The 71,281-nt window shown below is 43.2% G+C and overlaps 4 protein-coding genes across 8 annotated transcripts; 3 read left to right on the forward strand and 1 right to left on the reverse strand.

The window, feature by feature from the left end:
* Nucleotides 1-2,028: 2,028 nt before the first annotated feature.
* Nucleotides 2,029-10,641, forward strand: LOC106574427 (metalloreductase STEAP3). 3 transcript variants are annotated; one of them, XM_045697637.1, is made up of 6 exons: nt 2,029-2,222; nt 2,858-3,357; nt 3,678-4,205; nt 4,423-4,587; nt 5,981-6,031; nt 9,126-9,393. In XM_045697637.1, the coding sequence occupies exons 1-5, from the start codon at nt 2,183-2,185 to the stop codon at nt 5,984-5,986; spliced, it is 1,239 nt and encodes a 412-aa protein (XP_045553593.1). In that variant the 5' UTR covers nt 2,029-2,182; the 3' UTR covers nt 5,987-6,031; nt 9,126-9,393. The 3 variants fall into 3 exon arrangements, with proteins under 3 accessions (XP_045553593.1, XP_014005784.1, XP_014005785.1); XM_014150309.2 differs by lacking the exon at nt 5,981-6,031 and having other exon boundaries at nt 9,126-10,641; XM_014150310.2 differs by lacking the exon at nt 5,981-6,031 and having other exon boundaries at nt 2,221-2,410; nt 9,126-10,641.
* A 152-nt stretch (nt 10,642-10,793) lies between these two features.
* Nucleotides 10,794-23,518, forward strand: LOC106574430 (acyl-CoA-binding protein). Its single transcript, XM_014150316.2, has 4 exons — nt 10,794-10,909; nt 11,525-11,642; nt 22,717-22,779; nt 22,881-23,518. The coding sequence occupies exons 1-4, from the start codon at nt 10,901-10,903 to the stop codon at nt 22,952-22,954; spliced, it is 264 nt and encodes an 87-aa protein (XP_014005791.1). The 5' UTR covers nt 10,794-10,900; the 3' UTR covers nt 22,955-23,518.
* Nucleotides 23,386-38,362, reverse strand: LOC106574429 (secretin receptor). 3 transcript variants are annotated; one of them, XM_014150312.2, is made up of 13 exons: nt 38,096-38,362; nt 35,864-35,963; nt 34,982-35,077; nt 33,980-34,077; nt 33,704-33,813; nt 33,375-33,507; nt 30,429-30,582; nt 30,199-30,259; nt 30,029-30,098; nt 24,759-24,850; nt 24,368-24,506; nt 24,246-24,287; nt 23,386-24,096 (listed from the first exon to the last, which is right to left on the reverse strand). In XM_014150312.2, the coding sequence occupies exons 1-13, from the start codon at nt 38,159-38,161 to the stop codon at nt 23,944-23,946; spliced, it is 1,314 nt and encodes a 437-aa protein (XP_014005787.1). In that variant the 5' UTR covers nt 38,162-38,362; the 3' UTR covers nt 23,386-23,943. The 3 variants fall into 3 exon arrangements, with proteins under 3 accessions (XP_014005787.1, XP_045553595.1, XP_045553594.1); XM_045697639.1 differs by having other exon boundaries at nt 24,466-24,506; nt 33,704-33,831; XM_045697638.1 differs by having other exon boundaries at nt 33,704-33,831.
* Nucleotides 38,363-40,380: 2,018 nt separating this feature from the next.
* LOC106574426 (cilia- and flagella-associated protein 221-like) lies at nt 40,381-59,596 on the forward strand. Its single transcript, XM_045697640.1, has 19 exons — nt 40,381-40,750; nt 41,704-41,807; nt 42,618-42,777; nt 44,961-45,093; nt 45,356-45,488; nt 49,298-49,409; nt 52,950-53,039; nt 53,190-53,285; nt 53,817-53,904; nt 54,101-54,198; nt 54,356-54,436; nt 54,615-54,722; nt 55,556-55,717; nt 56,280-56,439; nt 56,650-56,750; nt 57,979-58,074; nt 58,163-58,282; nt 58,843-58,902; nt 59,148-59,596. The coding sequence occupies exons 6-14, from the start codon at nt 49,407-49,409 to the stop codon at nt 56,334-56,336; spliced, it is 783 nt and encodes a 260-aa protein (XP_045553596.1). The 5' UTR covers nt 40,381-40,750; nt 41,704-41,807; nt 42,618-42,777; nt 44,961-45,093; nt 45,356-45,488; nt 49,298-49,406; the 3' UTR covers nt 56,337-56,439; nt 56,650-56,750; nt 57,979-58,074; nt 58,163-58,282; nt 58,843-58,902; nt 59,148-59,596.
* The last annotated feature ends 11,685 nt before the right edge of the window (nt 59,597-71,281 follow it).

The following is a 71,281-nucleotide window of genomic DNA, read 5'->3' on the forward strand; positions in this document are numbered from 1 at the left end:
GACTGACATAGGGTACAATGCAATAGAGTTTTTGAAATCATGTGATTCAAATGAGCAATGCCCATTGAAATATATCAGTATAATACAGTCAAAACTGTTCGCTGCTCTGGCACCCCAATGGTGGAACAAGCTCCCTCACGACGCCAGGACAGCGGAGTCAATCACCACCTTCCGGAGACACCTGAAACCCCACCTCTTTAAGGAATACCTAGGATAGGATAAAGTAATCCTTCTAACCCCCCCCCCCCCCTTAAAAGATTTAAATGCACTATTGTAAAGTGGTTGTTCCACTGGATATCATAAGGTGAATGCACCAATTTGTAAGTCGCTCTGGATAAGAGCGTCTGCTAAATGACTTAAATGTAATGTAATGTAATGTAAATATCATCAGCAAAATCCCAGGTAAACACAGAATTTTACGTTGATCTGCGCCGCTGTCTATGTGTCCAATTTTGAAGCACCAAAGTGTTCCATTGTCAATACGTTGACCATGAGTTGCTACTGCTGGCTATACATGTCTGCTCCCAGGCTCCAACTGTAGCCTGACCCAGTTCTCCAGCCAAGTCTGCGTTATCTGATGCAGTGAGACTGACTCACAGGGTCATGGTCCCCTGGGCTGCATTAGCGCCCACTGCCCAGCTCATAATGACAACATGTCCTCAGTTTGGGAGACAGATTTGGGCAGTGGGTGACGTGGTGCCAGTGGATGACGTGGACGAAGGTTTTTAGACTTGGCTGGATCTCTGTTGACCTTTGACCCTAAAGGTCACAGAGTGACCGGTAGTCCCTTGTTCTGTTACAAATCAAGTCTTTACATTATACACTTAAAACATGTTGTAGAAGAGAAATAACTTAACCCCTCACTGTAAATAAACTGAATGTGGCAATGGTTATCTGCTGCTGGTAGGCAAATGCATTCTTACAGTTGGTGGCATGAAGGGAAATATTACATGTTAAAATAGACTGAAACATAGGTTAATGTATATGAAATATGTATACAATCTTCATGAAAAATGTTTGGTCCTGTATCAAAGACAGTCATTTATTTCCAATAAATCACATCAAATGCTCTGTGATTTATAGATTACAAGATGGATTAGTGTGATATTACACTCAAAATCAGTCACGGACGAGTTAAAGGATGCCAATGGTCATATATTTGTGCGATTCTGTGATCAAGGCTGAGGCTTTCCAAAGAAATCCCAGCTTTACGCGTTCATCTTGACCGATGGAGCCGGGAAGGTTACAGTAATGCGGCGGAGCAGCCAGGGCTTGGGAGCAAGGCAGGCAGGGAAATGGTTCGGACATGCCTGGCATCCAACATGAGCCCAGATAGAGCTGTCGGCTGAGATGAAAGTTAACCACAAACACTGATGCCATATTGGATCTCAGAGTGTAAAGTCAGAGTTTAAAGTGGCCTTAAATGCTGCAGCAATATATGGCGATGGCTGACATAGGAGAGGCATGGCAATGGAGTCACATAACATTTAGATGTAGCCTACTCATGTCAAAACATATTGCGCAATCAATGTCACATGACTTTCCAAAATTAGATTACAATATCTCCATCATAGGTTATAGTCATAGGTAAAATATGTTAATCAATTATCATCAATAACCACCATTTACAAATGGATAGAAAATGGACAAATGTAGGTTATGTGAGTAGAGAGAGACAGGTGAAACCATGTAAGCCTGAAGGATACATTTAACCTTCTACAGCTGCCAAAGGCAGACTGATGAACAAGTGTTGACAGCCTCTGACCTGCAGTCAAATATCCCTTTTACTTTTAGTGGGCCTATGTTTTTAATTTACAGTAAATCAATCCCAGGGCTGACTTTTAACAACAGCATTTAAGATCCCCATGGAAAATAAACTTGTGATACAGCAAGCCAAACATCCAATGTAAAATGAATGCACCACAGAGAACATATTGAAAGAAAAATCCTAAATACCCACAGACACTGCAATCAATTTACATAAGAGTCAGAGCTTTTTAGAACCATGTTAACAATGGGTTGACTACTGTCTTCTTGATAGGAATAACGTATACTGTTGCGACTGTTAACTGAATGGCCTAGCCTACCGTAGGCCAACTCTCATGTCAGTTTGGGGAAGAACTTATCTTCTTCACACAGAGGGGGCGGTTGGGGCGGGGACGGATTTCTGAGTCACAAAGTTATGAGCGCAAGACAAAAATACACAGACGTCAAGAAAGGAGGTGAGCCAAACAACATGAATTCAACAGTAATTTGTGGCTACTGTTTTGCTGTAGCTAGTTAGTTAAAGTATACATAGGACATTTTTAGAAGTTGACCAAGTTTGTCGAAAAAAGTTGGTAGTTCCGTGTTCTGTATTTTTGGGCAAAAAGTTAGCTAGCTAGCATTGCGTTCAATCAAGCAAGAACAGGTAGGTAGCCTGCTCAGCTAGCTAACTGTTAGCTAGCTAACAGTTCTAACTGTTAGCTAGCTAAGTAAATTAGCGTTCGCTCTCCTTTGTGCAGGAGTAACGTTAGCTAGCTATAATATAAATATGCGCAGCCATGGCTTCAATACCTCAATGTCTAAGTATTGAGGTGTACACAAATAAAGGATGTCTAGCTAGTAACTCCGCTAGCCTAGTAGTAGTAGTAGTAGTAGTAGTAGTAGTAGTAGTAGTAGTAGTAGTAAGTTCGCTAGCCAGTTAATAAATCAGTTATAAAGCAGGTTGCATTAGCTAGCTAGTTTGCCAGTTGAACCAAGTAGTACATCAGTGTTAGTTTGTCAATAACAAATCATCTTTACATTGAATGCTGCACAGACACAATTGTCTGTTGATAGACATTTTACAATGTTAGCGACCATTCGTTTTTTTCAGCTCAGGACAGGATGCCCCAGGAGGAGATGAAGAAGCCTCTTATACTTGGTGGTGCCAGCCCCAGACACCTCAAAACCTCAATTTCTGATCCAAGTACCCCCTTGGTTGGCATCATGGGCACAGGTGACTTCTCCCGCTCCTTAGCCACCAGGCTGGTAGCCTCTGGGTACCGGGTGGTGGTGGGCAGCCGCAACCCCAAGCGCTGTGCCTCCCTCTTTCCCGAGGAGGCTGAGGTGACCACCCAGCACCAGGCTGCCACCCAGGCCGACCTGGTGTTCGTGGCCCTCTTCCCCGAGCACTACTCCACCCTGGCTGGGCTGAGGGAGCCGCTAGTGGGGAAGACTCTGGTGGATGTTAGTAATGGTACTAAGATCAACAGGGATAAGCAGTCCTACGCGGAGCAGCTGGCCAATATCTTCCCAGAGAGCAGTGTGGTGAAGGCCTTCAATGTGATCTCGGCCTGGAGCCTGCAGACGGGGCCAAGGGACGGCAGCAGACAGGTAAAGCCTAAGTCCTCTGCACACACAGCAGTGCCAGAGAAGACAGACAGACATTACTACTCTGAATTACATTTGGACGTACTGTTTTCCAGTTTTTTGCTCCAAACCGGACAATGTCCACAGTTTATGTAATGTTACATGTTTCACACATTCTCATGTTGCAACCATATTATCACAGGTGTTGGTCATATGGTGTTATTGTAGCTAAACTATGTGATGTAGGCTATTGGTAAAGTATCGTGTCTCTTCAGTTGGGTTCTCCTTGGTGAATGTTCCCTTCCTTGACACTCTTCTGTGACACTCGCCTCTTTACTATCCAGGTGCTGATTTGCAGTGACAGTAGTAGGGCCAAGAGCGCTGTACTCCAGATCTGCCGCAGTCTTGGCTTCATCCCTGTTGACATGGGCCGCCTCTCCTCTGCCCAGGAGATAGAGAACACCCCCCTGTACCTCTTCCCCTCGTGGCGCGTCCCATGTCTCTCCACCCTCTGCCTCTTCTTCTTCTTCTATGCCTACAACTTCCTTCGTGACGTCGTCCACCCGTACGCCACGGCAGGGAAGAGCAAATTCTACAAAATTCCGGTGGAGATGGTAAATGTGACACTCCCCTCGGTGGCCTTGGTGACCCTGGCTCTGGTCTACCTGCCCGGCCTTGTGGCTGCCTTCCTGCAGCTGTCGTGGGGCACCAAGTACAGGCGTTTCCCCAACTGGTTGGATCGCTGGCTGCAGCAGCGGAAGCAGTTGGGCCTCTGTGCCTTCCTCTGCGCAGCGCTGCACGCCGTCTACAGCCTGTGTTTGCCCATGCGCAGGTCTGCTCGCTACAATCTTCTCAACACTGCCTTCAAACAGGTGAGAAAAGCATCAGTAAACTATTTCTAAATAGTTTAGCCTACATACTATTAATGAATTAGTATTGAATTATAAATGTATAGTTCTAAAGCATTTAAAAACATTACAACTCATCAGCATTTAGAACGTTTTCAATATGGTAAAACATTTGTAATGGCTTATTCATAGTGTAACCACCTGACATCACAGTAAGCAACAATGTGTGTTTACTGTGCAGGTGAAGGTAGGCCAGGAAGACTCGTGGGTAGAGGAGGAGGTGTGGAGGATGGAGCTGTATCTGTCTATAGGCATCCTGGCCCTGGGCCTGCTCTCTCTGCTGGCTATCTCCTCACTGCCCACCGTGGGCAACTCGCTCAACTGGAGGGAGTTCAGCTTCGTACAGGTCAGCACATTTGCACAGACACCTTTTCTGTGTACATGAGCAGTAGTTCAATGAAGCAGTCAAAGACTGGCAAAACAAATCAACATTGTAGCCTACTGTAGAAAGACAACCTCTGAGCTGTGTGTGTCAACTCTTCTCCTCGCATGCCACGGAATTCATAAAGGGGGAACTTTACTATTATGGTTCCATTTTCCAGGGATTTGTCCTTCTTTGGAGCGTTTAGAACTTTCCCTTCATATGTATGCTAAGCTGATCCAGTCGGCGCCAGATTAGTCACATGCTGCTAGTCCGTGTGATAAAAGGCCTGTGTTCTGCTTGGCCTGTCAGAATGGCCTGTCTGCCTACAGCCCGAAGCCGCAGTAAAACATTTGAGCATTATTCTCCATCAAGATTACAGTCCTGCAGTCCCTTAAGCTTGCAGCGAGCCAGACAGTGTAGTGTGTTCAGTCCGGCTGATTCGTAGTGCGGACGACAGACGGCCGTCGCTTTAAGTGAGTTAGGCTGGTATTAGGAACTGTTAACTCGCACTGACTCTTAACAGAGCCTTGTATAATTATTGGTAAAATTAGATACATTAAGTATTTTAAGTAATACACGTATACTGTACAAAAATATAAACGCAACAATTTAAAAGATTTTACTGAGTTAGTTCTCATAAGGAAATCAGTCAATTGAAATAAATTAATTAGGCCCTAATCTATGGATTTCACATGACTGGGCAGCAGTGCAACCATGGGTGGGCCTGGGAGGGCGTAGGACCACCCACTTAGCAGCCAGGCCCACCCACTGGGGAGCAAGGCCCAGCCAATCAGAATGAGTTTTTCTCCACTAAAGGGAAATTATTACAGGCAGATGCACCCCCCTCAGACGATCCCGCAGGTGAAGAAGCAAGATGTGGAGGTTCTGGACTGGTGTGGTTACACGTGGTCTGCGGTTGTGAGGCCGGTTGGACGTACTGCCAAATTCTTTAAAACGACATTGGAGGCAGTTTATGGTATAGAAATTAAGATTAAATTATCTGGCAACAGCTCTGGTGGACATTCCTGCAGTCAGCATGCCAATTACACGCTCCCTCAACTTGAGACATCTGTGGCATTGTGTTGTGTGATAAAACTGCTCATTTTAAAGTGGCCTTTTATTGCCCCCAGCACAAGGTGAACCTGTGTAATAATCATGCTGTTTAATCAGCTTCTTGATATGCCACACCTGCCAGGTGGATGGATTATCTTGGCAAAGGAGAAATGCTCACTAACAGGAATGTAAACAAATTTGTGCACAACATTTGAGAGAAATACACTTTTTTTGTGTATGGACATTTTCTGGGAATTTTTATTTCAGCTTAGGACCAACACTTTACATGTTGCGTTTATATTTTTGTTCCGTGTATATTTAGGGATGAGGATGAAATGGGTGAGTCACGACTGAACCTTCCCACCTGGCAAGGGTAATTATAATTCAGCTGCTCTCTGTAGTGCCCTGTACTGTGCTAATAATTAGAGGGAACACACACACACGGACACAGACACACACACACACACACACACACACGCTGACTACAGGGGCTCATTAAGGACAAATGTTGAGCTTGTAGGTCATACTGTTCCCTTGGGCCTCTTTACTACACTCGTGCTTCCATGATGAGCTAATATACTGCACATATAATATACCACTCAAATCACCACTTCCTTTCACCTCACTAAGATGTTGAGTTATTAAAAGGTTATGTAGAAGGTTCAAAGGTCAACAATCATCTCCCAGGTGTTCTGTACATCTGGGTACGCCAACTTCATTTGCATTTAGTCTTTCATAAAGGGGTTTGATTGGCTATGTATTGGGGGGGGGGGTTTATAATAATTTCAAGAGTTATTAAGTTGCACTGGATAAGAGCGTCTGCTAAATGACAAAAAAAAAGAAAAAAGTTTATAACCCAGAGGTGGCGCTCCTAGTGGCCGGGGACTTTAATGCAGGCAAACTTAACCAGAAGAAAATAACTCTAGACCACCTTTACTCCACACACAGAGATGCATACAAAGCTCTCCCCCGCCCTCCATTTGGCAAATCCGACCATAATTCTATCCTCCTGATTCCTGCTTACAAGCAAAAACTAAAGCAGGAAGTACCAGTGACTCGCTCAATATGGAAGTGTTCAGATTAAGCGGATGCTACGCTACAGGACTGTTTTGCTACCACAGACTGGAATATGTTCCGGGATTCATCCAATGGCATTGAGGAGTATACCGCCTCAGTCATCGGCTTCATCAATAAGTACATCGACGACATCGTCCCCACAGTGACCGTACATACATATCCCAACCAAAAGCCATGGATTACAGGCAACATCCGCATCAAGCTAAAGGTTAGAGCTGCCGCTTTCAAGGATTGTGACACTAATCCGTACGCCTATAATAAATCCCGCTATGCCCCCAGACAAACCATCAAACAAGCAAAGCATCAATACAGGAATAAGATTGAATCCTACTACACCGGCTCTGACGCTCGTCGGATGTGGCAGGGCTTGAAAACTATTACGGACTACAAAGGGAAACCCAGAAGCGAGCTGCCCAGTGACGCGAGCCTTCCAGACGAGCTAAATGCCTTTCATGCTCGCTTCGAGGCAAGCAACACTGAAGCATGCATGAGAGCACCAGCTGTTCTGGATGACTGTGTGATAACGCTCTCAGTAGCCGATGTGAGCAAGACCTTTAAACAGGTCAACATTCACAAAGCCGCGGGGCCAGATGGATTACCAGGACATGTACTCAAAGCATGCGCAGACCAACTGGCAAGTGTCTTCACTGACATTTTCAACCTCTCCCTGACTGAGTCTGTGATAACTACATGTTTCAAGCAGACCACCATAGTCCCTATGCCCAAGGAAGCAAAGGTAACCTGCCTAATTGATTACCGCCCCGTAGCACTCACGTCGGTAGCCATGAAGTGCTTTGAAAGGCTGGTCATGGCTCACATCAACAGCATCCTCCCGGATACCCTAGACCCACTCCAATTCACATACCACCCCAACAGATCCACAGATGACACAATCTCAATTGCACTGCACACTGCCCTTTCCCACCTGGACAAAAGGAACACCTATGTGAGAATGCTGTTCATTGACTACAGCTCAGCGTTCAACAGCATAGTGCCCATGGGCTCATCACTAAGCTAAGGACCCTGGGATTAAACACCTCCCTCTGCAACTGGATCCTGTACTTCCTGACCGCCCCCAGGTGGTAAGGGTAGGCAACAACATCTCTACCACGCTGATCCTCAACACTGGGGCCCCTCAGGGGTGTGTACTTAGCCCCATCCTGTACACCCTGTTTACCCACGACTGCGTGGCCAAACACGACTCCAACACCATCATTAAGTTTGCTGACAAAACGGTGGTAGGCCTGATCACCGACAACGATGAGACAGCCTATAGGGAGGTCAGAGAACTGTCAGTGTGGTGCCAGGACAATAACCTCTTCTTCAATGTGAGCAAGACAAAGGAGCTGATCGTGGACTACAGGAAAAGGCGTGCCAAACAGGCCCCATTAACATCAACGGGGCTGTATGGAGCGGGTTGAGAGTTTCAAGTTCCTTGGTGTCCACATCATCAACGATCTATCATGGACCAAACATACCAAGACAGTCGTGAAGAGGGCACGACAACCTTCTCCCCCTCAGGAGACTGAAAAGATTTGGCATGGGTCCCCAGATCCTCAAAAGGTTCTACAGCTGCACCATCGAGAGCATCCTGACAGGTTGCATTACTGCCTGGTATGGCAGCTGCTGGGGATTTGAATGTAAGGTGCTACAGAGTGTAGTGCGTACGGCCCAGTATATCACTGGGGCCAAGCTTCCTGCCATCCAGGACCTATATAATAAGCGGTATCAGAGGAAAGCCCATAAAATCATCAGACTCCAGTCACCCAAGTCATAGACTGTTTTCTCTGCTACCGCACAGCAAGCGATACCAGAGCGTCAGGTCTAAGACCAAAAGGCTCCTTAACAGCTTCTACCCCCAAGCCATAAGACTGCTGAACAATTAATCAAATGGCCACCAGACTATTACATTGACCCCCCCCTTCATTTGTTTTGTACACTGCTGCTACTCGCTGTTTATTATCTATGCATAGTCACTTCACCCCTACCTACATGTACAAATTAATCTGTACCCCCGCACACTGACTCGATAATCTGTACCCCTGTATATAGCCTCGTTATTGTGTTACTTTTTATTATTTTCTACTTTAGTTTATTTGTTAAATATTTTCTTACCTCTATTTCTTGAACTGCACTTTTGGTTAAGGGTTTGTAAGTAAGCATTTCATGGTAAGGTCTACAGTTGTTGTATTCGGCGCATGTGACAAAGTTTGATTTGAAATTGGCCATCACCATCAGATCTCACGACCTGACATTGTATTGAATAAAAAAGCTGGATTTCAAACCAAATTAACTTGTAGTGAGTACATCTGAAGCCGGCTATCACCCAGATTCAGTTCAACTCAAGAAAGTTATTAATTATCATGGTCCTCTCTCTTTCTCCCCTCCAGTCCAGACTGGGCTACATGGCCCTGTTGATGGCCACCCTCCACACGCTGACCTACGGCTGGGACCGGGGCTTGGACCCGGAGCAGTATCGCTTCTACCTCCCTCCCACCTTCTTGCTGGTGCTGGCCCTGCCGCTGGCTGTGCTGCTGGGGAGGCTGGCTCTGTTCCTGCCGTGCGTGGCTCTCCGGCTGAGTCGTATCAGGAGAGGTTGGGAGAAAAGCCGAGCCATACGGTTCACACTGCCTGAGGACGAGCGTAACGGGCTTTCACAGGAGGACATCAGTAATGTTTGAGAGAGATGCTTGGTTTAGTCTTACATGCAGGATTGAATGAAGGAAGCATGGAAAACACACACACACACACACGCAGGCAAGTGGAGATGGGAGAGAAGTACTGACAGTGTCATATAAAGGGATGTAATGTCACCAACAGTAACCTTATGCATCAAAAGTAATTTAGGGATTTCATTGGCCTTTGTTATACTAGTGAACGTGCTTCTTTTTTGGTAGACATGTCATCTATAGCACTACCATTTAACTTGGTATATTTATCAAGAGAAATTAACTATGTTTCTATTGCTCACTAAGACTCCGGCACATGTACAGTGATGCATTTTGGAGATTACTATTATAGTGCTACTTTTAATTTGCTGCCACTACTCTCTTTAACTAAACTGGAAACCAGACATTGTCATTGTCTTTCTACTGGTTTCTTAGCCAGTCAGATACTGGGCATCCAATGCTATCAGGTAAAAAAACAACAACCTTGTACTGTCTCAGGCTTTCACTTCAACGTGAGGGAAGCCTGGGCATCCGACACTGTAGTTGTAGTGCTGTTAGATGCCTCTGTTCTGTCTGTCTGCCCTGCTCGCGGCTGAATCTGGCTCAGCTGTCTGATTTGCCTGCCCTGATGCTATGGTCAGTCAGAGCTAAAATGTTGCACCTCACAGCAATGTCATCGGTTGTGGTGTCATGCCTGGTTCTGCTGTGTAATCACTTCTTACTGCTGCATCGGCGATGTGTTAAAAAAATAGACCTATATCATTTTTGCCTTAGGCTATTGTTGCATTGTTTTGATGCGTCAATGAATGCACTATAATGTTTATGCTTTACCTTGTCAGAGTCTTTCAAAGATCAAATGTGTACCAAAGATTGTGAAAATATATTGTCGAAGATTGTAAAAATGTACTATCGAGTCCCAAATTGCTGCTGGCACCAAACCCAATCAAGGATGGCTCATGTTTTGTTTTTGTGTTGAAGTTACACTGTTATAGGTATAATTAAATATGATGACATTGTATAAAATGTACTAATTTTATTGAACAATCAAACTAACCTGCTGTCATGGTGACTCTATGGTACATGTGAAATTGTAAGAGCTATTTTATATTCTGACTGTTACATTTCTTCTTCTGTTAAATGCAATAAGTTCCATAGGTTATCCACAAAATTAAATCAAAGACATGTATATTCTGATAGTGCTTATTGGCAGAATAAACACACTATTTTCCACAATTTACCCATTCTTTGTTATGCAGAAGTTCATGAATGTATTTAATTGCCACTCACTATCCTTACTGACCTGGAGATTGACTGTGGACACATGCTGTCCTCTTGTGGTAGCTATAGGCTATTGCATTTGTCACCTCCCTATTTCTTCCGCATTTCCAATGGAATTTGAGATGCCACCACCTACTCAAAGGTGAAAGATAAGACGAATCGCGGAAGTGAGCATTTTCACATGCAAGGAGTAGCTGGGTCTTTTTCTGGGGAACAACATGTCTATGGTAAGCAGAAATGTAGTTATTTTTTATTTTATTTGGGCAGTATCTAACCCAAAGTCATCTGTCAAAATGTTACTGATACCTTCCAGGTGTTAATACTTGAATCTACTGTGCATTTCTTTAAAAAACATTTTTTGTTGCAGTTTATCTGTTATGAAGCTACTGCATTTAGCTTAGTGTAGGTATTAATTTTCACTGTGTGGCACATAGGCTTGACTTTGTCATAGTGAGATTTTTTTTTGTGTTAAGGTACTCATCCTATTTTCAGTCGGATACAAATATTGTTAACACATGGCACAATGTGATGTGCAAGTATTTTCTTTGACATAAGCTAAGTTATTATATACATATTGTCTGTATATATGGATTTTTGTATATATTTTTTTACCTTCTGGGTACCAGAAGTCCTCACAAGGATTGTAAAACAAGGACAATTTTAACAAGTGGGAACATTTTGTCGGTCCCCACAACAACAAAAAATGCTATGTTAGGTTTAGGGTTTGGGGTTAGGGTTATGGTTAGGTTTAGGGAAAATAGGATTTTGGATGGGAATCAATTCTTTGGTCCCCACAAAGATAGCAATACAAAACAATGTATTTTTTGTATTTTTTTCTAAAGGCTGAATTTGAAAAGGCTGCCGATGAGGTGAGGAGGCTGACGGTACAACCTAGCTACGCTGAACTAGCAGTAGTATATGGTTTGTACAAGCAGGCGACACTTGGCAACGTCAACACAAGTGAGTCATTCTGTTCAACCTGTTCTACAGGCTGCACCTCAAAGCCAAATCCCTGATTATTGCCTAATCTTTCTGGTACCACTTTAAGCATCAAGATATAATTACATAAAGTGCATTCGGAAAGTATTCAGACCCCTTGACTTTTTCCACATTTTGTTACGTTAGCCTTGTCCTAAAATGGATTAAATAAAACATTTTCCGTATTCATCAACCTGGCTAAGGCTTTCGACTCTGACTTAGAATATGTGGACAACTACAAATACCTAGGTGTCTGGTTAGACTGTAAACTCTCCTTCCAGACTCACATTAAACATCTCCAATCCAAAATTAAATCTAGAATCGGCTTCCTATTTCGCAACAAAGCATCCTCCACTCGTGCTGCCAAACATACCCTCGTAAAACTGACCATCCTACCGATCCTCGACTTTGGCGATGTCATTTACAAAATAGCCTCCAACACTCTACTCAACAAATTGGATGCAGTCTATCACAGTGCCATCCGTTTTGTCACCAAAGCCTCATATACTTCCCACCACTGCGACCTGTATGCTCTTGTTGGCTGGCCCTCGCTTCATACTCGTCGCCAAACCCACCGGCTCCAGGTCATCTACAAGTCTCTGCTAGGTAAAGCCCCGCCTTATCTCAGCTCACTTGTCATCATAGCAGCACCCACCTGTAGCATGCGCTCCAATAGGTATATCTCACTGGTCACCCCCAAAGCCAATTCTTCCTTTGGCCGCCTCTCCTTCCAGTTCTCTTCTGCCAATGACTGGAACAAACTGCAAAAATCTCTGAAGCTGGAGACTCTTACCTCCCTCACTAGCTTTAAGCACCAGCTGTCAGAGCAGCTCACAGATCACTGCACCTGTACATAGCACATCTGTAAATAGCCCATCCAATCTACCTCATCCCCATACTGTATCTATGTATTTATCTTGCTCCTTTGCACCCCAGTATCTCAACTTGCACATTCATCTTTGCACATCCTACCACTCCTGTGTTTAATTGCTATATTGTAATTACTTTGCCACCATGGCCTATTTATTGCCTTACCTCTCTTATCCTACCTCATTTGTACATGCTGTATATAGATTTTTCTACTGTATTATTGATTGTATGTTTGTTTATTCCATGTGTTACTCTGTGTTGTTGTATGTGTCGAACTGCTTTGCTTTATCTTGGCCAGGTCGCAGTTGCAAATGAGAACTTGTTCTCAACTAGCCTACCTGGTTAAATAAAGGTGAAATATATATATATTTTTTAATCAATCTAGACACACTACCCCATAATGACAAAGCAAAAACAGGTTTTTAGAAATTGTTGCAAATGTATATATATAAAAAAAAAGTTATTTACATAAGTATTCAGACCCTTTCATCCTCTGTGGGGACAAACCCGACTCAATCGTTCCGCCCTCATCTTCCAGACTTGTCTCCGTGCTGTTTGTTGCTACTTCGCTATCTGCCAAAATGTTTGGTTTTTACTTTTAATACATTTACCAATTTTTCATTTTTTTCCTCGCTCATCAGCAGTCTCACAACTCAATCGCTGGTTGAAAACTGTTTTCTGCCCCTCCCAAAAGATAGAATTTGTAGATAACTGTCCCTCTTTCTGGGACTCACCCACAAACAGGTCCAAGCCTGGCCTGCTGAGGAGTGACGGACTCCATCCTAGCTGGAGGGGTGCTCTCATCTTATCCCTCAACTTAGACAGGGCTCTAACTCCTCTAGCTCCACAATGAGTTGGGTGCAGGCAGCCAGCTTAGTGGAGTCGGCCTCTAGCACAGTCAGTGTAGTCAGCTCAGCTATCCCCATTAAGACCGTGCCTGTGCCTCGACCTAGGTTGAGCAAAACAAAACATGGCGGTGTTCACCTTAGCAATCTCACTGGAATAAAGACCTCCTCCATTCCTGTCATTATCGAAAGAGATTGTGAGATCTCACATCTCAAAATAGGGCAACTTAATGTTAGATACCTCACTTCCAAGGCAGTCAGTCAATGAACTAATCACTTGTCATAATCTTGATGTCCATGGCCTGACTAAAACATGGCTCAAGCCTGATGAGTTTACTGTTTTAAATGAGGCCTCTCCTCCTGGTTACACAAGTGACTATATCCCCTGCTCATCCCTCAAAGGTGGAGGTGTTGCTAACATTTATGAGAGCAAATTTCAATTCACAACAACAACAAAAATGACGGCGTTTTCATCTTTTGAGCTTCGAGTCATGAAATCTATGCAGCCTACTCAATCACTTTTTATAGCTACTGTTTACAGGCCTCCTGGGCCGTATACAGCATTCCTCACTGAGGTCCCTGAATTCCTATCGGACCTTGTAGTCATGGCAGACAATATTCAAATTTTTGGTGACTTTAATATTTACGCGGAAAAGTCCACAGACCCAGTCCAAAAGGCTTTTGAAGCCATCATCGACTCAGTGGATTTTGTCCAACATGTCTCCGGACCTACTCATTGCCACAGAAATACCCTGGATCTAGTTTTGTCCCGTGGGTAAATATTGTTGATCTAAATGTTTTTCCTCATAATCCTGGACTATCGGACCACCATTTTATTACGTTTGCAATCGCAACAAATAATCTGCTCAGACCCCAACCAAGGATCATCAAAAGCTGTGATATAAATTCTCGGACAACGCGAAGATTCCTAGATGCCCTTCGATTCCCTCCACCTACCCAAGGTTTACAAAAATCGGTTAACCACCTAACTGAAGATCTTAATTTAACCTTGCTTAATACCCTAGATGCAGTCGCACCCCTAACAACAAAAAACATTTGTCACAAGAAATTTGCTCCCTTGTATACAGAAAATACCCGAGCCCTGAAGCAAGCTTCCAGAAAGTTGAAATGGAAATGGCGCTCCACCAAACTGGAAGGCTTCCAACTAGCTTGGAAAGACCGTACCGTGCAATATCAAAGAGCCCTCACTGCTACTCGATCATGCTATGTTTCCAACCTAATTGAGGAGAATAAGAACAATCCCCCCCAAAAATGTGATACTGTTGCAAAGCTAACTAAAAAGCAACATTCAACAAGAGAGGATAGCTTTCACTTCAGCAGTGATAAATTCATGAACTTCTTCGATGAAAAGATCATGATCATTAGAAAGCAAATTACGGACTCCACTTTGAATCTGCGTATTTCTCCAAAGCTCAGTTGTCCTGAGTTTGCACAGAACTGCCAGGACCTAGGATCAATGGAGACAATAGTCATGGCCTCTAAACCTTCCAGCTGCTTACTGGACCCTATTCCAACTAAACACTGAAAGAGCTACTTCCTGTGCTTGGCCCTCCTATGTTGAACATAATAAATGGCTCCCTATCAACTGGATGTGTACCAAACTCACTAAAAGTGATGGAAATAAAGCTTTTCTTGAAAAAGCCAAACCGTGACCCAGAATATGTAAATAACGATCTGCCTATATCGAATCTCCCATTCCTCCAAAAAAATGTTTGGGAAAAAGCTGTTGCACAGCAACTCACTGCCTTCCTGAAGAAAAATGATGTATACGAATTGCTTCAGTCTGGTTTTAGACCCCATCATAGCACTGAGACTGCACTCGTGAAGGTGGTCAATTTCCTTTTTTAATAGTGTTAGACCAAAGCTCTGCATCTGTCCCCATGCTCATAGACTTTAGTGCTGCTTTTGACACCATTGATCACCAGATTCTTTTGGAGAGATTAGAAACCCTAATTGGTCTACACGGACAAGTTCTTGCCTGGTTTGGATCTTATCTGTCGGATAGATATCAGTTTGTCTCTGTGGATGGTTTGTCCTCTGACAAATCAATTGTAAGTTTCAGGGTTCCTCAAGGTAAAATTTTAGGATCACTATTGTTTTCACTATATATTTTACCTCTTGGTTGTGTCTTTCAGAAACACAATGTCAACTTTCACTGCTATGTGGACGACACACAGCTGTCCATTTTGATGAAACATGGTGAATTCCCAAAATTGCCTACCCTGGAAGCCTGTTTTAGACATAAGGAAGTGGAGGGTGGGATATTTTGTACTTTTAATTCAGACAAAACAGATGCTAGTTCTAGGTCCCAAGAAATAGATCTGCTGTTGGATCTGACAATTATTCTTGAAGGTTGTAAAGTCGTCACAAATAAAACTGTGAAGGACCTCGGCATTACTCTGGATCTCTCTTTTGACGAACATATCAATAATATTTCAAGGACAGCTTTTTTCTATCTCCGTAACATTGCAAAAATCTAACTTTTTGTCCAAAACTGATGCAGAAAAGCTAATCCATGCTTTTGTCACTTCTAGATTATTCTACTGCAATACTCTACTCTCCGGCTACCTGGATAAAGCACTAAATAAACTTCAGTTAGTTCTAAACACGGCTGCTAGAATCCTGATTGGAAACAAAAAATGCGATCATATTACTCCAGTGTTAGCCTCTCTACATTGGCTTCCTGTTAAGGCTAGGTTTGATTTCAAGGTTTTACTGCTAATCTACAAAGCATTTCATGGGCTTGCTCCTACCTATCTCTCCGATTTGGTCTTGCCATACATACGTACGCTACAGTCACAAGACACTGGCCTCCTTATTGTCCCTAGAATTTCTAAGCAAACAGCTGGAGGCAGGGCTTTCTCCTATAGAGCACCATTTTTATGGATTGATCTGCTTATTCATGTGAGAGACGCATTCTCGACCTTGAAGTCCTTACTGAAGACTCATCTCTTCAGTAGGTCCTATGATTGAGTTTAGTCTGGCCCAGGGGTGTGAAGGTGAACGGCAAGGCACTGGATCGACGAACTGCCCTTGCTGTTTCTGACTGGCCGGCTCCCCCTTCTCCACTGCGATTCTCTGCCTCTGACCCTATTGCTATTCCATGCTGTCCCTAGGAGGGGTGCGTCACTTGAGTGGGTTGAGTCACAGACGTGATCTTCCGGTCCGGTTTTGCGCCCCCCTCGGGCTCGTGCGGTGGAGGAGATCTTCGTGGGCTATACTCAGCCTTGTCTCAGGGTAGTAAGTTGGTGGTCTGTTGATATTCCTCTAGTGGTGTGGGGGCTGTGCTTTCTCAAAGGGAGTGGGGTTATATCCTGCCTGGTTGACCCGGTCCGGGGATATCGTTGGACGGGGCCACAGTGTTCCCCGACCCACCCCTGTCTCAGTCTCCATTATCTATGCTGCAATAGTCTATGTGCCGGTGGGCTAGGATCAGTCTGTTATATCTGGTGTAATTCTCCTGTTTTATCTGGTGTCCTGTGTGACTTTTAAGTATGCTCTCTCTAATTCTCTCTCTCGCCCTCTCTCCCCTCCTGGAGGACCTGAGCCCTAGGATCTTACCTCAGGACAACCTGTCCTGATGACTCCTGGCTGTCCCCAGTTCACCTGGTCATTCTGCGGCTCAAGTTTCAACTGTTCTGCTTGTGGCTATGGAACTCTGACCTGTTCACCGGACGTGCTACCTTGTCCCGTAACTGCTGTTTTCGACTCTCTCTCTACCGCATCTGCTGTCTCGACCTCTGAGTGCTTGACAATGAAAAGCCAACTGACATTTACTCCTGAGGTACTGACCTACAACTAATGTGATTATTATTTGACCTTGCTGGTCATCTATGAACATCTTGAAGAACAATCTGGCCTTAAATGGCCGTGTACACTTATAATCTCCACCCGGCACAGCCAGAAGAGGACTGCCCCGGAGAAGGGCCTTGGTAAGGGAGGTGACCAAGAACTCGATGGTCACTCTGAATGAGCTCCAGAGTTCCTCTCTGGAGATTGGCGAACCTTCCAGAAGGACAACCATCTCTGCAGCACTCCACCAATCAGGTCTTTATGGTAGAGTGGCCAGATGGAAGCCACTTCTCAGTAAAAGGCACATGACAGCCCGCTTGGAGTTTACCAAAAAGCACCTAAAGGACTCAGACCATGAGAAACAAGATTCTCTGTTATGATGAAACCAAGATTGAACTCCTTGGCCTGAATGCCAAGCGTCACATCTGGAGGAAACCTGACAGCATTTCTACGGTGAAGTATGGTGGTGGCAGCATCATACTGTGGGGATGTTTTTCAGCGTTAAGGACTGGGAGACTAGTCACGATCGAGGGAAAGATAAACGGAGCAAAGTACAGAGAGATCCTTTCTCCCGAGTGCTCAGGACCTCAGACTGGGGCGAAGGTTCACCTTCCAACAGAACAAAGACTCTAAGCACACAGCCAAGACATCGCAGGAGTGGCTTCGGAAAGTCTCTGAATGTCCTTGAGTGGCCCATCCAAGCCCCGACTTGAACCTAACATCTCTGGAGAGACCTGAAAATAGCTGTGCAGCAACACTCCCCATCCAATCTGACAGAGCTTGAGAGGATCTGCAGAGAAGAATGGCAGAAACTCCCTAAATACAGGTGTGCCATCTTGTAGCGTCATACCCAAGAAGACTTGAAGCTGTAATCACTGCCAAAGATGCTTCAACAAAGTACTGAGTAAAGGGTCTGAATACTTATGTAAATGTAATATTTCTGTTTTTTTTATATACATTTGAAAGAATTTCTAAAGCTGATTTTGCTTCGTCATTCGTGCTGTGTGTAGATTGTTGAGGAAAAGCAACAATTGAATCCATTTAAGAATACGTCTGTAATGTAACAAAATGTCAAGGGTTCTGAATACTTTCTGAATACACTGTACTTACAACTTGTGGCCAGGAGTTTTGGGGCACTTTGAGGCACTATGCTTTTACCGATATTTCCAGCATTGTCCACTAGTGCTGCTGCAGATAGGAAATCTTCTCCAATTGACACAAGCTTTCTCCACTTAATCAATCTATGTCTGTTTGGCGCGGGGATCGCTTAAGCCAAGGGAGGTGTAGCTCTGTGAATCTTAATCGCACAAAGCCTATTATTTGGCAGGGAATACTATTTGTACTCCTCACTTTTCTCAAACTTATCCTCTCCAACGGACTTGAAGTTGTAGCTAAATTGTTTTAATTAAGGGCAGTTAAATGGGAGAGTCATTGAAACCAACCATGAAAGTATAATGAAGTGTATTCGGGGAGAAGCCCCGACAAGGACTCGAACCCGGATCCAGAGACTGTCAAGCCAACACCTTAACTGTACGCTCTTGGCGTAACGGTTCATGTGTTGGCTTGACATTCACAGGTTCAAGTCTCGGTTGGGGCTACCCCCGAAGTTTGCTACAACGTATAGCACTTTTATGGTTGGTTTCATTGACTCTCCCTTAAACTGCCCCTAATTGACAACTTTGGAGTCCGTTGGGGACGATCAGTTTGAGCAAAGTGAGGTTTAGAGTCACTGATCTACAAACAGTATTCCCTGCCAAATAATAGATTTTGTGCGATTTAAGATCAGCAGAGCTACGCATCCCCTGGCTTAGGCAATGCCCCTGCCAAACACACACATGTGGAGACAGCTTGTGTCAATTACAGAATATTTCCTAGGATTTCCTACCTGCAGCAGAGCTAGTGGATGATGCAGTAAATACCAATAAAAGTAGTGCCTCAGTGCCCCAAAACCTCTGACTCTACTTATAAGCAGGTATCAGCCTTTTAAAGTGTCTTATTACAAGGCTTATAATTATGTCTCGATGTACATTTCTCAAGAGTTATGAAATGTATTGACATATCAATTGTTTAGCTGCCTTTTTGTCTGTGAGTAAACAGGTTTAAAAACATTCAGGGATTGACATGAAGGGTTGCCCTATTTCCTGCGGCAAGTGACCTGAACAGTTGCACCAGTTGAGCATGCTGAGGTTGCCCCATTGGGCAGGTTATTTAAGACTTGAAAACAACCAAATTGCAAAGAATTCCTGTAAGCCTGAAACTGATCTTTGTGAAAGACAGACAATGTATGGCAGTCGGGCAAGTTGAGCCTGCTCTGAGAATGTATTTACTATATGGCACTTCTGCATGTAAATATACTGAAAAAAAAATGCTACATATAAAGTGTTGGTCCCATGTTTCATGAGCAGAAATAAAAGATCCCGGAAAAATGCACAAAAAGCTTACTTCTCCCAAATGTTGGGCACAAATTTGTTTACATCCCTGTTAGTGAGCATTTCTCCTTTGCCCAGATAATCCATCCACCTTACAGGTGTGGCATATCAAGAAGCTGATTAAACAGCATAATCGTTACATAGGTGCACCTTGTGCTGGGAACAAAAGACCACTCTAAAATGTGCAGTTTTGTCCCTCAAGTTTTTACTGAATGTGCAATTGGCAAGATGACTGCAGGAATGTACACCAGAGATGTTGCCAGAGAATTTAATCTGCATTTCTCTATCATAAGCCGTCTCCAAGGTCATTTTAGAGAATTTGGTAGTACTTCCAACTGGCATAAAAACCGCATACCACGTGTAACCACGCCAGCCCAGGACCTCCACATCTTGCTTCTTCACAAGCAGGATGGTCTGAGATAAGCCACCAGGACAGCTGATGAAACTGGGTTTGCACAACCAAAGAATTTCTGCACAAACTGTTAGAAACCATCTCAGGGAAGCTCATCTGTGTGCCAGTCGTCCTCACCAGGGTCTTGACCCAACTGTAGTTTGACGTTGTAACCGACTTCAGTAGGCAAATGCTCACCTTTGAGGGAGACTGGAGAAGTGTGCTCTTCACGTATGAATCCCGGTTTCAACTGTACCGGGCAGATGGCAGACAGCATGTGTGGGTGAGCGATTTGCTGATGTCAACATTGTGAATAGAGTGCCCCATTGTGGCAGTGGGGTTACGGTATGGGCAGGCATAAGCTACGGACAACGAACACAATTGTATTTTATCGATGGCAATTTGAATGTAGATGTACCGTGACGATATCCTGAGCCCCATTGTCGTACCATTTGTCCGCCGTCATCGCCTCATGTTTCATCATAATAATGCACGGCCCCATGTCGCAAGGATCTGTACACAATTCCTGGAAGCTGAAAATGTCCCAGTTCTTCCATGACCTGCATACTCACCAGACACGTCACCCATTGAGCATGTTTGGGAAGCTCTGAATGGATGTGTACGACATAATACAGCAACTTCGCACAGCCATTGAAGGCAAGTCGGACAACATTCCACAATCAACTGCCTGATCAACTCTATGGCAAGATGTGTCGGGCTGCATGAGGCAAATGGTGGTCACACCAGATACTGACTGGTTTTCTGATCCACGCCCCTACTTTTTCTTTTAAGGTATATGTAACCAACAGATGCATATCTGTATTCCCAGTCATGTGAAATCCATAGATTAGGGCCTAATGAATTTATTTTCAATTTAATGATTTTCTTACATGAACTATACAGTGGGGGAAAAAAGTATTTAGTCAGCCACCAATTGTGCAAGTTCTCCCACTTAAAAAGATGAGAGAGGCCTGTAATTTTCATCATAGGTACACGTCAGCTATGACAGACAAAATGAGAAAACAAAATCCAGATAATCACATTGTAGGATTTTTAATGAATTTATTTGCAAATTATGGTGGAAAATAAGTATTTGGTCACCTACAAACAAGCAAGATTTCTGGCTCTCACAGACCTGTAACTTCTTCTTTAAGAGGCTCCTCTGTCCTCCACTCGTTACCTGTATTAATGGCACCTGTTTGAACTTGTTATCAGTATAAAAGACACCTGTCCACAACCTCAAACAGTCACACTCCAAACTCCACTATGGCCAAGACCAAAGAGCTGTCAAAGGACACCAGAAACAAAATTGTAGACCTGCACCAGGCTGGGAAGACTGAATCTGTAATAGGTAAGCAGCTTGGTTTGAAGAAATCAACTGTGGGAGCAATTATTAGGAAATGGAAGACATACAAGACCACTGATAATCTCCCTCGATCTGGGGCTCCACGCAAGATCTCACCCCGTGGGGTCAAAATTATCACAAGAACGGTGAGCAGAAATCCCAGAACCACACGGGGGGACCTAGTGAATGACCTGGGACCAAAGTAACAAAGCCTACCATCAGTAACACACTACGCCGCCAGGGACTCAAATCCTGCAGTGCCAGACGTGTCCCCCTGCTTAAGCCAGTACATGTCCAGGCCCGTCTGAAGTTTGCTAGAGAGCATTTGGATGATCCAGAAGAGGATTGGGAGAATGTCATATGGTCAGATGAAACCAAAATAGAACTTTTTGGTAAAAACTCAACTCGTCGTGTTTGGAGGACAAAGGATGCTGAGTTGCATCCAAAGAACACCATACCTACTGTGAAGCATGGGGGTGGAAACATCATGCTTTGTGGCTGTTTTTCTGCAAAGGGACCAGGACGACTTATCCATGTAAAGGAAAGAATAAATGGGGCCATGTATCGTGAGATTTTGAGTGAAAACCTCCTTCCATCAGCAAGGGCATTGAAGATGAAACATGGCTGGGTCTTTCAGCATGACAATGATCCCAAACACACCGCCCGGGCAACAAAGGAGTGGCTTCGTAAGAAGCATTTCAAGGTCCTGGAGTGGCCTAGCCAGTCTCCAGATCTCAACCCCATAGAAAATCTTTGGAGGGAGTTGAAAGTCAGTGTTGCCCAGCGACAGCCCCAAAACATCACTGCTCTAGAGGAGATCTGCATAGGGGAATGGGCCAAAATACCAGCAACAGTGTGTGAAAACCTTGTGAAGACTTACAGAAAACATTTGACCTGTGTCATTGCCAACAAAGGGTATATAACAAAGTATTGAGATAGACTTTTGTTATTGACCAAATACTTATTTTCCACCATAATTTGCAAATAAATTCATTAAAAATCCTACAACGTGATTTTCTGGATTTTTTTTTCTCATTTTGTCTGTCATCGTTGAAGTGTACCTATGATGAAAATTACAGGCCTCTCTCGTCTTTTTAAGTGGGAGAACTTGCACAATTGGTGGCTGACTAAATACTTTTTCCCCCCACTGTAAGTCAGTAAATTCTTAGAAATTGTTGCTTTTTACTATTCAGTGCATCTTATTTTTACATTAACAATCAAGTGATCATAATCTTCGGGTAACCAAAAAAAGACTCCCGGCTTGTCCGATGGGCAAGTGTCTTTCAGACTGCCAATACCTGCCAGTTAAAGCAATATTTTTGGTTGTAAGAGTAACTTTAAGATGTATGCGTTGTGTCCACAGAGCGTCCGGGAATATTTGACTTCCAAGGAAAATCTAAATGGGATGGTTGGAAAGCACAGGAAGGTAAGTATTTTGGACAATGTATTATTCTGCTTTTGCACTCTCTCTGTTTTCAATGTAACACAAATCTTCAATGTGTCCTGTTTCTATTTTCAATCCAATAGGAAAGTCCAAAGAAGATGCCATAAAAGAATATATTGCCTTTGTGGAAGAAATGAAAGCAAAGTACCCAATGTAGAGGTTATCTTAAAGACATTAGTGCACATTTTTCTTAGAAGAACCATTTTATAATTAAGCAATAAGGCCCACGGGGGTGTGGTATATGGCCTCCACTTTGCGTCGTGCCTAAGAACATTCTTTAGCCGTGGTATATTGGCCATATACCACAAATCCCAGAGGTCCCTTATTGCTATTATAAACTGGCTACCAATGTAATTAGAACAGTACAAATAAATGTGTTGTCATACCCGTGGTGTATAAGGTCTGATATACCATGGCTGTCAGCCAATCAGCATTCAGGACTCGAACCACCCAGTTTATAATAAGTTACAATGAACAAGACGAGGGACCAAATCTGACATTTACATGGGTAAAGTGTCAAGAGACAACCAAGATCACAGTTTTAGACCACTCACCAGCAATTTGTTGTTATCCTGTTGAAAAAGTGCAGCCCTTGATCTTAGTATTTATTTCAGAAAATGTCAAATTTTTGGAAAATACAGTACATTGGTGCTAAAGAACAGTAAATGATGTTTCTTAAAAGATCTGTCTTCAAAGTATAATAAAAAGTGAGAATTTTCAATCATGTTGATAAATTCTCTGGACAAAAGGCTGGTCATAACCAGACCTCTTTCCAGGATTTCTCTTTCACATGTTGATGATGAAGATCTGAGTCCTACTTCCGCTTTTTGAATATGTTCCTATTTCTTAGGATTTCCACTGAACCCAAATGTCTTAGATCTTCAGGCCTAGTCCACTGTCCATAGTCCTAGAAATGTTGCTTGAGCTTGAGGGAATGGCACAAAATCACAGTACAGTGCTGTTTCCCATGCCATGTCCAAGTCTTCAAGAGTGGCCAAGTGATTCTGTGGACCATTCCTCAAGTTCAAGAAAGTTTCAGAACTTAAGTTAATTTGATGTCTTGAGAGAGTCATCTATATAAGCGTTTTTAACCGGTATGTCTAGGAGATCACCAGTGATTTGGTGGGTTGAGAGGGGGGTCAAAGGTCATGCCAGGCTGGCCGGTCCGGAACAGGGAAGCAAGGAGACCTGGGTAAGGGGAGAGACGCTTTGGCTCATGGAACCATGCTGTCTGGGCTCCCCGTGTAGATGCTGCTTCAGCCTCCACCTGCGCCATCTCCTCTGTACCTCGTACTGTACCTGTGTGTGGAGGTTTGGAGGGGATGGGGATGGAGATAGTGTATCATCGAGCACTAGTTAATCAGGGCTGCTGCGTAATATTAGCAATAGCACTTATACCACTTATTTCAACTTACATAATAGTTTTGAGAAATGGGACAAAAACCTACCTCCCCATTTAGAAAACAGTAAAGAACAGCAACTCCAAAGCCCTGGAAAGGAAGAAAGGGGAATTTAGACATCAAATAGTATTCCCGCAAAGTAAAAAAAGAAAAGTCAAAGTCAAAATTACCTGTGTTGATGCAAGAGCCAGCTCAACAAAGGTCCATATTTTGTAAGTTAAACCACTGACTTTGATGGGTAAGAAGGCAAAGAGGATGTAATACAAACCAAAGAGGGTCACCAAAAGAAAAGTCGATTTGGTAAGTCTCCTGAAAATATCCAAGGAAAATATGCAATTTTACAATACACAAAAGACATGAATCAATACTGTACACATGTTTTGAGAGATTCCATTAGTTTGCCGTTGTGCTGGTCTTTCAGGATTGACAGGGCAACGCTTACAGAAAGTTAGCACAGGTACTGTAACACTCGTAAGCAATTAAGTTATTATTTTAGCCTGCAGAATAAACATCCTTGAAATCCTTTGGTATTAGTACAGTATGGTCATGTTGACAACTCACTTGTATTGGCTGAATTCATTTCCATGCATGTCTGGCATCCGCAGTTTCCCCACCAGAATTCTTATGATACTCAGAAAAAATACCAAATTAATCTGCAATGAAATGGCAACGAATGATTACCATAGGGAGTGAAACTAATATTTACATGATCAGTTACATACAATTAGTTTTTTATGTCACCTACACCGGATACAATGGGTGGAGACTAACAGTGAAAATGCTTGCTTACGAGCCTTTTCCAACAATGCAGTAAAATATATATATATATATATATATAAAAAATACAAGAATGAAGCTACAGTGCATTTGGAAAGTATTCAGAACGCTTGACTTTTTCTTTTACGTTTCACGCCTTAGAAAAATTGATTAAATAGATTCCCCCCCCCTCATCAATCACCCCATAATGACAAAGCAAAAACAGGTTTTTAGAAATGTTTACAAATGTATAAAAAAAATTCACTGATCACATTTACGTAAGTATTCAGACCCTTTACTCAGTACTTTGAAGCACCTTTGGCAGTGATTACAGCCTCGAGTCTTCTAGGGTATGACGCTACAAGCTTGGCACACCTATATTTGGGGAGTTTCTCCCATTCTTCTCTGCAGATACTCCTGCGTTGTCTTGGCTGTGTGATTAAGGTTGTTGTCCTGTTGGATGGTGAACCTTCGCCAATGTCTGAAGTCCTGAGCGCTCTGGAGCAGATTTTCATCAAGGATGTCTCTGTACTTTGCTTCATTCATCATTCCCTCGATCCTGACTAGTCTTCCAGTCGCTGACGCTGAAAACATCCCCACAGCATGATGCTGCCACCACCATGCTTCACCGTAGGAATGGCACGAGGTTTCCTCCAGACGTGACACTTGGCATTCAGGCCAAAGAGTTCAATCTTGTTTCCCATGGTCTGAGAGTCTTTAGGTGCCTTTTGGCAAACTCCAAGCGGACTGTCATGTGCTTAGGAGTGGCTTCCGTCTGGCCACTCTACCATAAAGGCCTGATTGGTGGTGTGCTGCAGAGATGGTTGTCCTTCTGGAAGGTTCTCCCATCTCCACAGAGGAATTCTAGAGCTCTGTCAGAGTGACCAACGGTTTCTTGGCCATCTCCCTGAGCAAGGCCCTTTTCCCCTGATTGCTCAGTTCGACCCTGCGGCCAGCTCTAGGAAGTCTTGGTGGTTCCAAACTTCTTCCATTTCAGAATGATGGAGGCCACTGTGTTCTTGGGGACCTTCAATGCCGCAGAAACTTGTTTGTACCCTTCCCCAGATCTGTGCCTCGACACAACCCTGTCTCGGAGCTCTACGGGCAATTCCTTCGACCTCATTGTGTGTAGATTGATGAGAGAAATGTATTGAATCTATTTTAGAATAAGGCTGTAATGTGGAAAAAGTCAAGGTGTCTGAATAATTTCCGAATGCACTGTAGCAGGGAGTACCAGATCAATGTGCAGGGGTATGAGGCACAGGCAGGGTAAAGTGATTAGGCATCAGGATACGTAATAAATAAAGCACAGAGTAGCAGCATATGATGGTGTATGGTCTTTCTTGTGTACAAAACATTAAGAACTCCTGCTCTTTCCATGACAGACCGACCAGGTGAAAGCTATGATCCCTTATTCATGTCACTTGTTAAATCCACTCCAATCAGTGTAGATGAAGGGGAGGAGACAATGGATTGAGTATGTGTGCTATTCAGAGGGTGAATGGGCAAGACAAAAGATTTAGGTGCCTTTGAATGGGGAGTGGTAGTAGGTGCCAGGTGCACCGGTTTGAATGTGTCAAGAAATGCAAGCTGCAGGGTTTTTCATGCTCAACAGTTTCCTTTGTGTATCAAGAACGCTCCACCACTCAAAGGACATCCAGCTAACTTGACACAACTGTGGGAAGCATTGGAGTCAACGTGGGCCAGCATCCCTGTGGAACGCTTTTGACACCTTGTAGTCCATGCCCACTGGAAAGGAGGACCCAGAGTTACCTCTGCTTCAGAGGGTAAGTTCATTAGAGTTAGCTTCACCTCAGATTGCAGCCCAAATAAATGCTTCACAGATTTCAAGTAACACATACATCTCAACATCAACTGTTCAGAGGAGACTGCATAAATCAGGCCTTCATGGTTGAATTGCTGCAAAGAAACCATTACTAAAGGACACCAATAAGAAGACTTGTTTGGGTCAAGAAACACAAGTAATGGACATCAGACCGGTGGAAATCTGTCCGTTGGTCTGATGAGTCCAAATTTGAGGTTTTTGTTTCCAACTGCCGTGTCTTTGTGAGACTCAGAGTAGGTGAACCGATTATCTCTGCATGTGTAGTTCCCACCATGAAGCATAGAGGAGGTGGTGTGATGGTGCTTTGCTGGTGACACTGTCAGTGATTTATTTAGAATTCAAGTCACACTTAACCAGCATGGCTACCACAGCATTCTGCAGCAATACGCCTCTCATCTGGTTTGGGCTTAGTGGGACTGTCATTTGTTTTTCAACAGGACAATAAGCCAACACACCTCCAAGCTGTGTAAGGGCTATTTGACCAAGGAGAGTGATGGAGTGCTTCATCAGATGACCTGGCCTCCACAATCACCCAAACTCAACCCAATTGAGATGGTTTGGGATGAGTTGGACGACAGAGTAAAGAAAAAGCAGCTAACAAGTGCTCAGCATATGTGGGAACTCCTTTCTAGACTGTTGGAAAAGCATTCCAGGTGAAGCTGGTTGAGAGAATGCCAAGAGTGTGCAAAGCTGTCATCAAGGCAAAGGGTGGCTACTTTGAAGAATCTAAAATATATTTTGATTCGATTTTTTGGTTACTACATGTGTGTTTTCATGTGTGTTTTTGATGTCTTCACTATTATTCTACAATACAGAAAATAGTAAAAAATAAAGAAAAACTAAATGAGTAAACACAGAAAATAGTAAAAATAAAGAACAACTGAATGAGTCAGTGCAAGATAGGGTCAATGCAAATAGTTAATTAAATGGTTACCCGGACTATTTATGGCTATTTAGCCGTCTTATGGCTTGGGGTAGAAGCTGTCTCGGAGCCTGTCGGAGAGATGATGCTCCGGTACCACTTGCCGGACTGTAGTAGAGTGAACAGTGAACTTTGGTGGGTGTCTTTAACAATTTTTCGGGCCTCCCTCTGACACTGCCTGATATGGAGGTCCTGGGGCCGGTGTTGTGCCAAAAATCTCCCCCCTGACAGAACCCCCCCCTTATATTTTCCTTAATTTTGTGGTTAGAGACTAATACTTTCTGTAGCACACATAAGAGTCAAATACTTTCTATAGAACAAACTTCACGTCAGGATAGGCAACCAAAATGAATAATGAATGTATGTGTGTTATATTAAACATAGATGAGGGAATAAAATGTTGGCAAGCAATAAACATTTCAGAACAGCTATGACTGAATTATTATCCTTACACTTTCAAAAACACTCGTCGAATAAGACATGGGAGAGATGACGAATTTTGGCGAAGAGATGTATTTATAGACTCATACAAATCAGTAGCGGATTTAGGTACGGACGACATGAGCAGACGCCCAGGGTGGCATCTTGCCGTGGGCTGCACAGGGCGCCCCCGGGTGCGGGCACTGGAGGGGGGTTCGCCCAGGGCGCCATACAAGCTACAACCGCCTCATACACTTGAATCAAATAGCCAAACCGAAAACTGCAGACAAAAATGCTTTCTGCTACTAAGATCAGTGAAATGTAGTCTAAACTCACAACGGAGTGCAGAGCAGAACAGCAATGAAGAACGCGAAGGTGGGGAGAATTCTGGAAGGGGGGAGATTTTCTGTGTCGGTGGCAGTGGCGCAAGAAAACGTTCATGGTTACAAAAGTATCCATTCGTCAGAAGACAAGGGTTTAGCTGTCCTAAAGCTAAGTACATTTCCAAGAAGAAATCCTAAAACATTATTTTGAAGAATATCATTTCTTCTTAACTTTTTTACAAGAAGAAATCCTAAAACATTATTTTCAAGACCAAGAATCCCATTTCTTCTAAACTTTTTTATTAGGAAGAAACATAGGGAAAACATTTACATTTCCAATAACTTTGAGCAATAGCAACTTTGCTTAACTTTCTTCATAAGTCTATAGTTAAGGAAAAAATGGCAGTTAAGAAGAAATCTCTTCTTAAGGTTTTGTGAATCCGGCCCATGGATGGCAGGGAGCTCGGTCCCAGTATAATAGTAAGCCTTCCGCGCCACCCGCTGTAGCGCTTTGCGGTCTGGGTCGTTGCATTTTCCATACCAAGCGGTCATGCACCCAGTCAAAATGCTCTCTGGTGCAGCTGTAGAACTTTTTGACGATCCGAGGGCCCATGCCAAATCTTTTCGGCCCAAGGGGTAAGAGACATTGTTGTGCTCTCTTCACGACTGTGTGGATGTGTGTTTACACCATGTTAAATTCTTAATGATGTGGACGCCAAGGAACTTGAAACACTCAACCTGCTCCACTACAGCTCCGTCATTGTGGATTGGGATATGCTCTCCCCTCTCTCCTGCAGTCCACGCTCAGCTCCTTGGTCTTACTGACATTGAGGGAGAGGCTGTTGTCCTGGCACCACACTGCCAAGTCTCTTACCTCCTCCTTGTATGCTGTCTCATCACCATCGGTGATCAGGCCTACCACCGTTGTCGTCAGCAAACTGGAGTTGTGGGTGAACTAAGCACACACCCCTGTAGGGCCCCCGTGTTGAGGGTCAGCATGGCGGAGGTGTTGCTGCCTACCCTCACCATCTGGGGCCGGCCTGTCAGGAAGTCCAGGATCCAGGTTCAGTCCAATGGTCCCGAGTTTGGAGGGGAATATGGTGTTGAACGCCGAGCTGTAGTTTATGAACAGCAATCTCACATAGTTATTTCCTCTCTTGTCCAGGTGGGAAAGGGCAGTGTGAAATGCAATTGAGAGCATAATCTGTGGATCTGTTGGGGAAGTATGCTAATTGGAGTGGTTCCAGGTTGTTTGGGATGATGGTGTTGATGTGTGACATGACCAGCCTTCCAACACACTTCATAATTACAGATGTGATGTGCTACAAGGTGATAGTCATTTAGGCAGTTTACCTTGGAGTTCCTGGGAACAGGTACAATGGTGGTCAGCTTGAAACATGTTAGGATTATAATCTGGGACAAGGAGAGGATGAAAATGTCTGTGAAGACACTTGCCAGCTGGTCTGTGCATGCTCTAAGAATGCGCCCTGGTATTCCGTCTTGAACAATCTTGAACAATGCATTGGCCTAATCATTAGTTATCAACAGCGATTGATGCACTTACGATTATGAAGAGCAGGACTGGTAATCTGAGAATCCACCAAACCCAGTCATGTACCCTTGTCTCCCAGCAGCTTGAGGAGAAAGGGAAACATATTCATGTATGTGAACTATGATGATGCAATTGTCATCTGTTTAAAATAGTCTATGACATCCCATTAATCTGTATCTTACCCTTCATCCTCATAGAAGTATTTTGCCAAGCCCCAGGATACAATGACAATCATTGGCAAACCTATGAAGAAAAACAAAAATGGTTTAGTTAAATCCAATCCCTCTCATTTCAGTTAATAGTTCACTATCAAGTCTGTCTCTTAACAGATCGGAATGACTTGACATTGCTAGATGACAATGACATGGTATCAGTAGTTTTGTTGTAATGAAGAGTGGACAGGGGTCCGTACCCCAGCCCAGGATGATGTACCACCAAAGGTGTTTCTTCTTGGAGAAGAAGGAGAGGCTGACCAGGGTGTGGAGGTAGTGTCCCTCCACCAGCAGCCAGCTGTAGTTAGCCATGATGCAGTAGTTGGAGAACATCACCACAAACTTACACACCACCTACAGGATATGATGAGAAAAGATATGTACACTACATGACCAAAAATATGTGGATACCTGCTAGTCAAACATCTTATTCCAAAATCATGGGCATTAATATGGAGTTGCACCCCCCCATTAGTGAGGTCGGGCACTGATGTTGGGCGATTAGGCCAGGCTCGCAGTCAGTGTTCCAATTTATCCCAAAGGTGTTCAATGGGGTTGAGGTCAGAGATCTATGCAGGGCAGTCAAGTTCTTCCACACCGATCTCGACAAACCATTTCTGTATGGTCCTCGCTTGTGCATGGGGGCATTGTCATGCTGAAACAGGAAAGGGCCTTCCCCAAACTGTTGCCACAAAGTTGGAAGTACAGAATCGTCTATAATGTCATTGTATGCTGTAGCGTTAAGATTCCGTTCACTGGAACTAAGGGGCCATGAAAAACAGCCCCAGACCATTATTCCTCCTCTATCAAACTTTACAGTTTGCACTATGCATTGGGGCATGTAGCGTTCTCCTGGCATCCGCCAAACCCAGATTCATCTGTCGGACTGCCAGATGGTGAAGCGTGATTCAGCACTCCAGAGAACACGTTTCCATTGCTCCAGAGTCTAATGGCGGGGGTCTTTACACCACTCCAGTCGACGCTTGGCATTGCGCATGTCAATAGCCGAGCAGTCGCCTGCTCTGCCATTGAAACCCATTTCATGAAGCTCCCGACGAACAGTTGTTGTGCTGACGCTGCTTCCAGAGGCAGTTTGGAACTCAGTAGTGATTGTTGCAACCGAGGACAGACAATTTCTACAGTTGACCGGGGCAGCTCTAGCAGGGCAGAAATTTGACGAACTGACTTCTTGGAAAGGTGGCATCCTATGACAGTGCCACGTTGAAAGTCACAGACCTCTTCAGTAAGGCTATTCTACTGCCAATGTTTCTCTATGGAGATTCCATGGCTGTGTGCTCGATTTTATACACCTGTAAGCAACGGGTGTGGCTGAAATAGCCGAATCCACTCATTTGAAGGGTTGTCCACATACTTTTGTGTGTATATAGGATGGGTATTTTAGTATGTCCATATCATGTTGAAAGATGAACAACCTTTATCAAAACAAATATACTGCTCAAAAAAATAAAGGGAACACTTAAACAACACATCCTAGATCTGAATGAAAGAAATAATCTTATTAAATACTATTTTCTTTACATAGTTGAATGTGCTTACAACAAAATCACACAAAAATAATCAATGGAAATCCAATTTATCAACCCATGGAGGTCTGGATTTGGAGTCACACTCAAAATGAAAGTGGAAAACCACACTACAGGCTGATCCAACTTTGATGTAATGTCCTTTAAACAAGTCAAAATGAGGCTCAGTAGTGTGTGTGGCCTCCACGTGCCTGTATGACCTCCCTACAACGCCTGGGCATGCTCCTGGAGAGGTGGCGGATGGTCTCCTGAGGGATCTCCTCCCAGACCTGGACTAAAGCATCCGCCAACTCCTGGACAGTCTGTGGTGCAACGTGGCGTTGGTGAATGGAGCGAGACATGATGTCCCAGATGTGCTGAATTGGATTCAGGTCTGGGGAATGGGCGGTCCATAGCATCAATGCCTTCCTCTTGCAGGAACTGCTGACACACTCCAGCCACATGAGGTCTAGCATTGTCTTGCATTAGGAGGAACCCAGGGCCAACCGCACCAGCATATGGTCTCACAAGGGGTCTGAGGATCTCATCTCGGTACCTAATGGCAGTCAGGCTACCTCTGGCGAGCACATGGAGGGCTGTGCGGCCCCCCAAAGAAATGCCACCCTACACCATGACTGACCCACCACCAAACCGGTCATGCTGGAGGATGTTGCAGGCAGCAGAACGTTCTCCACGGCGTCTCCAGACTCTGTCACGTCTGTCACGTGCTCAGTGTGAACCTGCTTTCATCTGTGAAGAGCACAGGGCGCCAGTGGCGAATTTGCCAATGTTGGTGTTCTCTGGCAAATGCCAAACGTCCTGCACGGTGTTGGGCTGTAAGCACAACCCCCAGCTGTGGACGTCGGGCCCTAATACCACCCTCATGGAGTCTGTTTCTGACCGTTTGAGCAGACACATGCACATTTGTGGCCTGCTGGAGGTCATTTTGCAGGGCTCTGGCAGTGCTTCTCCTGCTCCTCCTTGCACAAAGGCGGAGGTAGCGGTTCTGCTGCTGGGTTGTTGCCCTCCTACGGCCTCCTCCACGTCTCCTGATGTACTGGCCTGTCTCCTGGTAGCGTCTCCATGCTCTGGACACTACGCTGACAGACACAGCAAACCTTCTTGCCACAGCTCGCATTGATGTGCCATCCTGGATGAGCTGCACTACCTGAGCCACCTGTGTGGGTTGTAGACTCCGTCTCATGCTACCACTAGAGTGAATGCACCGCCAGCATTCAAAAGTGACCAAAACATCAGCCAGGAAGCATAGGAACAGAGAAGTGGTCTGTGGTCCCCACCTGCAGAACCACTCCTTTATTGGGGGTGTCTTGCTAATTGCCTATAATTTCCACCTGTTGTCTATTCCATTTGCACAACAGCATGTGAAATGTATTGTCAATCAGTGTTGCTTCCTAAGTGGACAGTTTGATTTCACAGAAGTGTGATTGACTTGGAGTTACATTGTGTTGTTTAAGTGTTCCCTTTATTTTTTTGAGCAGTGTATTTTCAATAGTTACAAAAGTGAGATATTCCACTTTCACACACTATACTAATTTCTCTACCAATGTGTTCATCCATTCACACATGCATTGACAGTCACTACAAAGTACAGTATATACGTACTGGGTAGTCATCACAGTGGTAGAAGTCTTCATCGGTGAAGAGCACAGAATCTTTGATGAAGATGAAGGTAGCACGCAGGATGAAGGAAATGAAGAGTTGGATGTGGATGTAGTTTCTGGTGCAGTGCAGTTTCCTAGACAACAGGAGAAGTGTAAAAGCAGTTTGAAATGTCCTCCCTGACCAACATGCTTTTGTAGTATGTTTAATCTGCCACTGAGACCCAATATGAAGATACGCATGTTGATGACAGCGTAGTTTATTGGGTACCCGAATGGATTATCATATTTCTTATCATAACAGTTTCTTAGACTTGATTCTCTGTTTCTCACCTAAAGAGACAGAGGATGGTGATGGCGATGGTGAGAGAGATTAGAGAGAGAGCGTAGCCTGCGGTGTACATGGTCTTCACGTAGGGGAAGTACATGTGGGAGTCATGTGACTGGGAGGAAAAATAGGCCTGGGGTAAGAATTGTTTTACATAAATTGTCCATGTATTTTTAAATCAATGCTCAACACTTATGGCTTTCCCTTATTTTTAAGTAATTGTCCTGAATCAAAGACAAAACCAGTAATGTAGCACATACTATAAGTACACATGTACCCACCTCTCCAAGTAAGTGTAAGGTTTCGTTGAAACATGCATGCTCGTAAGGAGGGAATGTGTCCGTCCAGCCCGTGTCTGTGCAGTTCCGGTACACTTTACCTGGAAAATCATACAGCCTCATCAATACTTACTTACTGTACTGTTCAAATAACCTAAGTATGAGATTTTCTAAGACCTACATAGTACGCAGTTTCAATCTCTCAGGTATTTTAGTGCAGGCAGTAGTTATTGCAGGCTTCATTTGTGTTATGTAAGGTTGTCATAAATCACTTCACGATGCCGCTGTTTCCACAAGCAGACCTTTTATGAACTCTATACTACTCCTCTGTCCTTTTAGTCGATCGCCTGTATGAGCATCAATCGACAGTTTATGGTAGAAAGACAAACATTTTTGTATTGAATGGAAACAAATGATTTTGGTGGTGGATCATTAACTAACTAACACACATAACAGCCAGGGGTGGGTTGGGGGTCTAACACACATAACAGCCAGGGGTGGGGTGGGGGTCTAACACACATAACAGCCAGGGGTGGGTTGGGGGTCTAACACACATAACAGCCAAGGGTGGGTTGGGGGTCTAACACACATAACAGCCAGGGGTGGGGTGGGGGTCTAACACACATAACAGCCAGGGGTGGGTTGGGGGGTCTAACACACATAACAGCCAGGGGTGGGTTGGGGGTCTAACACACATAACAGTCAGGGGTGGGTTGGGGGTCTAACACACATAACAGCCAGGGGTGGGTTGGGGGTCTAACACACATAACAGCCAGGGGTGGGTTGGGGGGTCTAACACACATAACAGCCAGGGGTGGGTTGGGGGGTCTAACACACATAACAGCCAGGGGTGGGTTGGGGTCTAACACACATAACAGCCAGGGGTGGGGGTCTAACACACATAACAGCCAGGGGTGGGTTGGGGGTCTAACTCATCGTAACAGCCAGGGGTGGGGGTCTAACACACACATCGTAACAGCCTGAAATGTGGTGGGGGTTTCTCACCTTCTGATTTGAAGAAATTGGGACAGTTCTGTGATGCAGTTTCCCCTACAAAAGCAGGAGACCAGCAATTCAAGTGGTCCCACATACCCTGGCAGTCTGAATAAGAAAAACAAATCAGGTACTGTTTTCTTTTATCTCTCAAATTATAATCAAAGTGTGTAAATAATTTGTAAAACATTTTTTGGGGGGGCTATCTATACATGTGTTTGGTGGTTTGTTGTCATGCATTATAAGGCAAACAGTACAACGGCAGTCCTTGTTTGGTCATTGTGAATTATTTACATTTTAGTCATTTATACTCTCTTATCCAGAGTGACTTATAAGAGCAATTGGGGTTAAGTGCCTTGCTCAAGGGCACATCAACAGATTTTTCACCTAGTCGGCTCGGGGATTCGAACCAGGAAACTTTTTGGTTACTGGCCCAAGGCTCTTAGGCTACCTGCCGCCCATAGTCCAGTAATAACAAGAGGAGCAAGACAAACAGTTCTGATAATCTGATGAACTGTTCTCACCAACGTGACAGTAATGTTGAACTCAAAGTGGGTAAGTAACTACAACGATAATACTGTATGTTGAGATGTAACCTACTCTATACTGCCACTAGAGGGAAACCTAGTCCACTGTCAAACTGGCCTGGTTCCCAGTGATGCGCTGATGTGTGGCGCTGTTTCAGATTTTGATACCTGTGGGACTGGAAATGATTTTACTCTTATGTTGCATGCATATCATATAATGCCATTAAATAAACAAATTCTAAGAACATTGACTATCATGGAATAGAGAAGGAACATGTTAACCTATATTTGTTTAGCTTAGGAAAAGATGACAAACCATGCTGGGTATGAATTTCTAAGGGGAAAAATACAAACGGTCTCATCTCACCTGGTTGGGGAGTTTTGGACACATTATGCAGTCGCAACTCATGAAGGCACCGCTCCTCCTCTCTAATAAGAATGATGTACGGCTCACAGTCTGCTTGAACCTTTCATAGTTAAAAACAAAAAGAATGGGTGCATGTGTCATCTCCCCATAGCCTACAGTGCCTTCGGAAGGTATTCACACCCCTTGACCTTTTCCACATTTTGTTGTTAGACTGTATTTAGAATGGATTAAATTTAGTTTTTTGGTCACTGGAATTAAGAGGAATTATGTATTTTTTTGTTGTTTTATGTTTACAAATTAATAAAAAGCTGAAATGTCTTGAGTCAATAAGTATTCAACCCCTTTGTTATGGCTAGCCTAAATTAGTTCAGGAGTAAACATTTGTTAACAAGTCGCATAATAAGTTGCATGTTGATTTTTTTTTTTATGACTACCTCATCTCTGTACCCCACACATACAATTATCTGTAAGGTGCCCCAACTCGTCAATTTCAAACACAGATTCAACCACAAAGACCATGGAGGTTTTCCAATGCCTCGCAAAGAAGGGCACCTATTGGTAGATGGGTAAAAATGTTAAAAAGCAGATATTGAATATCCTTTTGAGCATTGCGAAGTTAATTACACTTTGGATGGCGTATCAATACACCCAGTGACTACAAATATACAGGTGTCCTTCCAAACTCAGTTGCTGGAGAGGAAGGAAACCACTCTGGGATTTCGCCATGAGGCCAATGATGACTTTAAAACAGTTAGAGTTTAATGGCTGTGATAGGAGAAAACTGAGGATGGATCATCATTGTAGTTACTCCACAATACTAACTTAATTGACAGAGTGAAAAAAGAGAAGCCTGTACAGAACAAAAATATTCCAAAACATGCATCCTGTTTGCAACAAGGCACTAAAGTAATACTGCAAAGAATTTTGCAAACAATGTACTTTTTGTCCTGAATACAAAGTGTTATGTTTGGGGGAAATTCAACACAACACATGGAGAGTACCACTCCATATTTTCAAGCATAGTGGTGGCTGCATCATGTTATGGGTATGCTTGTAATTGTTGGAATGGGCACAGGCAAAATCCTAGAAGAAAACCTGGTTATGTCTGCTTTCCACCAGACACTGGGAGATTAATTCACCTTTCAGCAGGACAATGACAAACAACATAAGGCCACATCTACACTGGAGTGTTCCTGAGTTGCCGAGTTACAGTTTTGATTTAAATCTGCTTTAAAACCTATGGCAAGATCTGAAAATGGTTGTCTAGCAATGATCAACAACCTATTTGACAGAGTTTGAAGAATTCTGAAAATAATAATGTGCAAATGTTTCACAATCCTGCTGTGGAAAACTCTTAGAGAGACATACCCAGATAAGACTCACTGCTGTAGTCTCCACTAAATGTGAAAATAATATAGACTGAGTGTACCAAACATTAGGAACACCTTCCTAATATATATATATATATATATTTTTTTTACAAAATGTTAGATTTTCCCCCCCACTTTTATATTAAAGTATTGTGTACATCGTTGACAATTAAAAAAAAAAAATGTATCCCACTTTGTAACAACACAATTTGGAAAAGGTTAAGTGTGAATATTTTCTGAAGGCACTGAGTGCACAAAACATAAAAATAAGTATTCCTTAGTTTCTAATTTTCTCGAAATCTAAAAACAACCTTCAACCTAGATTCTCTTTCCATTACATAGTAGACTGCCCAGGTATAAGCTATGATCTATTATTGATGTCACCTGTTAAATCCACTTCAACTCAGTATAGATAAAGGTGAGGAGACAGGTTAAAGAATGATTGTGAAGCCTTGAGACATGGATTGTGATATGTGTCAATTCAAATGTGAATGGGAAAGTTAAAATATTTAAGTGCCTTTGAACAGGGTATGGTAGTAGTTTGAGTGTGTCAAGAACTGCAACACTGCTGGGTTTTTCCACGTTCAACAGTTTCCCGTGTGTATTAAGAATGGTCCAACAGACATCCAGCTAACTTGATACAATTGTGGGAAGCATTGGATTCAACATGGGCCAGCATTCCTTTGGAACGCTTTTGACACCTTATAGTCCATGTCCCGACGACCTGAGGCTGTTCTGAGGGCAATAGGGACTGCAACTCAGTATTATGAAGGTGTTCCTAATGTTTTCTTACACTCAGTGTATATGTATGTACCTTTGCCAAACATGCCCAGCTTTTTCAAACACGCGTGTGCATTCTTACCTTCAAGTACATGCCCAGTAGGATTCCAATAATTCCAATGTGCATTTTGTCAGTCACAAGCATCATTTACCAAAAAATTTAACCTAATTATAGACTTGAATAAACTGTAAACTGACTTTCGGTACTAACAGTCTGAAATAATCATCCTATTCAAAGCAGCAAGTCATCAATCAGCATCCACTGGCTTTGTCCAAACCAACCGCATGTGTTCTGTTTGTGCGGTTATTACACCTAACGTTTTTATAATATACTAGTACCAAAGACAATACAGTATGAAGATAGGCAGAAACTGCTTCTCCAATAGAAATCCCCGAAAACGCTTGTAGGCGAAGTCATGGTGATGTTGGCTCGCTAAACTCATGCGCAGAAATACGTAATCGGGTTTAACGGTCGTCTCACGCTGTACTGCGCATGTGCATGCCGTCATATCAAAAGCACTCCTTCGATATAACGTTGTTTTCACTTTCACGAGGTTGTAGTAATACCATGTTCAACTGCTTAATACATTGGCTCGAATCTAGGTTGTGCCTTTAGATAAATTAACGACTAAAGAATATTTTTTTGCTTTTCTCATTCACTTCTCAAACCCCCAAACCCGGTTTTGTATGCTGGGTCTATTTTGCAAGCATTCCCAGAAGTCTGGCGATGTTGCGCCTCTGGGCTTAGAAACTCTTTGCTAGTACTAACCACGTCCCACCGAAGCATTACTATGGCGACGAGAGTGTTTGGTGGATGTTCTGTCGGTGAAACAACAGGTACGTGCCGTTTTCAACCCTGAAAAGCACCGACATCATGCAACGAATAAAAAAGTGTGTTGTTTATGAGCTACCAAATCGAACCTAAAAAAAAATCAGTTTACAGACTAATATATCCAGAAAGTCGCACGGTTGTCATGTAGTTTGATAACAATCTATAGTAGCGAGCTGTTCCTCTTGGCTAGCTGCTCCTCTCTGTTGTGCCAGCTTCCACTCTCTCTTGCTAACCCGTCCCTAGCTAGTTTGCTTACTTTCCAGTGTCAACCACTGTAGCTGCACATGCACAAAGTTGGCTTGCTAGCTTTGTGTCATTTGGTTCTTCTCATTACCATATGGACAACATTGCATCTTTGAAATGCAAGCATTTACATATCTGATGTGATATAATTTGTGATATTGTTTGCTATCTTCTTTCAGCCCTGTTTTTAATGGAGAAGTGATGGAAGTGGCACACTGAATCAGAGACATTCACAGACAGTCAAAGGAAGAAGACCCCTCTATCCCTGTGCCAACTGGTGGAGGACAGAAAAAGAAGTCCCTCTAATGTCCCTCATCACCTACTAGAGAACCGTAGGACCCTTACACTTGAACAATTTGATACACCTCAGTCATATATTTAACAGGCTATATTCAGTCAAGAAGAATATGTTTATTGTAGCAGAGTGCTTAGGCTAGCATGCTCATGATGCTATCTGAGTTACCGTAGCCTACATTATACAGTGTGTGGCTCCACAGGCATTTTGGTTTCTTATATTTCCATTTTAGTCATTTAGCAGATGTTCTTATCCAGAGCGACTTACAGTAGTGAGTGCATACATTTTCAAACTTTTTTTGTACTGGTCCCCCGTGGGAATCAAACCCACAACCCTGGCATTGCAAGCGCCATGCTCTACCAATTGAGCCACATGGGACTAAGCAGACGGTGAATGCATATATCTCATTTATATTATACTTATACCTTCCCGAAACGTATACCAAATTCAAGAGCAACAGTGCAATCCAAGCAGAACCCTCAGCACTTCACTTCAGTGGGTTTAAACTGGGGAAGGATTATCAGAGGAGCTTGGTGAGTGAAGCAATGAGCTTCAGCAGTGTGTTGACTGTTCCATTTGAACAAAAGACAAAGCGCTGACTTTAGATAAAATTGTGCAGTTATATGCACTTCATCTACCAGTACATTCTTATACAAGGCATCATCTAATTCATCTTTGTTTTAATCTTCCTCGGAAGCTTATCAACATATCATCTGAAGTGATCAACATTCACATTATCCACACCCAAACAAAGCTTTTCAAAACAAAATATTTAAAAAAGGTATTTGTTTATTACTATTTGATGTCATGTTATGCATTCCGTCTATAATCTTTGATTTGTATGAGTGTTAGCGTTGATGCTTAATTCCTCCATTTAGATTTTCTGTGCAGCATCGTCTCGTCCCCGGGCTGTCCTACACAGTGAAAGTACACTTCTGTCCTGACGAATGGCGCTACTTCTACGACTGTATTCGGGTTCATTGCAAGGTTGGAATCCAGTGCTATGTTAGTTTCTAATCAAGTTCGCTTGGTGTCATGCCTGACAGTGATATTTTCAACTTCTACTTCTAATCTATTCAACTGTCAATCAAAATAGGGATTTGCTGTGTTTATACATCACATGTTGTTTGTTGTCAACGTTTCTCTCCATAGTTGCTGCAAGGTAAGTGTACTGACCAGTGTACTGCTAGAAGGTTTCGTCCTGCTTAGAACTCCAGGAAATCTGCATCAGGGAGCGTTGTTATTCTCTCTCAATCTCTCTCCAGGGGGAAGAGAATTTACAGGTTCCAGTCCATGCCTACCTCATCACCGATGAATTGCACATCCCAACACACATCACCATACCATCTGTCCCACTGGGCCAAAAGGTGAGGTGAAGTGGACATTTGTGTCTCTCTGTGCATCTTTGCCTTTTGAATAGTCTTTAAACCCATCAATGAAACTTTACAAGAGGATTGTACATGAGTTGCATGGCCACTCATATCCCTTACAGAAAAAAACACATTTGTGAAATCATGTGTTTTTAGAACACTTCACATATGATCACGTTTCCACATGTGTAGTTTCATGTTCTCACATGTTGCTTTAAATTGTCACATTTTATCACATTAACTTCACATAAGATCACATGGAAACATGTGTTTTTGGAACACTTCACATGTGTTCACATGTGAAATTCATGTGTTTTTCCCGTAAGGGATAGGCAACAGCTACAGCCTAGTCTGCTAAGTGTTTGCTAAGTGCACCAGTTTCTGAATTAGCCTGCCAGATAAACATGATGAGTGGCAACAAAGGCTTGTTTGTGGAATAAACTCAGTGTGTTATTATGGTCATGTAACGGATCATAAACGTTTGTTTTTAATAATCTCTGTTGACACTAATGATGCCGTGAGAAGTCAATATATTAGAGTCCATTTGCACAGGTAGATAGCTAATCCTAGTTCTCTAAGCCTTATGCTGGGGTATATGCTAGGGTCAGTAGTATTTGTCTTGCATATTCAACAATCATCAGTTAAAACAATACGCTTGGAAAGAGAATACTTTACAAATATCAGAATATAAACATTTGTAGAGCCCTAGAGATATAATAATTGTTTACATTTTACAGATTGTGACGCAATCCACTTTCCATGTTTTTTTCGGAGGGTATTTTTGTCTCTTGATGAAAATGATTGTCTTTTGAACTGAGTGGCTGACTGAATTTGATTTAGCTTTACATTGTAGGTCTCAATGAACATGTAGGCTGTTGCCCTTTCTCTCTGGGGCTGTGCGATATCTATGCTTGTTATCTTTGACCTTTGACTCGTCTTTGACCTTCCAGTGTCAGCCATGTGATCCCTCTGAGCTGCAGCTGTGCCATTGACTTTGAGTTCCAGGTGTACATCATCCAGCCACACAAGGCCTTCTCTGTCCAGCCCCTGTCAGGTAACTCCAATCAACAGACTTGGTAGCACTTTACATTAGGCCACTGAATAAAGTGGTAATAACACCATTATGTTAGAGTCCTGATGACAGAACAAGATAGCAACAACATCTTAACAGCTCAGCCAGACAGACAGTGAGGATAACACCTGTATTATTCTATCTACAGTTGGTATATATTCTGTGATTAATGTATTTAGCCCACGTGTCTCATTACCAGATGTGTATCAATTTATTTTTAAGTATTTGACGGTAGGATCATTTCTGGTTCACAATAAGGTTCCGGCTATGTTTTTGTGTTAGTTCCTTGAGGTGATTAGTTTAAACTTTGAACCACATAATAGTTTTTTTAAATTTTTTGCTGACACCCAGACTGACCTCTTATGAACTCACGTAATATTATTCGCTCATTACCTAGCCCCGACCTGTGATTCCTCAACACCACCATCATGTCTTCTGTCTGAATTACTGTGGAAAGATTCTCATGGTCTGCAACAGCCACATTGACATAAAGCAGTCAGGGACTCAGTGCATCTAGCACAGGGGGAACTGTGCTGTTTTGTCTCTGGCATTGATGGTGATGCTTTCCAGACAATGAGTGATGCTGGATTTCCGGGGTTACGCAAATAGCCTAGTACTCAGACTGGGTAGAGAGATGTGAAAGACTATCTCTATGTTTTCCGTTGTTTTGAGGGGTTCGAAGTGTTGAGTTTAGGTAGGCCTACGTATTGTTTTCCTTTCAAAAATGCATTATAGGTCAAAATTCTGAGTTCGTCAAGACCGGTATAATCCTTTGTTTGTGTTTGATTCTAGGAGTGATTCCAGCAAATGGGAAGGTGTAGGTGACCGTCACGTTCAGGCCGTTCCAGTATGACACGTCCCAGGTCACTCTACAGGTGGTCATCTCCCAGTTCAACTCCAAACCCTACGTCTGCACCCTCAGCGGGTCCTCCTCGCCCCACCTGGCACTCAGGTATCCCAGAACCATTTTGAAATGTTAAAAGTTAATTCATCAAATACTATATTGAATTATGCAATTTTTACCAGGTCATAGTTAAAATTTTATACATATTTGATATATGGTCAGCAATGTTCCTGTTTTCTTGGTTTGTGTCACGTTATTGCTTGTTATTTTGTGTCATTGTGAGTTCCGTCAATTGATGCACTGAGCCAAATATATTTCTTTACTGATAAGACTGGAAAATATGTGATTGTTAAGTGGTTACAATATCCTTGTGTAAACAATGCTTACGCACATTTCATAGAGCGAGTGCTATTGTGAGAGAGACCAAGTGCAGCACATGTACCGTATTGAAACTTTCTGTCTGCAAACTTTGAAAATAGAAATTGTACAAACATTTAGAGAGATAAAAAATGAACTCTTGCAGCGAAGAACCATACAAGTGCATACTGTTCCATTTTCATATAATCAAATGTTTCTCTGTTTCTAAGTGTGTATATAACACATTAGGAATTTTACGGTTGATAGATACTTTAATAATTTCCTCCCCCCCAAAAAAATTATAATGATGTATCATGTTTATCTACATTTCTTGAAAATGCACATATATGGTTCTTCTGCACGATTCTAGTTATGATGATATCCTTTTGTTTCATTGATTTCTGTTCATGGCTAACTTCTTTGTTTAGTCCTGAGCTACAGACTCAAAACCACGCACAGTCACTTATAATGATAAACAGGTTATTCTTGTTCCTAGTCTGTATATAAAATATCATTTTTGATTCAGTTCCCATGAGAAAATGGGTGTACTCCATCACTGACAGTGGACGAGTTTTACTCCCCTGTGTTATGACTAAGAGAAGTTAATGATTTATCAAGCAAGGGAACTGCAGTTATATCAAAATGCATCGGTATCCAATCCATTCAATGTGTGTGCTTCAGATCAAATATTCCCATGTTTACTTCTCCCTGGACCCGCAATAAAAAATATGAAGATAAGATATGAATGAGTTAAATGAAGAATTGGCGGATTGAGTTGCACCCTCTTTTGCCCTCAGAACAGGCTCAATTCATCGAGACATGACTACAAGGTGTCAAAAGCGTTCCACAGGGATGCTGGCCCACGTTGAGTTCAATTCTTCCCACCGTTGTGCCAATTTGATTTGATTTGAAGTTGGCTGGATGTCCTTTGGGTGGTGGACTATTCTTGATACACACGGGAAACTGTTGAGCTTGAAAAATCCAGTAACATTGTATTTCTTGACACCATCAAACCCGTGCGCCTGGCACCTACTACCATACAAAGGCGCTTACATCTTTTGTCCTGCCCGTTCATCCTCCGAATGGCTGTCACGACTTCCGCCGAAGTTGGTCCTTTTATACCAAGTTCACTCTCCTGCGCCTGACTTCCCTGCCACCAGCACGCACCCATTACAATGGCACACATACAATTCATGTCTAAATTGTCTCAAGGCTTCAAAATCCTTCTTTAACCTGTCTCCTCCCCTTCATCTACACTGAAACCATGGGGAGATTATTGCTTATTTTGTTCAGCAAATATTGATAGGATATATCTACTCTTACAATGCCAACAGCCCCAATGACAGTATCAAAGTCAAATTATTAGCTAAGTACACAATTAAGTTATTAATGGCAGATAAAGCCTGGTAAGTTATTAGTCAACTATAGCTATGTTGAGCTCTGGAAGTCTTCCAGCAGGCAGTCCCCAAGATACAGTACTTAGCGCTCTCTCTTTTACTCCATTAGCATTAGGTTTGTGCCGTAGGCCTAGAGTGATGGAAACAAACTATTATTGACATTTCACTGCAGTGGGCTAAATCAGGGTCACACAGAGTGTTTCTTGGTAGTCTTAAACAAATCTACTGTGAAACAAAAGTTTACACCTCACACACATGGTTATGGGCTTAAAAAAAGAAGACACCTGTACCATGTCAGATATAGCGTTAAAATGTATTACATTTTCAGTTTGCGTGCCAATATTACTGAAATATCACAAAACCGTTTGACATAGAAACATCGGATTTTCAGCATTTAAAAAAAAAAAGTTTATTAATTATGAAATTACAAAAGAAAATATGAGTAACATTCCACAGATGAGGCCACTAGAGGGTAATTTGGTCATTTGACTGCAGGAAATGTGCTACATACATTTATTGGTGTTGTTTCTGACCCAGTCAACAGGAGAAAGACATGGGACATGCAAAATAAGTTTTGTTTGTTGACAGTCGAGGGCCTCCACCTGTCTCCTTGATACAGCCTCTGACCAAAACCAAGCAGAGGTCAATGCGGACACCTGAAAAGTCAAAGGTACTGCAACCATTAATCTCCTGCTGTACCTTCGGGTGCGTTTCCAGAAAGCCTTCTAGCTGACATCACACCTTATTTATCCTGAAAACCCAGCTGCACAGAGATAAGAGTCATACTAGAAATAAAGGACAATGTTAGCTACGGGGCTTTCGAGCGACTCACTCAAGTTAATTTAGCAGACTATACTATGATGTAGATAATGAGGTTATCATATGAATATGAACATATCTGGTGTGTGATTGGTATTGTTTGATTTCAATAGACTGTAAGGGAGAGAAGAGAGAGTGATGTGAAGCTGAGCCTGAAGACAGCAGTTGATGTGTCCGCCCCAGCTGGAGTGGTCAAGATACTGATACAACAGACTGATAAACTGAGCTCTAAAGACCTGAGGGAAGGTAGCTGGACAAGTTTTACACCCGTAATCAACTTTCACACCAGTAATCAACATACATTAGATTTTCTCTAAGAGATGAAGGAGTGTCATTCACTATTCACTTAATGTAAAGAGGGGAGAAACCGGGTTTGTCGGATGACTTGTTTGCTAGTATGACTGAAAGCTAACTCAGATGATTCAAAGTCTGGAATGCTTAATTCATTGCCATTTGGGTCTGCTGCAGACTGTATTTGCTGTTACTAAGTTACAGATATACAGTTGAAGTCGGAAGTTTACATACACTTAGGTTGGAGTCATTAAAACTCGTTTTTCAACCACTCCACACATTTCTTGTTAACAAACTATAGTTTTGGCAAGTCGGTTAGGACATTTACTTTGTGCATGACACAAGTCATTTTTCCAACAATTGTTTGCAGACAGATTATTTCACTTATAATTCACTGTATCACAATTCCAGTGGCTCAGAAGTTTACATACACTAAGCTGACTGTGCCTTTAAACAGCTTGGAACATTTCAGAAAATGATGTCATTGCTTTAGAAGCTTCTGATAGGCTAATTGACATAATTTGAGTCAATTGGAGGTGTACCTGTGGATGTATTTCAAGGCCTACCTTCAAACTCAGTGCCTCTTTGCTTGACATCATGGGAAAATCAAAAGAAATCAGCCAAAGACCTCAGAAAAAAATTGTAGACCTCCAGAAGTCTGGTCCATCCTTGGGAGCAATTTCCAAACGCCTGAAGGTACCACGTTCATCTGTACAAACAATTGTACGCAAGTATAAACACCACGGGACCACGCAGGCGTCATACCGCTCAGGAAGGAGACGTGTTATGTCTCCTAGAGATGACTGTACAGTGAGGGAAAAAAGTATTTGATCCCCTGCTGATTTTGTACGTTTGCCCACTGACAAAGAAATTATCAGTCTATATTTTTAATGATAGGATTATTTGAACAGTGAGAGACAGAATAACAACAAAAAAATCCAGAAAAACGCATTTCAAAAATGTTATAAATTAATTTGCATTTTAATGAGGGAAATAAGTATTTGACCCCTCTGCAAAACATGACTTAGTACTTGGTGGCAAAACCCTTGTTGGCAATCACAGAGGTCAGACGTTTCTTGTAGTTGGCCACCAGGTTTGCACACATCTCAAGAGGGATGTTGTCCCACTCCTCCTTGCAGATCTCCAAGTCATTAAGGTTTTGAGGCTGACGTTTGGCAACTCGAACCTTCAGCTCCCTCCACAGATTTTCTATGGGATTAAGGTCTGGAGACTGGCTAGGCCACTCCAGGACCTTAATGTGCTTCTTCTTGAGCCACTCCTTTGTTGACTTGGCCGTGTGTTTTGGGTCATTGTCATGCTGGAATACCCATCCACGACCCATTTTCAATGCCCTGGCTGAGGGAAGGAGGCTCTCACCCAAGATTTGACGGTACATGGCCCCGTCCATCGTCCCTTTGATGCGGTGAAGTTGTCCTGACCCCTTCGCAGAAACCCCCCCCAAAGCATAATGTTTCCACCTCCGTGTTTGACGGTGGGGATGGTGTTCTTGGGGTCATAGGCAGCATTCCTCCTCCTCCAAACACGGCAAGTTGAGTTGATGCCAAAGAGCTCCAAGTGTGTTACCAATTCTTTTCTTGGTGACTATGGTCCCAGCTGCCTTGAGATCATTGACAAGATCCTCCCGTGTAGTTCTGGGCTGATTCCTCACCGTTCTCATGATCATTGCAACTCCACGAGGTGAGATCTTGCATGGAGCCCCAGGCCGAGGGAGATTGACAGTTCTTTTGTGTTTCTTCCATTTGCGAATAATCGCACCAACTGTTGTCACCTTCTCACCAAGCTGCTTGGCGATGGTCTTGTAGCCCATTCCAGCCTTGTGTAGGTCTACAATCTTGTCCCTGACATCCTTGGAGAGCTCTTTGGTCTTGGCCATGGTGGAGAGTTTGGAATCTGATTGATTGATTGCTTCTGTGGACAGGTGTCTTTTATACAGGTAACAAACTGAGATTATGAGCACTCCCTTTAAGAGTGTGCTCCTAATCTCAGCTCGTTACCTGTATAAAAGACACCTGGGAGCCAGAAATCTTTCTGATTGAGAGGGGGTCAAATACTTATTTCCCTCATTAAAATGCAAATCAATTTATAACATTTTTGACATGCGTTTTTCTGGATTTTTTTGTTGTTATTCTGTCTCTCACTGTTCAAATAAACCTACGTTTAAAATTATAGACTTATCTTTTCTTTGTCAGTAGGCAAACGTACAAAATCAGCAAGGGATCAAATACTTTTTTCCCTCGCTGTACTTTGATCCGAAAAGTGCAAATCAATCCCAGAACAACAGCAAAGGACCTTGTGGAGATGCTGGAGGAAACAGGTACAAAAGTATCTATATCCACAGTAAAACGAGTCCTATATCGACATAACCTGAAAGGCCGCTCAGCAAGGAAAAAGCCACTACTCCAAATCCGCCATAAAAAAACTGACTATGGTTTGCAACTGCACATTTGTCACGTCCTGACCATAGAAAGCTTTTATTTTTCTATGGTTGAGTAGGTCAGGGCGTGACAGAGGGTTTTGTCTAGTTTATTTATGTCTATGTTGGTTCTAGTTTCTTTTTTCTATGTTGGGGGTTTTGTCTAGTTGTTGTATTTCTATGTTGTTTTTTTGGGATGATCTCCAATTAGAGTCATCGTTGTCTCTAATTGGGGATCATATTTAAGTGGTTGTTTTTCCCACCTGGGTTTGTGGGAGATTATTTTGAGTAAGTGTATGTTGCACCTCTTCGTCACGGTTTGTTGTTTTGTATGTCTTGCATAGTTTCACAGTTCTAATAAAAATGTGGAACGATACACACGCTGCGCCTTGGTCCCATTCTTCAGACAACCGTAACAACATGAGGACAAAGATTGTACGTTTTGGAGAAATGTCCTCTGGTCTGATGAAACAAAAATAGAACTGTTTGGTCATAATGACCATCGTTATGTTTGGAGGAAAATGGGGGATGCTTGCAAGCCGAAGAACACCATCCCAACCGTGAAGCACGGGGGTGGCAGCATCATGTTGTGAGGGTGCTTTGCTGCAGGAGGGACTGGTGCACTTCACAAAATAGATGGCATCATGAGGGAGGAAAATTAGGTGGATATATTGAAGCAACATCTCAAGACATCAGTCAGGAAGTTAAAGCTTGGTCGCAAATGGGTCTTCCAAATGGACAATGACCCCAAGCATACTTCCAAAGTTGTGGCAAAATGGCAGCAAAGTCAAGGTATTGGAGTGGCCATCACAAATCCCTGACCTCAATCCTATAGAATTTGTGGGCAGAACTGATAAAGTGTGTGCGAGCAAGGAGGCCTACAAACCTGACTCAGTTACACCAGCTCTGTCAGGAGGAATGGGCCAAAATTCACCCAACTTATTGTGGGAAGCTTGTGAAAGGCTACCCGAAACGTTTGACCCAAGTTAAACAATTTAAAGGCAATGCTACCAAATACTAATTGAGTGTATGTAAACTTCTGACCCACTGGAAATGTGATGAAATAAATAAAAGCTTAAATAAATCATTCTCTACTATTATTCCGACATTTCACATTCTTAAAATAAAGTGGTGATCCTAACTGACCTAAGACAGGGCATTTTTACTTGGATTAAATGTCAGGAATTGTGAAAAAATGTGTTTAAATGTATTTGGCTAAGGTGTATGTAAACTTCAACTGTGGATGTATATATATATATATATATATATATATATATATATATATATTTTTATATTTTTTTATTTTAAAACATTCTTTTTTACAATTCAGTCATGATGGCCCAACCTCAGCTGGGCCTCCAGACAAGACAGATGAAGGAGGCATTCTTTGAGACCAGGGTTTGACAGGACATCCAGGAGGAGGGAGCCAATCATCTCAGATGGTGAGGAACCATAATTTACTCACATTAATAATCATAAACAGTGCATTCGGAAGGTATTCAGACCCCTTGACTTTTTCCACATTTTGTTACATTACAGCCTTATTCTAAAATGTGTTAATTGTTTTTTTTCTTCAATCTACACACAATACCCCATAATGACAAAGCAAAAACAGGTTGAGATTTTTTTGCAATTCTATAAAAAAAAAACACATCACATTTACATAAGTATTCAGACCCTTTACTCAGTACTTTGTTGAAGCATCTTTGGCAGCAATTACAGCCTTGATTTTTCTTGGGTATGACGCTAGAAGCTTGGCACACCTGTATTTGGGGAGTTTGTCCCATTCTTCTCTGCCGATCCTCTCAAGCTCTGTCAGGTTGGATGGGGAGCATTGCTGCACAGCTATTTTCAGGTCTCTCCAGAGATGGTCAATCGGGTTCAAGTCCGGGCTCTGGCTGGTCCACTCAACGACATTCAGAGACTTGTCCCGAAGCCACTCCTGCGTTTTCTTGGCTGTGTGCTTAGGGTCATTGTCCTCTTGGAAGGTGAACCTTCGCCAATGTCTGAGGTTTTCATCAAGGGTCTCTCTGTACTTTGCTCCATTCCCTCAATCACCTCCTTGACCAATGCCCCTCTTCAACGATTTTTCAGTTTTGCCTGGCGGCCAGCTCTAGAAAGAGTCTTGGTGGTTCCAAACTTCTTCCATTTAAGAATGATGGAGGCAACTGTGTTCTTGGGGACCTTCAATGGTGCAGACATTTTGTGGTACTCTTCCCCAGATCTGTGGCTCGCAACGATCATGTCTCGGAGCTTTACGGACAATTCCTTCGACCTCATGGCTTGGTTTTTGCTCCGACATGCGCTGTCAACTGTGGGACCTTATATAGACAGGTGTGTGCCTTTCCAAATCATGTCCAATTAATTGAATTGACCACAGGTGGACTCCAATCAAGTTGTAGAAACATCTCAAGGATGATCAATGGAAACAGGATGCACCTGAGATCAATTTCGAGTCTCATAGCAAAGTGCCTGAATAAGGTATTTCATTTATACATTTTTTTAAAGTTAATTTGCAAACATTTCTAATTACCTGTTTTTGCTTTGTCATTATGGGGTATGGTGTGTAGATTGATGAGGAAAATTACATTTTAGAATAAGTCTGTAACGTAACAATGTGGAAAAAGTAAAGGGGTCTGAATACTTTCCCAAGGCACTGTAGATGACCATATCTATGGTTATGTACCAAATGTCATAGGTCACTCAAACTGTACTGTAGATAAACGTTGAAGGATTTCTTTTGATAAAAGCAAGTTCACTTTGGGAAGGACTCTGTCTCGACACAGACCAAAATACAGGTTTTGGAGGAGAGAGATTTTGCAGATTATGAATATATGGTAAGATTTGTAATTATTCATGATAGTCATAAAAGTCATAAAACACTGTTGCTGTATGTTGTATATCCAGCATTTTTCATGTTTTCCTCTGCTCTGGCTTTGTTTTCTCATCACTTGTGCAGCAATCTGGGCAACCAGTTTTTCTCCGGTTTGCATACCGTATTGTAACTATGATTTATATACACAACATGACCAAAAGTATGTGGACACCTGCTCGTCGAACTTCTTATTCCAAAATCATGGCATTAATGTGGAGTTGGTCCCCCCTTTGCTGCTATAACAGTCTCCACTCTTTTTGGAAGGCGTTCCACTAGATGTTGGAATATTGCTGCGATTAGGCCTGGCTTGCAGTCGGCATTCCAATTCAAGTCAAAGGTGTTGGATGGGGTTGAGGTCAGGGCTCTGTGCAGACCAGTCAAGTTCTTCCACACCGATCTCGACAAACCATTTCTGTATGGACCTCGCTTTGTGTGCGGGGGCATTGTCATGTTGAATCAGGAAAGGGCCTTCCCCAAACTGTTGCCACAAAGTTGGAAGCACAGAATCATCTAGAATGTCATTGTATGCTGTAGCATTAACATTTCCCTTCACTGGAACTAAGGGGCCTAGCCCAAACCATGAAAAACAGCCCCAGACCATTATTCCTCCTCCACCAAACTTGGCATCTGCCAAACCCAGATTAGTCCGTCAAACCCAGAATCACTCTTAACTGGGGGTGGCAGGTGGCCTAGTGGTTAGAGTGTTGGACTAGTAACCAAAAAGTTGCAAGATCGGGTCCCTGAGCTGACAAGGTAAAACTCTGTCGTTCTGTCCCTGTACAAGGCAGTTAACCCACTGTTCCTAGGCTGTCATGGTAAAAAAAATTAAAATAAACATCTGCTTAAGTGTGATTCATCACTCCAGAGAATGTGTTTCCACTGCTCCAGAGTCCATTTGTGGTGGGCTTTACACCACTCCAGCCAACGCTTGGCATTGCAATCTTAGGCTTGCATGCGGCTGCTCGGCCATGGAAACCCATTTCATGAAGCTCCCAAAGAACAGTTATTGTGATGACTTTGCTTCCAGAGGCAGTTTGGAACTCGGTAGTGAGTGTTTACCACGCTACGCGCTTCAGCACCCGGCGATCCCGTTCTGTCTGGCCTACCACTTCATGGCTGAGCCGTTGTGGCTCCTTGACGTTTACACTTCACAAAAACAGAATTTACAGTTTGACCGGGGAAGCTCTAGCAGGGCAGAAATTTGACGAACTGACTTGTTGGAAAGGTGGCCTCCTATGATGGTGGCACGTTGAAAGTCACTGAGGTCTTCAGGAAGGCCATTCTACTGCCAATGTTTGTCTATGGAGATTGCATGTCTGTGTGCTCAATTTTGTACAACTGTCAGCAACGGGTGGGGCTGAAATAGACAAATCCGCTAATTTGAAGGGGTGTCCACATACTTCTGTATATGTAGTGTATTAAGTTATTTTTCTTAGAACTGCATTGCTGGTTAAGGGCTTGTAAGTAAGCATTTCACTGTTGTATTCGGTCCATGTGACAAATACAATTTGATTTGATTTGGTTTGAAGTCAGGCTGTGCAACTGTATTTGAGTTTTATTGAGAACGGCCAGTATATGTATAAAGCCAACCGTAGTGACTTTAAATTAGATATACAACATGACGCTGTAATGTCAGGAAGAGCTACTGCTATTGCTGTTTCTTCTAAAGGGGAACAGATGACAGATCTCTCCCAGGACACTTAACAGCACTTCCTCTCCCCTCTCTCTGTTTATTGGCTGTATTTACTCTGTTCTTTACAGGCCACCATTGTTTTTAGAGAGGCCAATCACTCCACTTGGTGATTAGATAAACTCCTTTCATATGTCTTCTCTGGAATCTGGAGCTCAGGCCAGGAACCAAAACAGCCTTTACACCTCTTCCCTATGCCTTGTCCTCATCTGTGTTTCATACGTTTGTGTAACACAGGTAGTTTAGTGACCATGCTAGTGTGATGATCAGTAACCTTACCTGACACTTGAAGAGTTGCAATGGCTCCTCTAGCAAATGCCTAGGATTTGGCTTAGTGGGCTAATGCATTCTCACGTGATCCCTGTTAGTCACACTTGCTCGTATTCTGAACATGACAAATGCCCGTCTTAATTCCAGGTTAGAAAAGGAGAGGTGAGGAAGGAGAGGGACTTTGCTACAGGCCAACCTAAGCTCTCTACCAGACGGGTCCTGCATAACACAGGACAGGTAAGCATGTCGAAGTCAAAATGGACCTGTTTGCCTCTAAACTGGCATCAAATGGAATGCATATTGCTCCCCCCCCCCCCGAGTATGAGAGCTGCTTTCATCCATTTTCTTTTTCACAATCAAAGCGTCTGTTCTGTTTGTATCTTCCAGGCACCGGTGGGCACGCCTTCCTTTCGCATGTACTCCAGCAGTCATCTGGAGATCAGGCAAAGAGCTCTGAGGCTCTTCCAGCAGGCAGCCCGCAAGGTACAGTACTTAGCCCTCTCTCTCTTTCACTCCATTGGCCTTAGATTAGGCCCTAAAGGCATCAAGTGCCTCATCCCAGCCCACTCAACACAATGGTTTCACTCACAAACCACAAGCCAAAACCCTGTGAGACGGTGTGTATACTCTCTATGATAACGATCTTAAGCCATGTCATAAGATGGTGTAGTAGTCCCTGTAGTATGTCTGGGAGGGGAATTCCTAAGGTCAGCTATATTTAATGATGTAGCCTACATTCAATCAAATGCCAAACTGTAAAACCAGTATGTTATACAATACCTCATAGGCAGTTGGAAAGCTGACAATGTCCAAGTCCTGGTTCTCTTTAATATCATATTTCTCCCAATTCATACTTGAAAATATTTTGGGGTTTTGTATTTATATCATTCTCTATTTGAGCAAGACAGATGTACCGTAACAGATGTCATACAGCACGAAGAGGGTTATACTTATAAACATGCATAACCTTTCGAAAGCAACACGACTTCTAAGTGAGTGCACCATGTGTTTCAGGTGGTGATTCAATGTCGTGTGAACAACAGACTGGTCTCGTTGAGGCAGCTGACTCAGAGCTTGAAGCGCCTGTCCACAGGAGTAAGAGGTATTGCACTGTTGAGACCCCACAGGGCAAACGTGTTCTCTATTTGACACAGGCATATGATCAAAATACATACCTGAACGATGCAGCACACACTTTTGTTGTGCCAAAATATATATTTTTTTATCTTAAAGTTATTTGACCCCCAAGTCATTTTGATGTTGGAAGCAAGCAAGATGCATGCATTCTTCTGTTTCAGTTGAGGAGGAGACTTTTCATCCAGCGAAGATCTCACCAGACAACGTGATTCCTTTCACATTCCCTATCTTCTCTCTTCCTAACCAGTCTGATGAACTGGTAAGTGCAGTGCACTTTGATAAAAAGCCATCTTGTTCTTGCATGGATAACTTGCAAAGAAGGAACACTGATTTAATTTGCCCAGTAGCTTGTATTCATTGTAATGATTTAGTGAAAATGACCATAACGTAGTGTTGGACTTGTACTGTATGCCCAGGCTCCCAATGCATTGGGTGCCGTCCCTGTTAGGCCTATTGAGGCCCTGGTCAAACGACACACTCCATTCTTCAATCTGAAGGTACGTTTTATGAGAGGTCTTTGCCTGAATAAAGAATCGTTGATGTTGCTTGTACATTGTAGCACTAACAACTAGCTATTTTTGCCTTTCAGTCACTGCTGATGATGACAGGGATTTTGCTTATAAATTGTACAGTAACATGCTCACTTCTGTCCCATTACATGTGTTGTTTTTCAAGGTTCCCCAGCATTACAAGTTAATGGGGTACCAGCTTGTTTCGGCCTTTGAGGCTGCAGTTAGCTACATTCCCCCAACCCAGCCCGGGACTCTATGCACTGGGGCACAGGTGAGCCAAGAGACTCACCACCAACACTGTGGGACGTTCACGTAGCTGGTGTGTAATACACAGATCCATTTATACAAAAGCAAATAAATCAAAGTCAATCTTTGAAGCCTTTTATGAGATGATGTACAAGTGATATAACATAAACAATGTAATAGAACAGCAATAACCCTGAGAACTCTGAATGGTTTGATTGATTACTTAATGGGGTCACAGTCAGAGACTAGGATCTGCTCTGCTCCTCTGACATCCAATAGCGTGTGTGTATTTGCTCAAACTGATGCAGCAATAACCTCATTGTTTATGTAATCAAACCATTACTTTTAAAAATGTTCCTATAGTTTCCCATGGTTGACAAGACCGTGACAAGACAACCATTAATCACCCTTCTCCAGAGCTCATGGTCCCCACTTAGCTCCCATCATACAAACACTTACTCAGTTGCAGGCAGCTCTCCATAGCAAACTCTTTACCACAACATGACTTATTACAGAAACATCCTACAACTGTCAGATCTGATCTTACTTTAGCACAACGTCAAGTAGGATTTTTGCAATTGCAGAACTTGAGTTTCTAATAGATCTCATTGATATGATTTTTATAGTGTATCTCTACTCTTGCCAGCATGGCAGTTATACAAGACTGATAAATCTTTATTTGATTTTTTTCTCTGCTGGGTCATATTCATTACGGAACACTGTAGGAAAACATTTTGTAACGGAAAACAAAAATGTGTGTTTGGTATTGAACAAGTTCAGGTCGTCTCTCCTGTTTCAGTCTTTCGTTTGGTTTCCTAATGCACTGGTTGCTTACGTGGTTGTGTCCCTGTCTTTCAGGATGAACTGTCGCCCAGGGTGATCCGTTCTCCCTCGGGGTGTGCAGTGGCCGAGCCAGAAGGCGAGGAGGATGTGGAGCAGGAGGACGAGTGTCCCAGTCTGAGCTTCACGGCCCCCACCGCCCTGCTGAAGCCTCCCTACGCACACCCCTTCAGAATCTTTGTAAGGCAATATCACAGAATATGATAGAACACATGTATTTATTTATTTACAGTATATCAGTGGAGGCTGGTGGGAGGCGCTATAGGAGGACGGGCTAATTGTAATGGCTGGAATTGAATAAATGGAACGGTATGAAACACATCAAACATATGGAAACCACGTTTGACTCCATTCCAATTATTCTATTTCATTCCAGCCATTACAACAACCCCGTCCTCCTATAGCTCCTCCCACCAGCCTCCACTGCTGTATAAATAAATGTGTTCATCATGCATATCTACAGTATGGACCACGTCTATGTCATATCTCTAGTAAATATCTCCTGGTTGTCCATTATAAGGCTGTATACAATAGATGTAGTCATAATGATTGGTCTTGCTATCATGCATAGTGTTGGAAATGTTTTGTTAGAATCTCTGTCCTGATGATTCCCACAACAGCTGTTCCTCTTCTCAATAGTGGAATCCTTCACTGGGCCTGCGATTATCTATAATTGTGAATCATTTTGCATTGATAATTTATACTGTTCATGTTCCATGTTGGACTTTGTTCTGCTCTGTAGAACCCAGCCCCCCGGTCTCCATGCCTTCAAAGCGGACCCCCTGTACCTAGAGTGTGACCTGGAGTTCCACCTGTGTCCACTGCCTCGGTACACCATCCCAAAGCCCTCTGTGTTCGGAATGCACACCCCCAGCACTCAGAAGACATTTGTAGACCGAACAGTAAGTCTCTTTCATATCAAGAGGAGTTATTAAGCAAAAACGCTTACATTTTTGTGTACTAGCATTGCATTTATATATAATTTCAATATAATTAAAAAATAATAGAATACCTTGATTTCTCACACAATGTGGACATTTGTGGTAATTGAGACTAAAGCCAAAGCCGTTTTTACAACCATTACACAATTCTTTATTCTGATCAAATTGCAGGATGTGATCCGAGGCGTGATGACCTGCTAGAAGTTCCCAGCGGCTGCCCTGGCCTCTCTGTCCAACAGTCCCACACTCACCAGTAGGTGGGCCCCGCGCATGTAAGGATCCAGTAGCACAGCTTTACAGGGCTCACACCACACATACAGCTGCATAAAGCGACCGCTAAAGTGACAGTGTCTTAACAGTACATGATGTACTAACTCATCTATCCTATGTGTTCTTGAGATAACAGTGCAACATATGGACTGTTGTTTTTCACACACAACTGAACACTTTTTTATTAATGAGCTTATCTTGTTTGATCATCTTGTTTGACCAGCTCACAGCCGAGGTTTCATGGTACTGGGATGCTATGGGTAGGTAGATAGCACAGGAGGTTGGTGACACCTTAATTGGGGAGGACAGGCTCGTGGGAATTACAGGAATAGAATGAGTGGAATGGGATCAAATACATCAAACACGTGGTGTCCAGGCATTTGATGCCATTCCATTTGCTCCATTCCAGCCATTATAATGAGCCGTTCTCTCCTCAGCAGGCTCCTGCGGGAGATAGTTAGGATTGTTTTGCTATTATATGCAGATTTTCCATTGATTGCATAGAGCTTCAATGAAGGCACCGCACGCAACCAGTAAGTTTCACTTAAAAAACCTCCTACCCTTCCTCAGAGCATTTTGACTTGACGAACGTGGAAAACCCTTTTGCTCCTTAGGAAGTACACTGTAGGTTATAGGCCACCCACAAACTTCCTCCAGCTGGCTCAGTGTGTTTGTGCGTGTCCACTTCTTCCAAGGATGTTCTTGCTTGCTTCTTCTCTGCCTCCAGATCATTTGAATGGCTAAGGCTAAGCTGTAGCACGTTAGCTACAGGCCCAGACCAGTGCAAGTCTCACAGACAGACTTATGAATGGAAACACAGTGATTTACTTAATATTTACAGGGTGAGGGGGGACCGGCGCTCTGTTCCCTTGTCTAAGATCTATGGCCATGGTGCAGACTCCTTTCTGGAATCCATTCCAACACCAGGGTTACTAAGAGCCAGCGCTCTATCCTCTGCTTTGTTGAAGTAGTGTCCAAACAAGTCCAAGTGAAATGTTGCCTATCAGTTAAGGTCGGCCTCTACAACAAACCATAGGGCTGCCTAGTCATCTGACGTGAAGATAATGCAAATATCAACAGAATGTTAGCCTGTATGTTTATACTCAGCTGTACAACATGGGCTGAAATTGTGTTACCTTTTATAAATACAGTTGAGTCATTGAGTCAGTCAATGAATCCGGGCCTTTAATGACCTCCGAGTCTCTATCACCTGACCGTGTGTTCCACCAGGTCTGACCCCTTCAACAGTAACATTCTGCCCACCATGGCGCCCACAGCTCTGAATGGCCTTCCAGAAGATATGACAGAGGAGCTACTGGATGGACGGTAAGCACTAACACACGCTGACAGACAGACGGACTGAAAGTAACAGGAATCCGTTTCAGAGGTTCGTGTGACTGATGTGTTTTACCAGGTCTGAAAGTACAGGAGTATCTCTCACGCCTGAGATGATCCGAGCCGAGTTTCCCCTGCCAGAGAATGTACCTTCCACTACCAGACAGCTGAAAGACGACAGCTCTAAAGATGACAGCAGGTATACTGTTCGCACACACACACACACACACACACACACACACACACACACACACACACACACACACACACACACACACACACACTGCAGGACTAGGAAGCATCATGCATTTCTGTTTCCACTAAATTAACCTCTAATCCCTATGAGGAATACTGGCATTTAATTTAGCCTACAACTCAATCAGTGTGTCTTCCCTTCAGTCCTTGCCAATTGTCATCAATCAATGACTTGAATTAGCATTTGTGTCACGCACTCCATTTTCTGTTTATTCCTTCATGTTTGGTTTGTCATTATCTCTGTACTTCTATTGATGGTGTGGCATGCTAATTGTTTATAATTGGATTTGTCAAAATCATATTGTAATCAAATGATCTCTTCTAATTTGGCTAAAATAATGACGTTACATCAGCATGATGCACAATTAGTCAAGCTACACAGAATGCTAATGATGTTGCTGTACTACTGCCCCCTTGTGGCCAGGTTGGGATTGTAAAAGAGGACGTTAGATAAAGATTAGATAAAAGTGGAGACAACAGCTCATTTTGCTTCTCCTCCACTAGTTCCCTGTGTCCCTGTAAAACTCCCCAGATGATGCCTGTCAGTACAGCAAACACCTCCAGGTGAACACAACACTGTTCCTTTCCCTCCCACTCAGCATCTGGTGTTAGCATCGACGACTATCAACACACACACACACACACACACACACACACACACACACACACACACACACACACACACTTTATGATTCTTTATTTTTCTTATCTAAGACATATCTCTTTTTTATGTAATGGAAGATTTCAAAACCAAGAACAATAGGTATGATTACTAATGTGTGTATAACTTTTACTCATAACTTCTACAGGGAATCAAGAGAGCAGCAGCTGGAGATGTTTCTGAAGTCTCAGACCAAAAGACTTGGTGCCAAGGTGATGGCGCGACTCAACCACCTGAATATTGTGGTCAAGGCTTATTCACCCTCTACACCAGAGAATAAATAGTGCTATATTTGGTATGAGGCACTAAGGTTGATGCAGGAAATATCAGATTACAGTACCAACATACATTGACTGATATATTTCCTATAATATATTTTACTGTCAAATATATCATTACTGTAGCTGCTAAGCGCTATTGTACAGTTGCCACACCACTGATGCTGTGCCCATTGTCTTGCATTTACGCTGGCCAATTCAGCCAAGGACATTTTCATTTTAAACAGTCTTTATGTACTTAAAAGTTCGGCTTCTTGTTTTATTTAAATAATGACAGGCCTTTCTCGCAAATAAAATAATTGATAAAGGAATGATTCCAAATTCATACCTGTATGTCACAGATCCACAGTTAAAGCAATCTCTATTGCACTCTACACTGCTCTTTCCAACCTGGACAAAAGGAACACCTACGTGAGAATGCTGTTCATTGACTACAGCTCAGTGTTCAACACCATAGTGCACTCCAAGCTCATCACTAAGATAAGGACCCTGGGATTAAACAACTCCCTCTGCAACTGGACCCTGGACTTTCTGACAACACATCCGCCATGCTGAACCTCAACACAGGGGTGCCTGCTTAGTCTCCTCCTGTACTCCCTGTTCACCCATGACTGCGTGGCCACGTACGACTTAAACACCATCATTAAGTTAGCCGATGACAGGAGGGACCGTGGTAGACCTGATCACTGACGATGATGAGACAGCCTACAGGGAGGAGGTCAGAGACCTGGCAGTGTGGTGCCAGGACAACAACCTCTCCCTCAACGTCAGCAAGACAAAGGAGCTGAGCATGGACTACAGGAAATGGAGGGTTGAGCACGCCTCTATTCACATCGGCGGGGCTGTGGTAGAGCGGGTCGAGCGATTCAAGTGCCTCGGTGTCCACACATCACACATCGTGGTCCAAACACACCAACACAGTCGTGAAGAGGGCACGACAACTCCTCTTCCCTCTCAGGAGGCTGAAAAGATTTGGAAAATAGTTCTACAGCTGTACCATTGAGAATATCTTGACTGGCTGCATCACCGCTTAGTATAGGCTCCTGAACAGCTTCTACCCCCAAGATATAACTGCTGAACAGTTAATCAAATGGCTATCCGGAGTATTTACATTGCCCCCCTTGTTTTTGCACTGACATTCTTGCTCAGGTTCTATGCACACTCAATGTACTCTACCCACACACTCACACATACTACACCGACACTCCAACACACCGACACTCCAACACACAAACACACACACAAACACACACACACACACACACACACACACACACACACACACACACATACTACATACTCACGCTCACACACACAAAACACACACATGCACACATGCATATTTTAGGAACATTTAGTGGTCCTAAAACGGAACTTTGAGGAACACCGAAACTTACCATTAATTTGTCAGAGCAAAAACCATCCATAGAGAAAAACTGATATCTTTCCGACAGATAAGATCAAACCATTTACATTTTAGTCATTTAGCAGACACTCTTATCCAGAGCAACTTGAATGCATACATTTCATAAATATATATATATATTTGTACTGGCCCACCGTGGGAATCAAACCCACAACCCTGGCGTTGCACACACCATGCTGTCGTTGCAAACACCATGCTCTACCAACTGAGCCACAGGGAAGACTGAAACCAGGCAAGAACTTTTCTGTGTAGACCAATTAGGGTTTCCAATCTCTCCAAAAGAATGTAGTGCTCGATAGACAAACTGATATCTTTCTGACAGATAAGATCTAAACCAGGCAAGAACCTGTCTGCGTACACCAATAGGGTTTCCAATTTCTCCAAAAGAATATAGTGATCGATGGTGTAAAAAGCGGTACTAAGGTCTAGGAGCACTAGAACAGATGCAGAACCTTGGGCTGACATCATTAAAAGGTACCACCTTCACAAGATTTTAAAAACATTTATTGAGAGGAATTAGATATTCGATATAGGCCAATAGTTTTTTTTACATTTTCCGGGTCAAGGTTTGGCTTTTTCAGGAGAGGCTTTATTACCGCCACTTTTAGTGAGTTTGGAACACATCCAGAGGATAGGGAGCCGTTTATTATGTTCAACATAAGAGGGCCAAACACAGGAAGTAGCTCTTTTAGTGGTTTAGTTGGAATAGGGTCCAGTAGGCAGGTGGAAAGTTTAGAGGCCATGATGACCATTTTCGTGAATGTGTCGAGAGATACAGGATAAACAAACACTAGTGTCTCCATTGACCCTAGATCTTGGCAGTTCTGTGCAGACTCAGGAAAACTGAGTTTTGGGAAAATACGCAGATTCAAGAGGAGACCGTCATTTGCTTTCCAATGATCATTATCTTTTTGTCGAAGAAGTTCATTTATTTTTTCACCCTCACTTGGGGAGTGCTGCTTTTTGACAGCATAAAAAATAAATGTTGAATTATTTTTATTCTCCTCAATCAGGTTGGAAACGTAGGCTGATCGAGCAGCAGTGAGGGCTCTTTGATATTGCACGGTATGGTCTTTCCAAGCTAGTTGGAAGACTTCCAGTTTGGTGGAGCGCCATTTCCATTCCAATTTTCTGGAAGCTTGCTTCAGGGCTCGGGTATTTTCTGTATACCAGGGAGCTACTGTCTTGAGACAAATGTTTTTAGAGGTGCGACTGCATCTAGGGTATTACGCAAAAAAAAATAGATCCTCGTTTAGGTGGTTAACTGATTTTTGTACGTTGATGTCCTTGGGTAGGTGGAGGAAGTCTGGAAGGGCATCTAGGAATTTTTGGGTTGTCCGAGAATTTGCAGTGCAGCTTTTGATAATCCTTGGTTGGAGTCTGAGCAGATTATTTTTTGCAATTTCAAACATACTAGAATTGTGGTCCAATTATGAGGAAAAACATTTAGATCCACAATATTTATTCCACAGGACAAAACTAGATCCAGGGTATGACTGTGGCATTGAGTAGGTCCGGACACATGTTGGACAAAACCCACTGAGTCGATGATGGCTCTGAAAGCCTTTTGGACTGGCTCTGTCGACTTATCCACGTGAATATTAAAGTCACCAAAAATGTGAATATTATCTGCCATGACTACGAGGTCCGATAAGAATTCAGGGAACTCAGTGAGGAACGCCGTATACAGCCCAGGAGGCCTGTAAACAGTAGCTTTAAAAAGTGATTGAGTAGGCTGCATAGATTTCATGACTAGAAGCTCAATAATGAAAACACAGTCATTTTTTTCCCTTTGTAAATTAAAATGTGCTTTCGTAAATGTTAGCAACACCTCCGCCTTTGTGGGATGCACAGGGGATATGGTCACTAGCGTAACCTGGAGGAGAGGCCTCATTTAACACAGTAAATTCATCAGGCTTGAGCCATGTTTCAGTCAGGCCAATCACATTAAGGTTATGAATTATGATCAGTGATTAGTTCATTGAATACGACTGCCTTGGAAGTGAGGGATCTAACATGAAGTAGTTCTGTTTTGAGATGTGAGATATTATCACAATCTCTTTCAATATTGACAGGAATGGAGGAGGTCTTTATTCCAGTGAGACTGCTAAAGCGAACACCGCCGTGTTTCGTTTTTCCCGACCTAGATCGAGTCACAGACACGGTCTCAATGGGGAAAGCTGAGCTGACTACACTGACTGTGCTAGCGGCAGACTCCACTAAGCTGGCAGGCTGCCTGGCCTGCACCCTATCTCATTGTGGAGCTAGAGGAGTTAGAGCCCTGTCTATGTTGATAGATGAGAGCACCCCTCCATCTTGGATGGAGTCTGTCACTCCTCAGCAGGCCAGGCTTGGCCCTGTTTGTGGGTGAGTCCCAGAAAGAGGGCCAGCTATCTACAAATTCTATCTTTTGGGAGGGCAGAAAACAGTTTTCAACCAGCGATTGAGATGTACGAGTCTGCTGTAGAGCTCATCACTCCCCCTAACTGGGAGGGGGCCAGAGACAATTAATCGATACCAACACATCTTTCTAGCTAAGTTACACGCTGAAGTTATGTTGCGCTTGGTGACCTCTGACTGTTTCATCCTAACATCGCTGGAACCGACGTGGATAACAATATCCCTATACCCATCTACGATCACCAGTTTAAGCCTCAGCCAGCTCCATTTGTAGGACAAACACTTCAAAACCTTATTCCTTATGATGTATTTTCTGACTGTCTTTTTTGCCATTTATGATTGTGTTATTCATTGTGTTTCTATGGGCTATACTAGTAAGGCCAAATAGCTAAATGATTCATGGTGTGACCATCTTAAAACAATCCCCCCCACCCCATTACAGGCTGTTTTTGGTTAAGGATCTATATATTTACCTCCATTGCCAAAACAATAGTTATTGGCTTACAGAATTTTTCAGCTATTGTGCATTTGTCTATGCAGTGACGGATACACCACTGTTGTCCGCTTTAAAACAAGTTTCCATCTACTTGATGACTTTGTCTTTCTCTAGACACTTTTCAACCGTTCTATCTCGTTCTTGTAGATGTCCTCCATCTCTTTTATTTTCTCCTCCCTCTCTTTGATAGACTTCCTCATACTCGCCATTGTCCTTAGGTTGTCCTCACATAACAGTTTTCGCTCCAGGTTGCTTTCCTCCGCCTGCTGGTACATTGTGAGAAGGAGCTCACTTTCGTACCCTACAACCATCTCAATCTTCTCCAGCTGCTCAGCCACCTGTTGGCTATTCACTGGGTTTTCATTCTCCATGACGTGGTACCTGTTCCCACTTTTCTCCACCAGCCACCGGAAGGCACCCCAGCTCTCGATGTGCTCCTCAGGGGTGACCTTTCTGAAGCAGACCCCCATGGTGAACAGTACCAGGGTGAGGGTTCACACCCCTAGGACCAGTAGCTCCAGATGTAGCTCCAAAGCTTGCCTGTCGCTCTCTGTGAAGGTCACGTCACCCGAGACCACGAGGAGGAGGGCGTGAGGATCCGGAGGACACAGATGAACGCTGTGTACCACCTCCCGCTTCACCCGCTCAGACTTGTCCTGCACGGAGCGCCAGCCCCAGCCCAGTGTCAACCACGCTACCACAGAGCTTTTCCCATCATATTTCCCCCCTAGGAGCAAAATCCTTAGCTCTGTCAGTCTGTGGGTTGCTTCTATGAGTGAGACAGAGAGACACAAGATCTCATCCAAAACTAACCGAAATACAGTGGTTTGTTATAAATATGTACTGTATGTTTGGTTGAAATGACCGTCTTTCACCTGAGTGAAGAAGAGCTCTGAGTGTCTATCATCTGCCCTTTTTTCAATCTCCCTCCTCGTGTTCAACATTTTCCCAGACTGCCATGGATTTCAAAGCATCTGCCATTGTTTCCCGACATCACCTCTATCCTTTCCAGCAGCCTTCTGACCTGTGTGCCATCATCGTCCCTGCTCACATTGTCAAACACATGGTACCTGTTATTGCGTTTCTCCACCAGCTGCTTCCAGCTGACTTCTCTCTCCAAGAGCTGCTCTATCCTCGAGTCCTCCTCCCTCAGAGCGTCACCCCCAGTGAACAGCACGATGGTGTATCGCCAGATACTTTCGATGGGAAAGTCCAGCTTCTCTTCCACCATCCACTCCTTCCCCCTGAACGTGTCCATGACTAGCAGGAAAATGTGTGGTCCCCTGGAGGACACATGGACACGTTGTACGCCAACCTCAGCTTAGCGCTCTCCAGGGAGTCCAGGGGGATATAGCGCCCCGTCCAGGCGAGGATGTCCATCGCAGTGACCCTTCTCTCAAATACTTCCACTTCTCGCCTCACACACTCCTCGGTTCGGGCTCCGATGGCGAACTCCTCTCGGCCTGGGATGGTGTTTCCTGTTGAACTCTTCCCAGAGTAGCGGCTCCCCAGGAGGACAATCCTCAGCTCTGAGAGACGACCTTGGTTCCTGACTGTAGAACAGATCTAGGATAAGTTCCTCCCCGGTCCATGTGGTATTATTCATTATGATCTAAAAGTCAAAACTGGTCCTAGATCAGCACTCTGAGAGGCTTTATGAATACAGGCCCAGGCATACTTTACCTTCAGCTAACATGCAGTGCATACATCTGAAAAATCACATTTTCTTACTGGCAAGAAAAAGCCATATACTGTACTGTAGCTACCCTGCCAAATATGACTATTAACACTGTTAATGTGACATTAGGTCTACTATGTTGTAGGCCTACACATTATGCAACCCAAACAAACTTTTATTCGAATGCAGGCTTACGATTGTCACAGTCCTGTTCACACATTTTGTTGCACTCCCGCTTTCCTCCAAATAGTAAAGTCCTCTAATCTCGTTAATGTTGATGATAGAATCAGTCATTCAATTGTCCGGTATACGGCATGTTATGACTAGCAGTGCTGTTGTCAGCACCACTCGTCTATTTTCACTTCTTGTTGCAGTGCAGTTAAAAACGTTTAGGCTTTTATGAGTCTCAAAGTCCCTCACTCATTTAACTCTGGAGGAGGGCCAATATCATATAATTTAACGCTGGAGGAGGGCCAATATCACTTATCATTTAACTCTGTGGGAGGGCCTATATTATATCATTTAACGCTGGAGGAGGGCCAATATCATATCATTTAACTCTGGGGGAGGGCCTATATTATATCATTTAATGCTGGAGGAGGGCCAATATCATATCATTTAACTCTGGGGGAGGGCCTATATTATATCATTTAACGCTGGAGGAGGGCCAATATCATATCATTTAACTCTGGAGGAGGGCCAATATCATAATTTAACTCTGGAGGAGGGACAATATCACTTATCATTTTTAATGATCCATCTCTGGACAATGAACTAGACTGTATATTCCATGATGTCTCACCTCTGCCAATAAAATCAACAACATGATATATATATATTAATAATATATGCCCTTTCACAGACACTTTCATCCTAAGCAATTCATAGCAGTACATGCATACATTTTTGTATGGCAGCAAGTATTGAACCCACAATTCTTACGTGGCAAGAGCCATGCTCAACTAACTGAGCCAAACAGGAGCACCGTGATGAGGATGAGGATGATAATGATGATGATTATGAGGGTAATGATGATGATCTACTCACTTACATCACAATTTCTTTGTCCATTACAGCATTTACAACATGTCAACATATCAATTGTGTACTCTACTGCATTGGAGAGGATTCATTTACCGTCACCTTAATCTCAATCTAATCAATTTTCTGTGTAAAAAGTGATTTAATAAAAAGTCTCATAATTCTTTCTTATGCTTTTTATCTCTGTTGGAGAGGCAAATAACTCTAATTTCTCTGTTACTTGTGCCAGAAAATAATTACAGACAGTCTCTACAGTCAGTTTCTACATTGCCTTCGGAAAGTATTCAGACCCCTTGACTTTTTAGACATTTTGTTATGTTACAGCCTTATTCTAAAATGGATTAAAAAAAAAAAAAATCCTCATCAATCTACATGCGAAAACAGGTTTTTAGATATTTTTGCAAATGTATTCACAATTAAAAACAGAAATACCTTATTTACATAAGTATTCCGACCCTTTGCTATGAGACTTGAAGTTGAGCTCAGGTGCATCCTGTTTCCATTAATCATCCTTGAGATATTTCTACAACTTGATTGGAGTCCACCTATGGTAAATTCAATTGATTGAACATGATTTGGAAAGGCACACACCTGTTTATATAAGGTCCCACAGGATTGTGTTGAGGCACAGATCTGGGGAAGGGTACCACATTTCTGCAGCATTGAAGGTCCCCAAGAACACAGTGGCCTCCATCATTCTTAAGTGGAAGAAGCTTGGAACCACCAAGACTCTTCCTAGAGCTGGCCACCCGGCCAAACTGAGCAATTGGGGGAGAAGGGCCTTGGTCAGGGAGGTAACCAAGAAACCGATGGTCACTCTGACAGAGCTCTAGAGTTCCTCTGTGGAGATGGGAGAACCTTCCAGAAGGATAACCATCTCTGCAGCATTCCACCAATCAGGCCTTTATGGTAGAGTGGCAAGACGGGAAGCCACTCCTCAGTAAAAAGGCACATGACAGCCCGCTTGGAGTTTGCCAAAAGGCACCTACTGTAAAGACTCGGACCATGAGAAACAAGATTCTCTGGTCTGATGAAACTAATGTTGAACTCTTTGACCTGAATGCCAAGAGTCACATCTGGAGGAAACCTGGCAGTATCCCTACGGTGAAGCATGGTGGTGGCAGAATCATGCTTGGGAGATGTTTTTCAGCTTCAGGGGACTGGGAGACTAGTCAGGATCGAGACAATGATGAACGGAGCAAAGTACAGAGAGATCCTTGATGAAAACCTGCTCTAGAGTGCTCAGGACCCCAGACTGGGGCGACGGTTCACCTTCCCAACAGGACAATGACCCTAAGCATACAGCCAAAACAACGCAGAGAGGCTTCTGGACAAGTCTCTGAATGTCCTTGAGTGGCCCAGCCAGAGCCCGGACTTGAACCTGATCGAACGTCTCTGGAGAGACCTGAAAATAGCTGTGCAGCAACGTTCCCCATCCAACCTGACAGAGCTTGAGAGGATCTGCAGAGAAGAATAGGAGAAACTCCCCAAATACAGGGTGTGCCAAGCTTGTAGCATCATACCCAAGAAGATGCAATGCTGTAATCACTGCCAAAGGTGCTTCAACAAAGTACTGAGGAAAGGGTCTGAATACTTATGTAAAAAAAAAATTATATATAAATGAGCAAATATAAAAAAATTTAAAAAACTGTTTTTGCTTTGTCATCATGGGGTATTGTGTGTAGATTGATGAGGGAAAAAAACAATTGAATCAATTTTAGAATAAGGCTGTAATGTAACAAAATGTGGAAAAGGGGAAGGGGTCTGAATATTTTCCAAATGCGCTGTATGTCTCAATGTTATGGTTGTTCTTAAATTATTCCCCTTTGTCTTTTATACTATAGACCAGATGTGCAATATGATCAACTCTCTTTTTTGTAAAAAAAAAAGAAAATGTATTATAAAATGTACCAAATTAAATTGACGTCAGTTGGCTAGTTGAACTATTCAGGATATTCACTCCCCCCCCCAAAATGTCAGGAGATTAGTTTGATTTAATCCCTCAACTTCACGTTTTAAACCCTTTATCATTTGATATCTCATTTTTTTAGTGACAGCGTATTTGGATCTGTGCCTAAAAGCATTAACAATACAATACAACAATCCTTCACTCTCCTGGGGACTGTAGAGTGCTGTTGTCTATGATCTCTAAACCACATATTCTACACAGCTCATACCCTTATGCATCACAGAATATGAATATCAATGAGCTGTAATTTTTTTTGTACATTACATCAATTACATCAAGATGGCAAGATGCAGTAGATGGTATAGAGTACAGTATATACATATGAGATGAGTAATGTAGGGTATGAGAACATTATATAAAGTGGCATTGTTTAAAGTGGCTAGTGATACATTTAATTGCATCAAGATGGCAAGATGCAGTAGATGGTATAGCGTACTGTATATACATATGAGATGAGTAATGTAGGGTAAGTAAACATTATATAATATAAAGTGGCTAGTGATAAAGTGATTACATACATTTTTCCATTATTAAAGTGGCTGTTGTTGAGTCAGTGTGTTAGCAGCAGCCACTCAATGTTAGTGATGGCTGTTTAACAGTCTTATGGCCTTGAGATAGAAGCGGTCCCCGCTTTGATGCACCTGTACTGACCTCGCCTTCTGGATGATAGTGGGGTGAACTGGCAGTGGCTTGGGTGGTTGTTGTCCTTGATTATCTTTTTGGCCTTCCTGTGACATCGGGTGGTGTAGGTGTCCTGGAGGGCAGGTAGTTTGCACCCGGTGATGCGTTGTGCAGACCTCACTACCCTCTGGAGAGCCTTCCGGTTATGGGCGGAGCAGCTGCCGTACCAGGCGGTGATACAGCCCGACAGGATGCTCTCGATTGTGCATCTGTAAAGGTTTGTGAGTGTTTTTGGTGACAAGCCGAATTTCTTCAGCCTCCTGAGGTTGAAGAGGCGCTGCTGTGCCTTCTTCACCACGCTGTCTGTGTGGGTGGACCATTTCAGTTTGTCCGTGATGTGTACGCCGAGGAACTCTCCACCCTCTCCACTACTGTCCCGTCAATGTAGATAGGGGGCTGCTCCCTCTGCTGTTTCCTGAAGTCCACGATCATCTCCTTTGTTTTGTTGACATTGAGTGTGAGGTTATTTTCCTGACACCACACTACGAGGGCCTCACCTCCTCCCTGTAGGCCGTCTCGTCGTTGTTGGTAATCAAGCCAACCACCGTAGTGTCGTCTGCAAACTTGATGATTGAGTAGGAGGCGTGCCTTGGCCACGCAGTCGTGGGTGAACAGGGAGTACAGGAGAGGGCTGAGAATGCACCCTTGTGGGGTCCCAGTGTTGAGGATCAGCGGGGTGGAGATGTTGTTACCTACCCTCACCACCTGGGGGCGGCCCATCAGGAAGTCCAGGACCCAGTTGCACAGGGCGGGGTCGAGACCCAGGGTCTCGAGCTTAATGACGAGTTTGGAGGGTACTATGGTGTTAAATGCTGAGCTGTAAGCGATGAACAGCATTCTTACATAGGTATTCCTCTTGTCCAGATGGGTTAGGGCAGTGTGCAGTGTGATGGCGATTGCGTCGTCTGTGGACCTATTGGGGCGGTAAGCAAATTGTAGTGGGTCTAGGGTGTCAGGTAGGGTGGAGGTGATATGGTCCTTGACTAGTCTCTCAAAGCACTTCATGATGACGGAAGTGAGTGCTACAGGGCGGTAGTCATTTAGCTCAGTTACCTTAGCTTTCTTGGGAACAGGAACAATGGTGGCCCTCTTGAAGCATGTGGGGACAGCAGACTGGTATAAGGATTGATTGAATATGTCCGTAAACACACTAGCCAGCTGGTCTGCGCATGCTCTGAGGACGCGGCCGGGGATGCCATCTGGGCCTGCAGCCTTGCGAGGGTTAACACGTTTAAATGTTTTACTCACGTTGGCTACAGTGAAGGAGAGACGGTTTTGGTAGTGGGCCGTGGGCCGTGTCAGGGGCGCTGTATTGTCCTCAAAGCGAGCAAAAAAGTAGTTTAGTCTGTCTGGGAGCAAGGCATCGTGATCCGCGACGGGGCTGGTTTTTCTTTTGTAATCCGTGATTGACTGTAGACCCTGCCACATACCTCTCGTGTCTGAGCCGTTGAATTGCGACTCCACTTTGTCTCTGTACTGACGCTTAGCTTGTTTGATTGCCTTGCGGAGGGAATAGCTACACTGTTTGTATTCGGCGGCACCTCATGCTTCTGTCTCGCTCAAATCACTCCATCCATTTAAAGAGGAGTAGTGCGTACATCAACACAATTGTGTTTTCTGTTAAATCCTTCAACCGTTTGACTGTACTACGTAAATATGATGTGATTAAATGTAAAATACACTGGCATTAAGAGTAGAACAGTGGTGATGAAATATAATTAATCAATCTGGCAGTCAAACAGGTTTTGTGTAGATTTTGTACTGATGGTTATTGTGTTGACAGCCTCAAACTAGTGCCTATGCCACCCCTATCCTAAGAGGAAGTACACAAAAATAGCCCTTTATTTTAGGACTTTGTTTACACAGGTTTGAAAGACTTGGAAGGCATGGGGGCCCGGCTGGGGTTGAGGTCATTTCCGATCTTTCTTTTTAATCACATCAAATGAGAACAGAGAACAGATGATTCCTCTGGTGGTGTGGCACAGAGTGACCCAAGCCAGACGGTGAACTTGGGTTGGCAGATGGGGGCACTGCATGCTTCTGTCTCGCTCAAATCACTCCATCCATCTGCACAGGCAGAATATATATGATTTTAAAAGGGGAACCCACATTCACAGCTGTGGCGTGTTCAGTGTGGAGCTACTAACTGAACTCATCCAACAAGAACACATTTTTTTTTTGTTCAGTTGCAAAATGTTTAACTATGGTGTGCCCAATTGAACACAACCCTGACATGCAACTTCAGAGATGTACAAGGACTACGGTATCTGGCCACCTAGTGGCGCCAAAGCCCAATTGAGAATCACCAGCTAA

Source organism: Salmo salar, chromosome ssa16 (assembly GCF_905237065.1).
Source record: "Salmo salar chromosome ssa16, Ssal_v3.1, whole genome shotgun sequence".
NCBI lineage: Eukaryota > Metazoa > Chordata > Actinopteri > Salmoniformes > Salmonidae > Salmo > Salmo salar.

Bases quoted from the DNA above. Each gene is read 5' to 3' on its own strand.
- LOC106574427 (XM_014150309.2), top strand. From the start codon at position 2,183: ATGAGCGCAAGACAAAAATACACAGACGTCAAGAAAGGAG. The intron at 2,223-2,857 runs GTGAGCCAAACA...CGTTTTTTTCAG, and splicing joins CACAGACGTCAAGAAAGGAG to CTCAGGACAGGATGCCCCAG. The intron at 4,588-9,125 runs GTCAGCACATTT...TCTCCCCTCCAG, and splicing joins GGGAGTTCAGCTTCGTACAG to TCCAGACTGGGCTACATGGC.
- LOC106574430 (XM_014150316.2), top strand. The intron at 11,643-22,716 runs GTGAGTCATTCT...TTGTGTCCACAG, and splicing joins ACTTGGCAACGTCAACACAA to AGCGTCCGGGAATATTTGAC. The intron at 22,780-22,880 runs GTAAGTATTTTG...TCAATCCAATAG, and splicing joins TGGTTGGAAAGCACAGGAAG to GAAAGTCCAAAGAAGATGCC.
- LOC106574429 (XM_045697638.1), bottom strand. From the start codon at position 38,161: ATGATGCTTGTGACTGACAAAATGCACATTGGAATTATTGGAATCCTA. The intron at 35,078-35,863 runs GTGAGATGAGAC...TTTCTTATTCAG, and splicing joins GTCCAAAACTCCCCAACCAG to ACTGCCAGGGTATGTGGGAC. The intron at 33,832-33,979 runs GTGGGTACATGT...TTCTTACCCCAG, and splicing joins CCTTACACTTACTTGGAGAG to GCCTATTTTTCCTCCCAGTC.
- LOC106574426 (XM_045697640.1), top strand. The intron at 53,040-53,189 runs GTAAGCATGTCG...TGTATCTTCCAG, and splicing joins TCCTGCATAACACAGGACAG to GCACCGGTGGGCACGCCTTC. The intron at 54,437-54,614 runs GTACGTTTTATG...TTGTTTTTCAAG, and splicing joins CTCCATTCTTCAATCTGAAG to GTTCCCCAGCATTACAAGTT.